The 72089-nt window shown below is 41.7% G+C and overlaps 1 long non-coding RNA gene across 2 annotated transcripts; it reads left to right on the top strand.

Annotated features, from left to right (window-relative positions):
* Positions 1 to 20833: 20833 nt before the first annotated feature.
* LOC141147788 (uncharacterized) lies at positions 20834 to 45312 on the top strand. 2 transcript variants are annotated; one of them, XR_012245138.1, is made up of 4 exons: positions 20834 to 21095; positions 26790 to 26825; positions 40475 to 40523; positions 44890 to 45312. It is a non-coding gene; the product is annotated as an uncharacterized lncRNA (long non-coding RNA). The 2 variants fall into 2 exon arrangements; XR_012245139.1 differs by lacking the exon at positions 26790 to 26825 and having other exon boundaries at positions 20834 to 21082.
* Positions 45313 to 72089: the final 26777 nt, after the last annotated feature.

Raw genomic sequence — 72089 nt, 5'->3', positions numbered from 1 at the left:
TCTAGGTGACTAAATCTGCACAATGTGGGGTATCTGGCTCCCATGCCCCTAACTGCACGAATGCTCCTTCCAACCTGGCTTATATATAGGCAGTGGCACTGACTCACCCCTGACATCACTACAGGAGGACGCTAGCTAAAAGGGACCTAGCACCTGATTACATTAATCTATTTCACTACACAATATTCTGGGACAGGGACACCTAGTGGCAGACTAGCTAACTGCACCTGCTTACACGCATTCAGAGGCCAGTTATTAGTAACCAAATCTATCCATTTTTGCTATATGTATTGGGTGTAGCCATCTCCCACTTGGATGTCATATGTAGATTCCCAATCCTATGGTCATCAAAAGGACCAGTGTTGACAGGCTTTAGGCTTGTGTCAATGTCATGATTTTGATATCTGTTTCAGAAACCTCTGAAATCTTTCCAAATTCATTGACAGGTGCATTTGACTTGCTATTGACCTCCTTCCAAACCCGCATTTGGCCTGCTTCAAGAAGGTTTGCATTGCCATAGAATTCTATGACAATGCAAATCCTGTCTCAAGTGAACAACAAACTATCAACACAGACCTAAGATCTTATCTCTTGTCATCGGCAAAATGCAGAAGCCCAAGAGCTTAGCTGCCAGAGGAAGCTTATTGGTCCCTTGCCATGTGGGTGGCTCTACAGTTTCAAAATAAACCAGCTTGCCATGAAGACCTTCATTCTTCCCATCCATAAAGTCCTTCAGCTGTAATTTTTGTACAGTTAATATTACAGTTGCACTTGTTCATCCAGTAGGGACAGAATAAGAACAATGAAGTGTAGAAAAAGGACAGAATCTGTCTCCAGTGACCCATAAGCGATTATTCAGTGCATTGCAGAGAGCTTGGCCAACATTCCTGTCTCATTAAGTGTTGCCACAGATTAGCCAGTATTCATGACATGGTGTAGATAGCTGTCGGCAAATAACTAACGGGGCATTTGTCTACACAAGCCTCTTTCTTCTGAGCTGCGGAATGAAACAATCTATAGAAAGTTTGGGGTCAATGATCTGTGTGATGATCACAATGGAGATGTAAGTTAAACTGCTTCATACAAATGCATTACTCAATGGCTCTTTCTTTTCCACCACTGATATGCTGATTATTACTTCCCGTCGTCTACAGTAGATGGAACCCTGTAGAGGCTTTTCCCAGGAAGTAATATCTTGTCATAATGTGACACTCCGTCTTAACACTTAAGATCAATACATCTTTGCAGACGCCTCAGTGGAGCTTAACTTGAGAGGAATATTCATAGTTTTCATGTTCTCATTTTATCTTGAAAATGAAAATCCAGCCAAATCTATTTTTGTTTTGCATTGAGAGAATTGGGAAAGGCCAACATTCCTACTGGCTAACAGGCTAACATTAGCCACTGGCAGTAATCACATTAGGAAACATCCAACAGGGTGGCTGTACCCAAGTGGATCAATGGATCGACTTGGGTACAATCCGCCTGCCCATACATGGATCGAAATATGGCCAGTCCCTGCTGAACTGGTTGAATTTTGATCCATGTATGGCTGGCTTAAGCTGCAATATATTAACTTTTTGTTTTAGCGTTTAATATCACTTTAAAGTGGTTGTACAGTCAAAACAAAATTTCACTGCCAGACCTCTGTTCTATCAAGCCATCCTACACGGTGTAAATGTTTGTGTAAAGCGATGCCTCTAAACATCTTATGTCAGATCTTTGGCCAGTCATGTGACCTCTAGCTGCTCTCCTTCTCCAATCTAACAGCTACAGCGGGAGGGGTCGAGATCCCCCTCTGACATCAGCCAGGGAGGTCACGTGACTGCTGTGCTGTCCGCTCAGCCCCTCCCGCTGTAGCCCTTAGATTGGAGGGCCGGAGAGCGGCCAGAGGTCATGTGACCGTCCAGAAAAGATCTGAGATAAGGTGTTTAGAGGCATCGTCTTACATAAACATTTACACAGTGTAGGATGACTTGATAGAACAGAGGGGCTGGAAGCAATCTTTATTTAACTTTACTGCCAGCTACTGATAGCAGCAGGAGGGGAGGGGTAGCTCACACACACGGGAGCTGATAGGCAGGGAGGAAGGGGGAGAGGAGAGCAGCGGGATGATGGAGGCATGTAACCTGACCACGGTAATCATGGATCAGCAGCCATGATTACCATGGTCAGCACACTAAAGGGGACACAGGAACAGGCAGGATCAACCAGGTTTTTTTTACAGCTTAGCACTGTGCTGTTTAACCTGCTATAAGGGAACAGGATCTCATTTATTTTTTTAGGGGTAAAACCTTACAAGTAAAGATCATTTTCATTGTTCATGTAAAAAATCTAAGACAAATTTCCTACAGGTGAAACTTCTGTAATTTTTTCTCGTGCTTGAAAGCCATTGTTAGTGCTGACAAAAGGGAAAAATGTCTTTCTCTTTTTGCTCATTATTAAACACTTGCGTGCAGGCCAGGTCAGGAAGCTCAGTTTTTCTGTACTGAATATTTCTAATTTATCTGCAAATATGTATTTGGCACCTGTGAAAAATAGCAACAGTGCCAACAATAATAGCCCTGCAAATTGTGAGTTCTACTTCAACAAAATATAGTACAAGGAGTGTTTAGAATTGATTTAATTGTAGTAATTTATTTCTGGAACTGAATAAAAATAAAAAAGTAAAAAATCTACAAAGATATAAAACTTACACAAATCCAAAAATGATCATTTATCGTACATAGCTTTCCTGACCTAGCTATAAAACCACTGCTTTACCTTCTCCTAATTAGCACACATTATACTGCTCTTGTGCCATGTTGACTAAGGGAAAGTTCTACAGTCACTGCTGACGTGTTATCACTCAGAGTTATAGCCTATCTAATAGCAAATGTTTTATTATTTCAATAATAGAAGAGGTTGGTTAAAGTGGAATTGAACTCACAAAGAGAAAATTTGCTATGATATAGGAAAAATCTATAAATGTTAATTGCGCCTAAACAGTATCCTATATCTGGAATTCCACCTAAAATATAGCAGTGCACTTTCTATATATAAGTTTGTCTAGGCACTCCAGTGCTAAAAGCCTCATAGCTGTATATCTGCACTGTGAGATCTAAGGCACTGCTGCCTCAGACTCTTATACCTGGTACACAGAATGAGATTAAAAGACGAATGATCATCCATTTTTTTATTTGCATGCTAGTCTCTAGTGGCAGCCGGTCCATTTGGGGGGCTGGAGTGCCGCCCCCTCTATCCATGGGCGCCACCCCCATGCTCTATCCATGGCCGTTATTTTTCAGGACACCGGCACCCCCTATTCATGCGTCCAGCCCCTTTCAGGACGCCGGGCGCATGAATTACAGTGGCGGGGGTGTTTTTTGAAGCACCTGATTAGAGCCAGAGGCTCTCATAGGCTTCAAAATAAGGTGGACTCCTGGCGCAGAGCCAGGAGCCCACCCAGGTGCTACAACCTTGAATGAATATTCGCTATTGAAACACTGATTCTCAATCTGGTCAATCAGAAGCAGGTCTGAGACCCGTTTTCCGATTGGCTGGAAAGAGAAGATTCCCAATTGGCTGCCGAGGAGTAAGGAGGAAATGAAACCCGCTGCGATGCCCGTGGAGAGCAGGGTAAGGGGAAACCACCGTCGCCATCGAGCAAGGGAAGCCGCCAGTGAAGCCTGGGAGAAGCGCTGCCCACCATAGATGGGGTAAGTGCAACAGACCCACCCGAACGACCACCGAGCGACCGCCCCCCCCCCCCCCCAAAAAAAAAAACGACCACTGCTAGTCTCAGAATAAAAATGAAGAGTTTACTAAAGTAACAAAAATTCTCATACAACAGAATAAAAATTCGGAAGTGATGTCATGTGTTGTAGTGTATTTGTATTGTATCTTTGAATGACAGAACTGATTAAGTATTAGTAATGATAAAAGGTAAATCGTGTGATCTGGTGTTGTATGAGAAAAAATGTTATGCTTGTCGGATGAACTGTTGTGATCAGCTCTTGAACAGTATGTACTAACAATCAGGTTATTGTAGATCACTTCGAAAGTGGTATTTTTCGTACGATTTTCTGATCGTGTGTACGAGCCATAAGTCTCAGAAGATTTGCAATAAGTAATGTCACAACTGTATTGCTCACTATTATCCTTGCTGGAGGCTCTGACACAAGGAAGCAAATATCTGACTCTACCAAGATGGCTGCCTCCAATAAACGACAGTGTATCATCTGCAGGGACAGCGCAAGCAATACTGCTGACTAGTCCTTTGCCCTTTGCTTATTTTTTTTTTTGGGGGGGGGGGCACAGCTTTGAGGGATCAGTTCCTCTTTAAAACGCCTGTCTTTTATCCCTCTTTTGCTATCTGTAACACATTGGAGAGATTGCCTTTTGGATTTTCCCTTACAATAAGTCTAGACACAGCAGCAGTGGACACCAGGACAATGAGAGAGGGCGAGTATCTCTAATGGGAACACAGAGACTGATAAAATCCTTACAGGGGTTCTAACCTCCCACCACTCAATCCAAAATTCGCTGTGCAAATGTCACAACATTCTCACAGCTGTCAAAAATAATCCCTGTAATGTGTCTAAAATATTTATTTCCTATGCTCGTCTACTCCATCTGGTGGATATAATGCTGAATTTTCTTGAGGTATTTCAGGAAAAAAACACATTCCGATCACTAGATGGAGCTGACAACTATTGGAAATAAACATAGACATATTACAGGGATTACGTGACTGAATTTAAACCTCTAGAGATAAGTGGAGTAAATAGTAGCGCTCAAATAAATAACAAATGAAAAAAAAATAAAATTAAAAAAAAATGTGCTTATGAAAGCAATGATCAATCTAAATGAACAGTAAAGGTATATATGTGTGAATATTGACAATAATACCCTCATTGAAAATCAGTCACAATATGAATTTGATCTGACAAAAAAGTTATTGGTGAACACTGTGAGCAAACACATCCTATCACATAATGTTCAAAGCAACACACCCTGTGGCAGATGTGAAAATAATAAATGAAATCTTAACATAAAGTTCATATCATGTGAATATATTCTAACAAAAAAAGTTATTGGTGAACACTGTGAGCAAACACATCCTATCACATAATAATCAAAACAACACACCCTGTGACAGATGTAAAAATAATGAATAAAGTGTTGACATAAAGTTCATAAATATTCCGATGAATGGTCTGAAAAAATCTATAAATGAAAACTCTTGGTTGTTCTTTGTGATCCTCCACCACACCTCAGTATTTGTGCTTCCACTCACCAGCTACAATTGCCTCCCACTCTCATGTTTGGCATAACTCGCCTCAACCCACACTTATTGGGGGTTAAAATGTGATCTCCAGATTCCAAACGTGATCTCCAAATAGCGAGCGTAAATGCAACAAATCCCTCGAGAACTGATTGCTCCACATGAAAATGAAAAAATGCTCCAAATAGTGTGATAAAGTACAGGAAATTTATTAAAAATTCAAACCATCACACACCATTGCATTTACATGTGTAAAAACCAAAGCAGGCCAAAAAGAACACTCCAAAGGAAATCGTAACATAAACTCCATGCACTGGTAAAACCATCTATAGTGGTCACGGCAGGCCCAGGATAGTGTGCCAGCTGTGCAGTCTCACCCACTCCTAGTCTCAAGCCTCCACCATTCGATGCAGCGTGTCACGTCACAACGTCTTGCGTCACGCTTCAGATGCTTGCCGTATAGCCACGCCCCTGGATTCTACAGAAAATGACAGCACTACAGATTGAAAAGGTAAGGTCATTTTTAATAACATTCCATTAAAGTATGACTTTAACCACTTACCAACCGGCCCATAGCCGAATGACGGCTGCAGGGCGGTTGGATAACTCTGGGAGGACGTACTATGACGTCCTCCCAGAATTCCCCTCTCGCGCGCCCCCTGGGGCGCGCACCCGAACACATCCGTGACCGCCGGGTCCAGAGGACCCGGCGCATCACGGATCCCGGTAAATGGCCGCTGATCGCGGCCGTTTACCATGTGATCGCGCCGTCAAATGACGGCGCGATCACATGTAAACAGACCGGCGTCATCTGATGACGCCGGTTCCTCTTCTCCCCTCCTGTGTACCGATCGGTACACAGTGAGCGGGGAGGGAGATGGATGGATGTCTGCAGCGCTGTGGGCTGTATGTGTAGTGCCCACAGCGCTGCACAGAGACATCCAGCCATCCATCCATCCATGCTCAGCCATCCCTCACTACTATGCAATGCTGTGCAATACTCTGCAATACCCCCACAATACTCTGCAATGCTGTGCAATACTCTGCAATGCCCCCACAATACTCTGCAATGCTGTGCAATACTCTGCAATGCTGTGCAATACTCTGCAATACCCCCACAATACTCTGCAATGCTGTGCAATACTCTGCAATGCCCCCACAATACTCTGCAATGCTGTGCAATACTCTGCAATGCCCCCACAATACTCTGCAATGCCCCCACAATACTCTGCAATGCCCCCGCCATACTCTGCCATGCCCCCGCCATACTCTGCCATGCCCCCGCCATACTCTGCCATGCCCCCGCCATACTCTGCCATGCCCCCGCCATACTCCGCAATACCCCGCCATACTCCGCCATACTCCACCATACTCCGCCATACCCCGCAATACCCCGCCATACTCTGCAATACCCCGCCATACTCCGCAATACCCCGCCATACCCTGCCATGCTCAGCTGTACTCGGCCTCTGTATGTGGCCAGGCTGTGGAAGTCTCACACATGTGGTATCGCCGTACTCAGGAGGAGTAGGAGAATCTATTTTGGGGTGTCATTTTTGGTATGTACATGTTATGTGGTAGAAATATTGTATAAATGGACAACTTTGTGTTAAAAAAAAAAAAGCGTTTTAACCACTTCCCGCCCGCCGGCCATCATACAACGTCCTTGACTTTGTGCGGGGATATCTGAATGATGGTTGCAGCTACAGGCATCATTCAGATATCAGCTTTTTCAGCCGGCGATCCCCTACACCATGAGAATGATAATAGCAGCTGTTCCACTGCTTGATCGTTCTTACGGGAGGCGAGAGGGGATGTCCCCCCCCTCCCGCGCTTCTACCGACTCACCGCTACGATCGAAGCCAGGATCGTTTTTTTTTTTTTTTTTTTTTATTTCAGGCTTCCCAGCCTAGAGGTGAGATGTGGGGTCTTATTGACCCCATATCTCACTGTAAAGAGGACCTGTCATGCCATATTCCTATTACAAGGATGTTTATATTCCTTGTAATAGGAATAAAAGTGGTCACATTTTTTTTTTTTTGGAAAAAAGCATCAAACTAAAATAAATAAAGTAAAATGAACAATAAAAAAAAAAAAAAAAATGTTTAAAGCGCCCCTGTCCCTGTGTGCTCGCATGCAGAAGCGAACGCATACGTAAGTCCCGCCCACATATGAAAACGGTGTTCAAACCACACATGTGAGGTATCGCTGTGATCGGTAGAGCGAGAGCAATAATTTTGGCCCTAGACCTCCTCTGTAACTCAAAACATGTAACCAGTAAAAAATTTTAAAGCGTCGCCTATGGGGATTTTTGAGTAGCAAAGTTTGGCGCCATTCCACAAGCGCGTGCAATTTTGAAAGGTGACATGTTGGGTATCTATTTACTCGGCGTAACTTCATCTTTCACATTATGCAAAAACATTAGGCTAACTTTACTCTTTTGGTTTTTGTAAAGCACAAAACAGTTTTTTTTCCAAAAAAAACGCGTTAAAAAAATTGCTGCGCAAATATCGTGCGAGATAAAAAGTTGCAACGACCGCCATTGTATTCTCTAGGGTCTTTGCTAAAAAAACATATATAGTGTTTTGGGGTTCTATGTAATTTTCTAGCTAATAAATGATGATTTTTACATGTAGGAGAGAAATGTCAGAATTGGCCTGGGTGCTCCAGAACGCCTGAAGGTGCTCCCCTGCATGTTGCGCCTCTGTATGTGGCCACGCTGTGTAAAAGTCTCACACATGTGGTATCGCCGTACTCAGGAGTAATAGCAGAATGTGTTTTGGGGTGTAATTTGTGGTATGCATATGCGGTGTGTGAGAAATAACCTGCTAATATGACAATTTTGTGGGAAAAAAAAAAGTAAAAAAAAAACCTTGATTTTGCAAAGAATTGTGGGAAAAAATGACAACTTCAAAAAACTCACCATGCATCTTTCTAAACACCTTGGAATGTCTTCTTTCCAAAAAGGGGTCATTTGGGGGGTATTTGTACTTTTCCGGAATGTTAGGGTCTCAAGAAATTAGATAGGCCGTCAGTACTTCAGGTGTGATTAATTTTCAGATATTCGCACCATAGCTTTTGGACTCTATAACTTTCACAAAGACCAAATAATATCCACCGATTTGGGTTAATTTTACCAAAGATATGTAGCGGTATAAATTTTGGCCAAAATATATGAAGAAAAATTACTAATTTGCAAAATATTATAATAGAAATGAAGAAAAATGTATTCTTTTACAGATTTTTCGGTCTTTTTTCTTTTACGGCGCAAAAAATAAAGAACCCAGCGGTGATTAAATACCACCAAAAGAAAGCTCCATTTGTGTGAAAAAAAGGACAAAAATTTCATATAGATACAGTGTAGCATGACTGAGTAATTGTCATTCAAAATGTGAGAGCACCAAAAGCTGAAAATTGGTCTGGTTAGGAAGGGGGTTTAAGTGCCCAGTTGTCAAGTGGTTAATGGAATTGTACATACTATTTTATTTGTTTTGTTTGTTTTTTTTGCTATTTTTTCCTACGAAAGTGGCGTTATCTTTTAAAGCTGAACTCTGGCCAGAGAAAGCTTCATGCAAATATATTCCTCAATAGCCACAAAGGATATAAATTCACTATGCGTGCACCAAATGTCTTTGCATATCCAGATATTACTTTTTAAATGTAGCAGTGACATCATCACTGTGCTAAACATAGTCTTTGCAAAGAGCAGAGCTGTGGGAGGGGCCCCTCAGCTCCACCCACTCTAGGCTGCTTGCAGAAAGCTACAGAAGGGGGTGGAGACAAGACCAGTCATCCTGCACAAGGGAAGAGAGCAGCAGTGACTGGTCTTGATCACAGGAAGCTCTGTAGTTACTGGATAACTGCACAGATCTGGAAGAGATACACAAAGCCCACCAAGATTTAAGTAAGAATACACATGGCTCTTATAATTAAATATTTGCTTATCCTGGAGTTTAGCTTTAAAGTCAGAAGAAAGCCACGCTCAAATCTTTATAGAGTTTGGACCTGAAGAAATAGAAGCACTCTGCTTTCTAGGAATAGAATTCCACACATAATACATAAAATATAATTATATATACCATTTTATTAACCTATGTCTGCTTCAGTGTTGTTATAGATTCTTTAACACAACATCACCCATCCTGGGACCTGTTTGGGTGTGAGCGCATGGCTGTTACTGGACGATTACATTCAAGGTAAAAGTCAATAGTGCCACTGGTTTATAATTGTGAAATACAGCGGTATGTTCACCGAACTATAAAAACCACTCCCTACCAGATGTGAATATTTCTCCCCATTTTCAAAAGCAGCTTATTTTATTTTTGCCAATTCATTTATGTAAGCATTTTGCAGCCTCTTCCTCATTTTCAACCACAATCCCCTTCTCTTTTTTTCAGTTGTTCTTTTATTTTCAGCATTCTACTTCTCATTTTGAGGCAGCTGAATTGTGGACCTTTTACTAGAGATGACTGGAGAAGAACTATTATTTCACATGTTCCATCCCACTCATAGACATCTCAAAGGAGATCTGTGTCTTTTGGTTTTTACATTTTTTTCAGCTATGCTTTATGTGCTTTTGGTCTTTTAAGAGGACTTAAGTTAGCTTTTGTAGAATAATAAAATAATTTCATCCTACAAGGATTTTTTTCTAAATTATAATTTCATTTTTTTTCTAATTAAAGTTCATTCTCCAGGCCATCCTGGAATGATCCTGCTTTTTGGGGCATGGATTTAGATGTGTTGTAATTATTCATAGTAGTCCATATTTTTGGACTTTGGATGACCTATATTAAAAAATGTACACATATATTGTATTATTAATACACACCAGTCTCTGAATTTTATTAAGGGTATATGTGCATTTAGCATATTTTATGCATTTTTTTTATCTGTAAGATCCTTTCATGTGTAGGCAACAAAAGACCTGAGACTTCTGGCCACCACCGACATGGACGGGATGCCAAAAGCACATTGCAACTAAATAAGACAATTTATTTCAAATCTGTAGTTTAATTTGATTACATTTTGCCTCACCTGGTTTCCTCCTCATCAACATTCTAATGAAACTTATAAAAAAACTCAGTTTTCATTAAATACCTTATTTCAGACCCAGTGAGGTCATCACTGAGTCTCTGTGACTCTCTATGCAATGCAGGCTTATGGCTGTAGGTGGGGCTATACACAGCTTTCTGAGAACATTAGAGCACCCTGCACTAGTACTCCTCTCAGGATCCAATGCAAACAGTGGGCTGGATCTTGGAATTTATGGAAATATAAAAATCCTTGATGGCAGTGGCGGCAGGTCAATTAGGGGCGTCGCCCCCCTAATCAATGCGCCCAGCCCCTAATCTCCATGCAGGGCACCGGATGTATGGATTTTAATGGGGTTTTTGTTTTTTTTTGTTTTTAATCGAAGTACATGATTAGAGCCTGAGGCTCTAATTGGCTTCAAAAAAGGGTGGGCTCGGGGCACCCTGAGCCCACCCAGTTGTGTGACATTAGCAAATTAATATTCGCTAATGTCTTCCTGCTTCTCATCCAAGCCAAAAAGAAAGTGGGTCCTAAGACCTGATTGGCCAGGGAGTCTTAGGACTCCCGGCCAATCAGGTCTCAGGACCCGATTGGTGAAGCAATGGAGTAGCAATGGCCCCGGCTCTTTCCTCAGCAAGCTGGAGCGAGGAGCAGCAACAACCGCTTTGAGGAGCCCTACCCTGGATCCAGCACCACCTCATCATCGAAAGGTAAGATCACGGATCGCTGCCTTCCCATCTGACTTGCCCAGGGGATTGTTTGCCGCCCCTCCAAAATATTGAGCAGCAGCTGCCACTGCTTTATGGGTAGTTGCCAGTTTGGAGGAGTGGGCATTCCTAGAAAGGTTGTATTTGCATAGACTTCCTAGCTATTGCCCTCATGTAATGCTGAGCCTCCACGAAAAGAACTGAAATCCAATAAATGAAAGAGGCAGGCCAGGGACCGAAGACGAAAAGGAAAGATGATGCTGGATGTCCTCCTGCCTGGCCATAAGGTTGGCTTTCTGACTTACTGCAGCTTCTAATGCATAGTGTGCTGTGAAATCAGAGTAAGCCCTACAGTTGAAGAGATGAGCCATACCACTGTTCAAGACTGAAGGTGAGGCTGGAGTTCAGCTTTAAAATGCTTGTTTTTTTGTGCTTTCACCTGCAATTTTCAAGTTGGTGACAGGGCCTCTTTAAGAAGAGCGGGGAGAGTAGCCAGTGCCTAGAGAGGCCATTGTGTAGTCTGGTGAGAACCAAATGTGGGGAAGCATGTCTTATGGCCCACAAGAGGCAAAAGTTAGCTTTGGTCCTCTGAATAAAACTACTAGTAATTGATGGATGTCTGTACAGATATAGAATTACATAAGAAACAGAGTTTCAAAGTAAATTTTAGACACATTAATATTATCATTTTCTATAATAAAATCATGTGTATTATAACACAGAACACACAACTGCAAAGTAAAAGTAAATTCCCCAAGCACAGCGGTTGAAATAATTGAGAATTGTGTTTTGTAGGCAAAGAGCGTTTTGAACAATGCGTGAAAGATAACACCTGCAGTTGCATTAATACCAATTTCACAGCAAGGTTTAACATTTCACAGAGTGTCATGGGAATTATCCTCAGCACAGTGGAGAAATCAGGGCTAAATATACAATAAAGTGGACAGCAGGCCTTGCTCGGCAGCGTTTAAGTCTCACATTACCATTTTCCCATGGACTGACTCTTTTTGATGTCTTAGCAATAGGCGTACCCATTATGAATTACACAAATGGCTCCCTAGGTGCCGCAACCAACTTTAAAAACTGGATCACTCACTAATAGATTGTATTAATGTTGTAGTAAATGCATTTTGTTGTCTGCAGGATACTTTTTGTTTGTTTTTTTCCATGGAAGCAATTAAAGAGTAATCATTATAATATGCTGAACAAAGAATAATCCTTTTCAGGTCAACTTTGTGCATTATAAAACTATTAGCAACTGTCCCTCCCAACTGTCCCTCCCATTGCCTGAGGGAAATGGACAAATTGGGTTGGGCTATTATATGGACTTTGCCCTAAATAAGAAAAGTACAGGTGTCAGGGCTGGGCTCAGCCCTTCCTTCTCTGAGCTGGCCGCTCAGCTGTCGGCTAATTGCCAGCTCCTATCTCTCCACAGTTACTCAGCTGTTGATGATATCCTGCTCGTCAGTCCTGCCTAAATAAGCCGTCCATCCGAGAGGATCTCTGCCTTTGCCTTAGTCAACTTTACAGAGATGCTCTCCTGCATTCCTGTTGAAAGACTTGCTTGGCTGACATCCCTTCTGGCTCCAGATCCTGCTTGCTGTGTTACTACTTTCATCTCCGACTCCCTGATGTTTGGCTTGTCTGACTATCTGTTCCAGTTCCTGAACTCTGGCTATGTTTTGACTACGTTTTGTTCTATTTACTTATATTATTAAAAAAGTGTGATTTAACTATACTTCTGTCTCAGTCTGATTTCATGGTTTCTGACAACAGGTTCATTTCAACTTCCAATCCTCAAGGGCTTCTTTAGACCTCTGTGGACTGTTGTTGTGCTTTACTACAAATGCATTACCATGTAGTATTTTGTGCACTAACCTGCACTTAGGCAGCTCATTCACTTAACAAATGCCTTCACTTAACAAATGCAACAGCAGTGCGCCCGCTGTTTACCAATTTGGAAGCCTATTAGAGTCCACAGCTTTAATCAGGACGCCTATTAGAGCCGACGGCTCTAATCAGGCACTTCCAAAATACCCCCTCCGCTGTAATTCAGATGCCCGGCGCCCGACAAGGGGCCGGACACCTGAATAGGGGGCGGCAGCGGCGACAATAGATAGATTCATGCAATCCATGAATCTTTCTATTGAAGATTGACGGGTGCAGGAGAGAGGGGGCAGCACTCCTGCACCCTCTATGGACGCACCGCCACTGGTACTGACCATCCAAAAATCTGACGTGGAGCTGTCGTTTGACAAAAATTTACTAGCCTGTCATCCAACATTTGTTGGCCGAAAATTGGAAAACAATTGTTGGAAGGTGTGTACTAGTGGTAAGAACTTCGGACAACAGCCTGTCAAACGACAATCCCCTTCTGATTTTCGTAACACGTGTAAGAGGCTTAAGACAACTGGGCCATTTGTGCTGCCATCTCGTAGAGAGATTTGATGCACCCAGAATGCTTCTGGATCTGAACAAGTATAAAGTGTGGTTCAGGGTCCTGGGCCTTTGATGACTCCAAATACAGTTTTGTAGGCATCTTAAGCCTCATACACACGATCGGACTTCAAACAAACTTTTCCGTGGATTTCTGTCCAAAGGGCGTTGGCCGTGAACTTGGTATGCATACACACGGCAGGACTTTTTCAGCCAACTTTCACCAAATCATGTGGTTTTTCAGCTCTTTACCGCCACCCTTTGATCAACTTCTGTATTGTTGTCTGATCTTTTGCATTGGTTCTGAGCATGCGTGTTTGTACTTTGGACTAAAGTCCTATGGACTTGTGGACACACGATCGGATTTTGCACCATAGGACTTTTGTTGCCGGAAAGTTTGTCTGTTTGCACGGCCAACATTTGCCCGATGAAAACCGAAAAAGTTTGTCCGATGGAGCGTACACACGGTAGGATGTTGCCTTAAAACAGCTAATTTGCATGTTTGTTGTCAAAAAGTCCAATCGTGTGTATGGACCTTTAGAATGTGTGCTAGGATAATGATGGTCAGTGATATGAAGCAGTATTGTAGCTTGAGAAGGAGTGTTGTTTTTATCGCTGCAATATACTTACTTTTTAAGCTTAGGGAATTTATTTTGGTAAGTAAATATTTTAGCTCCTTTAGCAGATTAGCCCCATTATATCTACAAAATGCAGCTGTAAGTTTGGAATTCATTAGTAATGGTTATAAGCCCACATATAGACACAACATTCTGCAGTGAAGGCTGCGTCTGCGTTTCTTCCACGGAACGTGTTTGGCTCTCCTGTTTCATGTAAGCGCCTATCCCTTTAACTGTCTTTATTTGCCTTCCAAAGACTGGCAGAGGGCTTTTCCAGGGCTTGGCAGAATGCCTTGGAAGGAAGCATGCAGAGACACAGTATGTGATCTGGGTGCAGGAATTGGCACAGTATGTGGTAGGATTGGCACAATATGTGGTGGGACAAACACAGTCAAACTTATTCAATATATCAGTACGAAAAGCAACGGGGGTCTAAAAAAGGATATAACTTACTGGGAATTATCAAAAACTTTTCTTAAAGTGTATGTCCAGTCCAGTGTTTGTTTAGTTTTGGATAGAGCTTGGAACCCATGTCAGGTGTTTACTTCTACTACTGGTGCATCAGAATTTGGTACAGCTGGGCATGGCCACCAATCAGCTTCTAACCTCAGCTTGTTCAATTAAGCTTTTAACAATAAAACCTGGAAGCTGATTGGGTACTGTACACAGTTGCCCCAGACTCTGTGTGCAACAGTTTTAGTAAATCTCCCTTCACTTACTGACAACAATTATACCAGACAGGTAGTGACCAAAAATCTGCAAGAACAACACAGTCATCAATTAAAAAAAAATGTATTAGTAATAGGGTTGCCACTTTTTCTTCAAGCCAAACCTGAACACTGTAGTGGCGCACAGCAATTTGTTTTATTTTTAATATAGACTTTAGGATTGTAACAGACCTGGGACACCTTTGGGCACTCCAAAAGAGAATAGTAATGTGGCGCACATAGTGCCCTCTCACTCTCCTCTCAGGGCCCGTTCCAAACCACATTCCTGTCTGAATAATGTGTCCGGGTTTCAGGTTGACTCTAACTCGGACACATGATTCAATCCGGGTGAATCCCGGACAGGTGCCAGGCCTACAATAGTAGACTAGAGAACCTGCGTCAGGTTTTTTTTCCTGTTTATGTCCCTCTTGTATGTTTTTCCCTTCCTTCCTGTCTGGTGAAACGTTTTTGCCATGATAGTATGGTCTTATTTACACTTTCAGTTGAGGGTTGGTAAAACTGCATGGTTGAGCTGCATTTTTTACGGCCTCCAAACTGTTCCCCTTGAGCTGCAAAGGCAGCGGATGGAGGTGTACACATGACGTGGGCGTGATGCTTTTCATCATGGCACAACAAACATTATCTCCCCTGTTGCAAGTATTGGGCAGCGCCGTCCGCTAAATGTGACACGTTCAACTGAATGGGGCTGTGCCGCAAATGTCCTGCAACTGCATTCAATACTTTCGGTTGTGGTGCGATTGTGCAGGTTTTCAGGGGTTAAAAAAGAGGAAACATATCACTTCTTCAACGTCTGTCAAATTCCCTCTAAAAAACTCTAAAGGGCCTGGTATGGAAAAGGGGGGCCCAATGCTGTTTTTTCCCCTTATTTTTCATTGCCGGCATTCTCTTTTTTACATTCAGGAAACCCACTGACAGCCCACTAATGAGTCATCGATTGTTGAGGACGAGTCGACTGGATTCCCGGCCCGCTCCTTAACAAACAGATATTCTTCTCACAGAATTCAGGTTGATACATTTTTGACCGATTTGAATTTGAATCGTTCCAAAAACAAATAAATGGAATTAAACTAATTTTAACGAAATTCGTTACTATTTAATTACTATTGTCATTTGGAAATTCAGATACATCTAAATCTCTGAATAACAAAAAATGTGTCCAAATATAGATTTTAGACCAAAACTAATTGCACATGTCTATAAATGAATCCCCTGCTGATCAGAACAGATGCTGCCCATGTAAAAGGGCCCTTAGGGCAGGGGGGTCCAACCTGTGGCGTAAGATGGTTATGAATGCAGCCCAACACAAAATTGTAAACTTACTTAGGCCCCTTTCACACTGGGGCGGTGGGTGTGTCGGCGGTAAAGCGCTGCTATTTTTAGCGGTGCTTTACCGTCAATTTCGCGGCGCTATTCGGCCGCTAGCAGGGCGCTTTTACCCCCCCGCTAGCAGCCGAGAAAGGGTTAAAACCACCGCAAAACGCTGCTGCAGGAGATATTCCCCTCGCAATGAGCCGCTGACTGCAGCGGCGCGTGCGCACAGGGGATTCTCAGCTGAAAGCCCGGCAGACGCCGGACCTTGCCAGAAAGAAGTCTCCCATGCGCGTGCGCGGAAGTGACGACATCGCGGCTCCAGCCACTCACAGCATAACCGGAAGACACGCTGAGGGGAAATGTCAGCTCCCTCGGCGTGGACCGGGTGAGATGCCGGCGCCTTGTTCTAAGGTAAGTATCTCATAATAAGCTAGTATGCGGTGCATACTAGCTCATTATGCCTCTTCCCTTACAGGTGTAGGGTAAAAAAAAAAAGTCAGCGGGTTTACTACCGCTTTAACGTCCTGCAAGAGCACCGCTCCAGTGTGAAAGCACTCTGGCTTTCACACCGGAGAGACAGGAGCGGCTCTTTACAGTCGCTATTTTTAGCGCTGTAGCACCTGTAAAGCGCCTCAGTGTGAAAGGGGTCTTATTGATATTTTTTTTTTTTTAGTTTTTTTTTTTTTTCTAAAAGTGCATTTACACTTAGCAATCAGGTGTGGCCGAAGAAAGATTTGACAGTATCTCTTTACTGGACTTTTAGAAGTTTTACCTTCAAAAGAAAAATATCCCACTCACAATCACGCCTTATTCATGTCATCAGTTTTCGGCAGCACCTATATTTGTGAGCAACTATTTTTAGGGATGAAGCACACAAAAGGGCAAAATTAGAACCAAAATATCTGATGAGCACCTTGAGAATACATACAAAATTGCTACTCCATCAATCGAACCAGATATTGATCCATTAGTTTATCAATAACAGTGTCAAATATTGCACTAGTTTTATGTTGCCTTCTTTTACTTTTATATCAAAAATCTTACATAAAAAATGAAGTTTTATTGCTCAGATAGGTACAATATCTATATCAGTGATCGTTACCTTGTGATCTGCCCGCTTTTTTTTGTTCATCGGCTCTCCTTATTGTTGGTGTATTTTATGTGTGGCTCAAGACCATTCCTCTTCTTCCAATGTGGCCCAGGAAGGTCAAAAAGTTAGACACCTCTGCCTTAGAAGAATTCTCTCCAACAGACCGCTAAATAGCAAACCCCCCCTCCCAAAAAAAACAGAAAGGGGTGCTATCCTTCTTCGCTCTATCAAAAGTAACAAAGAATTTGGCTGGACATTCACACTTGCACGTCCTGGTAACGTGCGCTAAATTTATGTTACTGAAACACATGATAGCCTACCTGATCTGTGTATGTTGTGTTGCTGTGGTATTCATTGTGAAATGCACCCCATTGCTTTTTACAGTAGAGCGTGACACCCACCACAACATATAGTGCGGTTGATTTACTAAAGGCAAATAAACTCTGCAAAATAATAAAAGGCAAACTCTGCAAGTGCAGGTGCAACCTGAGCTTAGTAAAGGAGTCAAATCTTCACTTTGCAAAGAAAACCCAATCACATGCAAGGAAAATGAAAAAGAAAAACAGCATTTTTGCTTGCACATGATTGAGTGATGGAAGTCAGCAGAGCTCCCCCTCATTTACTAAGCTCTGAAGAAACTGCACTAGCATATTGCACAGTCTACAGTGGAACCTCGGATTGCGAGTAACGTGGTTAACGAGCACTGTATTTTTAAAAATTGTAACTCGGTTTGCGAATGTTGTCTTGCAAAACGAGCATGATTCAGGCCAAAGCGGTGTGCAGTACCGCTTTTGACCTGAGGTGGGGGGGCGCCAGAGCCGAGCAGAGCTGAACGTCGCCGATCGCAGCCGTTTGGAAATGCAGGTAAAGGCCCGAGGACACTTCGGCTGACCTCGGCAAATCTCAGGTAGGAAGTCTTTCCGAGGTTTGCCGAGGTCCGCCGAAGTGTCCTCGGGCTTTTTTGGCCATTTCTGAGGTTCTCTGGCACCCCCCCCCCGCCTCTGGCTGCAAGCGGTATTGCATCCCATTGAAGTCAATGTGGAAAAAATTATTTTCTTTTCCATTGACTTCAATGGGAAAACTCGCTTTGATATGCGAGTACTTTGGATTATGAGCATACTCCTGGAACGGATTATGCTCGTAATCCGAGGTTCCACTGTATTTGCCTTCAGCAAATCCAGTATGTACATTGAGGTGAACTGCATTGCAAAAAAAAGTGATCAGATGGAGAAGATCACTAAAGTGTGAAAAGGCCCTCACAGTTATGAGGGTTCGTGTTTTAGATGTTGCGCCTTGCACATCACTTTTGCTATTACTGGAATAAGCCGAGAGTGTAGTGGAGAATCTGCATTCAAGCAAACTCCCAATCTCTTAACAAACGTTTACTCTCCTTTGCAGCTCAGCAATTCTTTGTTCGAATTATGCTGACTGGATGTTCTGTGATCAATTCATCGATCATGCATCGACACGCAGAACAGAGACCTCAACAGGAAATTGATCATATAAGAAAAAATGCTTGATACTCCTCATCCAATGACGTGAATCTGCGTATATGTAGAGTGACATATGTCAGAGGAAAGCAAAGCTCAGCACAGCTCTGTCAGGACATGGAATCCCTGTCAGTACACTTGTGTCTTACTCCTCCCAGCTCAGTTATCTACGTGTCCACCGCCCCACCCTGTGATTCATAGCATAGCTTTGAGCATCATTCAAGGCCTGTTTGTTCAGAATTCCATACCTGAACATTTTACAGCACACTGATAATTGTGGAATACCCAGAACTAACACTTTACAGAACAAACTGTCTTCATACCTTTAAGGCAGAATTAGGCCTTGTTTAGGTGGTGGAACACTGAGATGGTCGTACAACAGTGGCTTCCAGGCATTTAAGAGACACCCCTCCTAAATGCATGTCATCATTTTCTAGCTAAAGGTGGATTTTGCATTGAAATATTGTGGCCATGGTGAGTGAAGGACCCCTTCCAGCTGCATGTTAATATTTAGAGGTGCATCTCAAAAAATGTGAATATCATCAAAAAGTTCATTAATTTCAGTAATTCAATGCAAAAAGTGAAACTCATATACTTTATATAGAATCATTACACATTTAAGTAAAATGAATACTTCCTAAACGTGCAGGAGATATTCACCCTGCATGCAGCCAGGGACATCACTGGCACATGCGCTCTGAAGGTCCAGCATACCGAGGGCTCCCGCGCACATGCATGGGAGTGACGTCATCGCGTCTCTTGCCAGTCACATGGAGCTCGCGAACCTGAAAGACAGACAGGGGGAACATGTCAGCCCTCTCAGCGGTGACATTACAGCTCTGGAGGGTTTTGTATGAGATGCATACTAGCACATTATGCCATTGCCTTGCAGGGTTTTTTTTAACATTTGCGGTTTACAACCACTTTAATGCGTGACATAATATACATGTGGTGTGGCATCACTTTAACTTTTAACAGGTGTGAAGGGCCATAAAACCCCTGTTGGTTTATTTTTTTTGTCTGTGTCTCATTGGGTTTGATTTACTAAAACTGGAGAGTGCAAAATCTGGTGCAGCTGTGCATGGGAGCCAATCAGCTTCTACCTTCAGCTTGTTCAATTAAGCTTTGACAATAAAAGCTGCACCAGATTTTGCACTCTGCAGTTTTGGTAAATTAACCCCAAAGTCTTCCTGCCCTAGAGACACAAGAGAAAGTGAGAAGAAATCTCTACAAACTGAGGGGATCAAAGGGACCATTGGTCTCCAGAATAGGTGTACCAATTAAAAGTTTATCCATCACATAATAACATCAGATAAAATGTTGGATTTCTCATCACTTTCTGAAAAACACATTAAAAACACATGGCGATGGAAATGTGTACTCCCAACTTTAGATGTTTGTCATTCCGAACAGTTATTCATATTGGCAGATTGAACCTCATCTCTTGTCCTGGTGTCAACTTCCTCATCCTTTTCTGTCTTGGTGACAATAGTCACCAGGACAAGTAGGATACATTTACTTTATGGGGGTACAGGAAAATAATAAAAACTGGACAGGGGTTGTAAACAGGAGACATAAGGGGAACAGGAACACCGCCCCCCCAGTTTGCATGTGGGGATGCATGCGGAGCACTGGACTCATAGGTTTTTTTCCAAGCTACACGGAGGCTCTAATTGGCTTGAAATAGATTAGGCTCGGGGCGCAAAGCACTGCACCCTGAACCCACCCACTTGTGACACTAGCGACTCAATATTCACTATTGTCTTCTGGCTTCACCTCCCGGCCAATCAGGACAGGAGACAGATCGGGTTGGCCAGGAGGAGAAGCTGAGGAAGCCGCTATGCCGTGACCATAGATGGGTGAATGCGGACTTGGGAGGGAGTTTGTTTGCTGCCCCCTCCCCCCCCAAAAAAAGTTCCAACCCTTCCATACACTATCCTAAAAATAAATAAATAAATAGCGTTTTGGATATGCCTACACTTTATATTTGTTTTCTTGAAATAAAATGACCAAATATTGCTACAGACATCGGGAAACCCTATGTGCAATTTGTGCACACTTCAGTGAAGGCAAAACTCAGCTGCCAAATATTTAAAGTGCGCAAGCTGTCTTTTGGTATGTTTATTACAAGTGTTTACTTGTGTGGTGAGCAGACCACAGAGCAGCTGCCAGTGTAATGAAGATTCAAGTCATTTGTGAGGAGGAGCAGGAACAGATACTGCATACAGACAGCTGGCAATGGAAGCAGCTCTTCAGTGTCCACAGCTGTGTATCATGATGTAAAGGTACCCATAGACTATAGATGGTGGGCCACCCTCAGGACACCATCAGAACACTGAAAAGTGCTCAATAAATGTTCACGGTTGGATCTGGTGACCTAGTAGGATTCAATGTAGAGGAGAGGAGGTGAGCAGTTCAGGTACTTATCTCAAGGGGGAACAACTTTAACAATTTTCTGCTATATGTTGTTGGCAGGGATCTCTATGACACCATAGATATGAGATCATGACTTCTTATGTTTATTGGAGATTAGGGATGAGCCCAACACCCCCGGTTCAGTTCGCACCAGAACATGCGAACAGGCAAAAAATTTGTACGAACAAGCAAACGCCATTAAAGACTATGGGACACGAACATGAAAAATCAAAAGTGCTCATTTTAAAGGCTTATATGCAAGTTATTGCCATAAAAAGTGTTTGTGGATCTGGGTCCTGCCCCAGGGGACATGCATCAATGCAAAAAAAAGTTTTAAAAACTTAATTTTTTTTTTCAGGAACAGTGATTTTAATAATGCTTAAAGTGAAACATTAAAAATGAAATAATACTTTAAATATCGTGCCTGGGGGGTGTCCTTAGTATGCCTGTAAAGTAGCGCATTTTTCCTGTGTTTAGAACAATACCACAGCAAAATGACATTTCTAAAGAAAAAAAATCATTTAAAACTGCTCGCAGCTGTAATGAATTGTTGGATCCCGGCAATATAGATAAAAATCATTGAGAAAAATGGCATGCCCCCCCCCCCCCCCCAGTCCATACCAGTCTCTTTGGGTCTGGTATGAATATTAAGGAGAAAAAAACAGTTTTGTGCTTAATAAAAAAAACAAAACAGTAAAGTTAGCTCAATGTTTTTGCATAATGTGAAAAGTGAAGTTATGCTGAGTAAATAGATACCTAACATTGCACACGCTCGTGAAATGACACCAAACTTCGCTACTTAAAAATCCCCATAGGCGACACTTTAACATTTTTTACTGGTTACATGTTTTGAGTTACAGAGGAGGTCTAGGGCCAAAATTATTGCTCTCACTCTACCGATCTCAGCGATACCTCACATGTGTGGCTTGAACACCATTTTCATATGTGGGCGGACTTACATATGTGTTTGCTTCTGCATGCGAGCACATGGGGACACGGGGGGAAAATTATTATTTTTTTTTATTGTTCATTTTACTTTATTTATTTTAATTTGATGCTTTTTTCCAAAAAATAAATTTTTTGATCACTTTTATTCCTATTACAAGGAATGTAAGCATCCCTTGTAATAGGAATATGGCATGACAGGTCCTCTTTACAGTGAGATATGGGGTCAATAAGACCCCACATCTCACCTCTAGGCTGGGAAGCCTGAAATAAAAAAAAAATAAAAAAAGATCCTGGCTTCGATCGTAGCGGTGAGTCGGTAGAAGCACCTGAGGACGGCGGGAAGGGGGGACGTCCCCTCTCGCCTCCCGTAAGAACGATCAAGCAGCAGAACAGCCACTATGATCATTCTTATGGTGTAGGGAATCGCCGGCTGAAAAAGCTGATATCTAAATGATGCCTGTAGCTGCAGGCATCATTCAGATATCCCCGCACAAAGTCAAGGACGTTGTATGACGGCCGGCGGGCAGGAAGTGGTTAAAACGCATTTTTTTTTTAACACAAAGTTGTCCATTTATACAATATTTCTAACACATAGCATGTACATACCAAAAATGACACCCCAAAATAGATTCTCCTGAGTACGGCGATACCACATATGTGAGACTTCCACAGTCTGGCCACGTACAGAGGCCGAGTATGGCTGAGCATGGCAGAGTATGGCCGAGCATGGCTGGGTATGGCCAAATTTGGCTGGGTATCACCGAGTATTGCAGAGTATGGCTGGGTATTGCAGAGTATGGCAGGGTATGGCAGGGTATGGCAGGGTTTTGCAGGGTATTGCAGGGTATTGCAGAGTATTGCAGAGTATTGCAGGGTATTGCAGAGTATTGCGGGGTATTGCAGAGTATTGCAGAGTATTGTGGGGTATTGCAGGGTATTGCAGGGTATTGTGGAGTATTACGGGGTATTGCAAAGTTTGCAGGGTATTGCAGAGTATTGCGGGGCATTGCAGAGTATTGCAGAGTATTGCTGAGCATTGCAGGGTATTACAGGGTATTGCAGAGTATTGCGGGGCATTGCAGAGTATTGCAGGGTATTGCAGAGTATTACGGGCTATTGCAGGGTATTGCAGGGCATTGCAGAGTATTGCAGAGTATCGCAGGGCATTGCAGAGTATTGCAGAGTAGTGCAGGGTATTGCTGAGCATGGAGGGATGGCTGAGCATGGATGGATGGATCCATGGATGTGACTGTATTTGTCACAGAGCAGCGCTGTGGGTACTACACATTCAGCCCACAGAGCTGCTGCCATGCGATCCCTCCCCCTCTGTACCGATCGGTACAGAGAGGGGAGAGAGGAACCGGCGTCATGTTTGTTTACATGTGATCGCTCCGTCATTTGATCAGCCTCTGGATCAGCCTCTGGATCATCCTCTGGACCCGGCGGTCACGGATGTTCTCCCAGGTGGATTCTGGGAGGATTCTGGGAGGACGTCATAGTACGCCCTCCCAGAGTTATCCAACCGCCCTGCAGCCATCATTTGGCTATGGGCTGGTTGGTAACTGGTTAAAAACATTTACCGCAGGGTTCCCCTTAATATCCATACCAGACCTGAAGGGCCTGGTATGGATTTTTGGGGGACTCCAACACATTTTTTTTTTATTTTGGTGTGGGCTTCCCCCTAATATTCATACCAGACCCAAAGGGCCTGGTAATGGACTGGGGGGGGGTCCCATGCCATTTTTTTCAATGATTTTTAACTATATTTCTAGGATCTGACAATTCATTACAGCTGCGATCAGGTTTAAATGACTTTTTTTCCTTTAGAAATGTCAATCTGCTGTCGTATTGTTCTAAACACGGGAAAAATGCACTACTTTACAGGCATACTAAGGACGCCCCCCAAGCACGATATTTAAAGGAATATTTCATTTTTATTGTTTCACTTTAAGCATCATTAAAATCACTGCTCCTGAAAAACCGGACGTTTTTAAAACTTCTTTTTGCATTGATACATGTCCCCTGGGCCAGGACCCGAATCCCTAAAAAACTTTTTATGACAATAACTTGTATATAAGCCTTTAAAATTAGCACTTTTGATTTTTCATGTTAGTGTCCCATAGACTTTAACGGTGTCCTGCGGCTTTCGAATTTGCTGCGAACACCGCATAATGTTTGATGTTAGGCGTACACCCGATGTTCGAGTCGAACTTATGACTCGAACATCGGGCTCATCCCTATTGGATATGCAGAATCTGCAAAGTAAATTACAGTGCATCCATAAAGCATTCACAGCGCTTCACTTTTAACACATTTTGTTATTTTACAGCCTTATTCCAAAATGTATTAAATTCTATATTTTCCTCAAAGTTCTACACACAATACCTCATAATGACAACGTGAAATAAGTTTGTTTGAAATTTTTGCAAATGTATTAAAAATAAAAACCGTAAAAATCCCATGTACAGTATCTCACAAAAGTGAGTACACCCCTCACATTTTTGTAAATGTTTTATCATATCTTTTCATCACACTTTGCTACAATATAAAGTAGTGAGTGTACAGCTTGTATAACAGTGTAAATTTTCTGTTCCCTCAAAATAACTCAACACAGCCATTAATGTCTAAACCACTGGCAACAAAAGTGAGTACACCCCTAAGTAAAAATGTCCAAATTGGGCTCAATTAGCCATTTTCCCTCCCTGGTGTCATGTGACTCGTTAGTGTTACAAGGTCTCAGCTGCGAATAGGGAGCAGGTGTGTTAAATTTGGTGTTATCGCTCTCACTCTCTCATACTGGTCACTGGAAGTTCAACATGGCACCTCATGGCAAAGAACTCTCTGATCATCTGAAAAAAAGAATTGTTGCTCTACATAAAGATGGCCTAGGATATAAAAAGATTGCCAAGACCCTGAAACTGTGCTGCAGCACAGTGGCCAAGACCATACAGCGGTTTAACAGGACAGGTTCCACTCAGAACAGGCCTCACCATGGTCGATCAAAGTTGAGTGCATGTGCTCAGCGTCATATCCAGAGGTTGTCTTTGGGAAATAGACGTATGAGTGCTGCCAGCATTGCTGCAGAGGTTGAAGGGGTGGGGGGTCAGCCTGTCAGTGCTCAGACCATACTCCGCACACTGCATCAAATTGGTCTGCAATGGCTGTCGCCCCAGAAGGAAGCCTCTTCTAAAGATGATGCACAAGAAAGCCCACAAGCAGTTTGGTGAAGACAAGCAGACTAAGGACATGGATTACTGAAACCATGTCCTGTGGTCTGATGAGACCAAGATAAAGTTATATGGTTCCGATGGTGTCAAGCGTGTGTGGCGGCAACAAGGTGAGGAGCAGACATGTGCATTCGTTTTCATCCGAATGCATTTTCGTCTGATTTTCAGGTATTTTCGTTAATCCGAAAATCGAAAGATCCGACATAAACAAATGCTTTATTTTCGTTTTCGTTGCTACAACAGTTCGATATAGATAAGAGATTCGACATGATGATGACAATAACAATCTGTGTCCATCAAACCTGTGGTCACATGTGCCTAACCTTAACTCTATTAGTCCAAGATTATTCTACAAAGAGTGAAAAGATTCGACATAGAGAGAAAAGATTCAACGTAGGGGAGAAAAGATGAATAAAAATAATGATGATGATGAATGTTATTGGCTGATTGTAACCAAAGAAGAGGAGCAGTAAAATAGCTAGAACTAAGTACACAAGTACTTTGGCTTATGGTGTCTGTTGAAAGTTCTAAGAAGATTCGACGGAGCAGGTAAACTATACGGCGTCATACAGTTTAGCTGCTCCATCGAATCTTCTTTGAACATTTGACAGACACCATAAGCCTTCAATGACAGATTCGACCTTAATTTGGATTTTCGGACTAATGCAATTTTTAACAAAAAAAAAAAAAAATAAAAACGAATTTCGGGAGTAACCAAATAAATTTATTTTTCGGACGAAAACAAAATTCTGAAACGAAATATTTCAGTGTGCACAAGTCTAGTGAGGAGTACAAAGACAAGTGTGTCTTGTATACAGTCAAGCATGGCGGTGGGAGTGTCATGGTCTGGGGCTGCATGAGTGCTGCCAGTACTAGGGAGCTACAGTTCATTGAGGGAACCATGAATGCCAACATGTACTGTGACATACTGAAGCAGAGCATGATCCCTTTCCCCCCGGAGACTGGGCCGCAGGGCAGTATTCCAACATGATAATGACCCCTATATTCATATAGGAAGCAGACAGCATTTTGCCCCCAACTGGACTATTAGGTTAAAATCTTATCAATACTAATAACATAACATGGTTGCGGACAAAGAAGGATAAACTTTTAGATGGGGCACTGTCATCATTTGTGTCTACAGAAGCATGAAAAACAACCACATTCCTAATATGACTTATGCTGACATAATGTCAATAAAGGAAAAAAGCTCTTACTATTGAATATATGAACCACGCTCATCCAAATAATTAGATAGTGCTGCTTTTCTTACCTGTAAGATATAATGGGTACTAAATTTACAATAGCTTAGCAGTTATGTAAGTACTCATACAAGTATGGGGAAAGCTAATAGTGGGAAGCCAGCTTTTATTGGCCCTGCATAGAAGGTAGAATCTGTATCTGGAAGATGAGCATAACATTTATAATCTATGTATAATTCTGCTCTAAGTGCATCAGGCTGTCATAGTTTGCATTTCATTGATCCAGCATACATTTATTATCTCCATTGCTGCATTTACCAGGCATGAAGATGGAACAAGATACGACTATATTACAAGGTGAGTGTCCCAGCAAAATCCCAGGGGTGGTCTGGATTGATGCACTCCAACGAATCAGAAAATAAAAAGAATCACCGCACTCCAGGTTGCAGCAACCTTTCTAGATTAATAACCAACAGCAGAGGTCACCTCTGACATGTTTCACACTGAAAATGGTTTTTCAAGGAGGATTTAAAAAAAGGAGAATTCATTTTCTTTTCTGACATGTTACATCATAGGCAGCATTTTGGTAAGAACAAATATATGTAGCATCCTCCTAGATAGGTTCTTGTGGCTCTTGGTTGAGCAGCTTGTGATTGCTTTGGGCTGTTCTGGGTTTGGCTGGCTGCAGGTTTAATTGCTTCCCCTGCCTTCTGGAGGATTCTAGAATGTAGAGGGCTGGATGAAGCAAATCAGCAGCTGAATATTTATGTTGTCTCAGCTATTTCCTGGGGGTGGGTGACCAGATGGTGGCTGGGAGTGAGCATAAATAGCCTGAAGCCTGGAGCTGCCCTGTTCTTGTCCAGGAGGAGACGTTCCCTGTCTGGAGGGCTGCGTCCCTCTTAGGCAGCCCAACGGATATTTACCTGGTGCTCATTGAGGTCCCAGCTATACCAAGCTGGGGAGCCAAGTTTGCTGAAAAACTCTGAAGCTAAAAAATGGGGATTTCAAAATCCAGTGTATGAGGGTAGACACCCATGTGAAGCAGGCTTTAATGTCTGGTTGTAAGCCTCATAACCCCCTCCCCCCATGTGTATGTCCTTGTATTGTAGTTCACAGCAATAGGAAGTCTAGTATTATAGTAGATTTCAGTGTGCTAATGCTGTGAAAGGATACAGAAATTGCTAATTGACTGGAGCAGTGCATGCTTTCCTAAATGGACATCTGTTTGTTATTACAATATAATAAATATAAATTATTGCTATAATAGAGTACTCTTGTAATAGAATTACTCTTGTAATGCATTTATCAGTTTAGTAATATCAGTGTGTGGTAGCCATGCTTTATATAACAATAGCCTAGGCCTTGAGAGCACTGCCTTAAATTAAAAGTGAACGTGAACTTTGTGTAGCACCTTGCCCTAGTTAGGCTAAATGTATTTTTATACTGTACTGTACTCAATGAAGTAGTGATCTGTTTCTTTCGTCTAGTCAGGTTTCCCTAAGCTTAAAGCGGAACTTCATTTTTTCATCTATTAAATCTTCTGCTCTTGTTGTTTTAACTTTGGATAGTAAAATCTTTTTTTTCTGCCAGTAAATACCTTATACAGCCCACTTCCTGTTTTTTGTCTGGTAAAAAGCCTAGGCTTATGACATCATGCACAGCTCTCTCTCTACTCTTGTGAAAGTTTGCCAGGAAGGGAAGGGGGGGGGTCATAAGAGGGCAAATGAGAGCTGCAGAGCTGGAGGTGTGCCTCTGTGTGTCTGTGTAAATCCAGGAAGTGAACAGGCAGCAGCTTCAGCTGCCCACAGTTAAAATGGTTGCAGCCAGACTCAGTGGATTGAGATTTCTGCAGCATATTTGGCAAGTACAGAATCACAATATGTATGAAATAATATGCAAAGTGGTTGGAGGGAAGCTTCAGAATGGCAAAGATGTTTTTATTACAAATGATGTGAGCAGACTGCAGTTCCTCTTTACTGGTTAATTACGGTTGCTTGCTTCTAGAAGATGTTTCCAGAATATAGCGTATAAATCACTGAGTTATGAATATTTATCAGACCTCAGCCAATCTCTAGGAGAGGGTGCCTAGAAGGTGGCTAGGAGAGGTGGTACATATTTTGGAGGTCTAATCAGAGTTTTCTTCTTGTCCTGGGGCTGCTACCCCTGGGACGTAGCCTGTATACTGGAGTTACTCCACATGTGTTAGCTGAGGGCCCAGAAGAGATTTGACTAAAGATATTTGCTGGAGGGCATCATCTGGGGACACTGGTCTAGAGAAGGATCTTTCCCCCCCCCTCCCTCGCTGATGGGTGTCACATGGAAGCTGAAGTGAGTGGCAGCTGTCCTAGGACATTCTGAGTAAAGACCTTAGTTTGATATCACAGGTGTGCATGTGGTTGGGGAAGTTAGTGCCAGAAGTTGCTGTAAGAACTGGAGCTGCACATGCTCTAGATTAACTGGCCATCACTCCTACCCTTAAAAAAGGTTTCTACTAAGAGACTGTCCTCTTGTTGTTGCTAGCATTGGAGTATCCTGAACCCTTAATTCCCCTCCTCTAGTATTGCCTGTGGTCTTCCTGCAGCTGATCTTTCTCTATTACTGACTCATCATGCCAAGCCAGAGCCTTTAGCAAGGAGTACAGTGAGCAGCACAACAGTGACATTGCCAAACCTCACTCCAAATCTACTACCGTGTTTCCCTGAAAATAAGACCTACCCCGAAAATAAGACCTAGCGCTATCTTCCAGGAGGGCTGCAATATTATTATTATTATTATTATTATTATTCACGATTTATATAGCGCCAACAGTTTACGCAGCGCTTTACAATGTATAGGGGGGACAACACAATTACAGTACAGTTCAATACAAAAGGTACAGGAGGGCCCTGCTCATAGATCTTATATTCTAAAGGGAGGGGGTGGTGGTACAAAAGGTAATAGCTGCAGAGAATGATTTGATGGGGGTGGCTCGGGGACAGTTGTTAAGTGGGTGTGGGATATATAAGCCCTATTTAAGAAATATAAGCCCTACCCTGAAAATAAGCCCTAGAATGCCGCTTGGTGCTCAGCTAAACTCCTCTTCTCTCAGCGGGGAATCTCGGGCCCCCCTCCCTGCATTGCTCAGAATGGGGAAGACAGCTCGGGGCGGGCCATGGAAGTCCCAAGTAAAGCTCAGCTGATCTCCTCTTCTTTTGGGTGTCAGTGGGAGATCTCTGCCCCCCTCCCTCTGCACTAATCGTAGCCATGGAAGACGGCTCAGGCGGGGCCAATGAAGCGGGTGTCAGCAGGGAATCTCGGCCCCCCTCCCTCTGCACTAATCGTAGCCGTGGATGACGGCTCAGGCAGGCTCGCCCCCCTCCCTCTGCAGTGCTCGGAGTGGTGGAAGTGGTGGTGGAAGACAGCTCAGGCAGGCTATGGAAGAAGGTATTTGCACTGTTGCATTGCAGAAACTCACACCTTTTGCATTATGTGATCCTGTAAAAGAGGGGATTCTGTCATTTTGCAACCACTGGGAAGATAGCACCATGCATGGCAAGCCCTACCCTGAAAATAAGCCCTAGTGTGTTTTTGGCTGACTAAATGAATATAAGACCCGGGCTTATTTTCGGGGAAACATGGTAGTAGTCAGAGGCAGCAGAACCATATATTTCACACTGACAACATACAGTTATGAGGCTGTAGATACAGCACTACCTAGGCAGGCACACACATATACTAGGAAGTTCAGTGCTATTTTAGTACTGCCCCCCTTCCCACCTGTCCCCTCCCTTCCCACCGTGTGTGCTAGGCTTACCTGTTCCTCGTCTGTGCCCAGAAATTCCATGGAGGGTTTCAACAATGGGAGGTCAACTAACATCCACTTGCTGATCTCCCCAGAAGCACTCAGCTCTACACTTCTAGGTTCAGAGCTGACAAACCCTGGTTGCTTTGACTAATCAAGAATTAAAATTAGGGTCTAATAGCCCCCTGATGTCTCCTTAAAGAGAGCCTGCATCATCTACACGATGCTTTCACAGAAGGAACTTGTCAGCCCCTTTGTAGCCATCCATGAGCAGGCTGGTTGCACTGAAATCAATCCAATAATCAACTTCAATACAACCAGCCTGTTAGATTTTTTCATGTGATCACTGCTGCCGGCATCTATAGCCACCAGCAGTGATCATTGTGTTCTGCCAGCAGGTAAGGCAGTGTGATGCCAGACCAGTAAGGCAGCAACAGTGTTCCTGATCACTGGGAAACCAGTGCGGCATTGCCTCTGCCTGCTGCCTGTACTGGCCCTTTCCTTTTTTTTTACCATAATTCTACCTGCTGCCTGGACCAATCCTTTGCCTCTTTCTTCACCATGTCTCTGCCTGCTACCTGAACTGACCCATCTGCACATCCCACTGATTATGTTCCTGCGAAACACCAGTCCCATCCATCCCCTGTGGACAACTGCACTTCTGGAACCACAGAAACTCTTTTGTTCTTCCTTTCTTCAGCCTCTTGTACTTCCTGGCCAGTGAACATGGCATTCCAGGGGGCAGCCCCATACCAGTAGGCTAGTCTTGTTTATAAGAACAGGGACTGCTATAGGTGACATTACAGCAAGCTATATTTCCTGACCACTCATTCCGAGGTGATCATTACAGTACACTGTTTTTCATAGAAATGGTTGATGCTTGTGATACACAAGATATGTCTGGTACATAATCAGGCCAAAAATTGAAAACACCTCACACATGTAGTATTGCCATACTCGGAAGAGTAAGCAGAATGTGTTTTGGGGTGTAAGAGATACATTTTCATTTTCTTTTTGCATTTCCCAAAAACTTGGGGCAAATGAAGTCTTCAGAATACTTTCCATGCCTTTTAAAATACCTTGGGATGTTTCCTCTCCAAAATGTGGTCATGTGGTTTGTAGGTGTTTCTACTGTCCTGGCACTCCAGAGCCTCCAAAATTGTGAAAAGATGTCAGGAGATTAGATGTGTAATTTATGCCCCTAGAAAGCCTGAAGGTGCTCCTTGGATTTGGGGCCTCTCTATGTGGTTAGACTGTGAAAAATTCTCACACAAATGGTATGGCTATATGCAGGAGGAGTAGCAGAATGTGTTTTGGGGTGTAATTCTACGTATGTTTATGCTGTGTGTTAGAAATATCTTATTAATTGACAACTTTGTGTAAAAAAATACATTTTCATTTTCAAAACTTGTTTCCAAAACTTTTCCAAAAACTTGTGGCAAAAAAAGGCTTCAAGAGACTCACCATGCCCCTTAGAAGATATCTTGAGGTGTTTGCTTTCCATAATGTGTAATTTTGTAGGTGTTTCTACTGTCCTGGTGCTCCAAGGCCTCCAAAATGTATTAGGTAGTCAGGAAATTAGATGTGTAATTTACTGTATGTCCCTAGAACGCCTAAAGGTACTACTTGGATTTTGGTCTCTCACATGTGGTATTTAGGCTCCTTGAAACCCCAAAGGTGCTCCTTACTCTGGAGGAGTAACGGAATGTGTATTGGGGTGTGATTACAAGTATGCCTATGCTGTGTGTGAGAAGTAACTTGCTAAAATGACAACGTTGTAAAAAACAAACAAAAAAAAACACATTGAATCGAATTTCTTCATTTGAAAGAAAAAAAACAAAACACATATTATATTTAATTTATTCATTTAAAAAAAATTGACAATAAAATTACAACTTCAGAAAACTCACCATGCCTCTTACTAAATACCTTAGACTGTCTACTTTCCAAAAAGTGGAAATTTTATGGGTATTTGCACTGTCCTGGCATTTTAGAGCCTCAAGTTATGAGGTAGGCAGTAAGTACATTAGAATATAGTTTGTAGACTCTATGCATTCTTGCAGATTAAATAATATACACCTGTTTAGTTTTTTCCATGGAAATGGAGAAGAATACATTTTGACCTAATTTTATGAATAAATATTATTTATTTGCAGTTTTATAACAGAAACTAAAAAAAGGGTTTTTTTCTCCTAAAATTTTTCTGTCTTTTTTCCTTTATATAGCAAAAAATAAAAACTCAGTGGTGAATAAATACCACCGAAAGAAAGCTCTATCTGTCTCAAAAAATAATATAACATTTATATGTGTACACGCTTGCATGACTGAGTAATTGTCATTCAAAGTGCCACAGTGCTGAAATCTGAAAATTGGCCCGGGCAGGAAGGGAATGAAACAATCCTGTCTTTAAGTGGTTACACTACTAAGTGCTGCAATAAGGCTTTAAATACCATATGCGTCAGTACTCTGGAGAGTCTTACCACAGCTATATCATAAAAAGCAGAAGAGCAGCTCTCCCATGTAGCTACAAGCCTCTCTGAACCGTGCATCAATCAACAGTGTAAAAATGATAAAGAACAGATTTATAATATATAGTAATAAATCGTAAGGGATCAGTTAGGCTTTTATTTTGTACACTTGTATTCTTGACTATTATAATTTACCAGTTTGTCATTATAGAAGAGCAAGCAATAAAAACCCACTTCCCTGATGGTCAGAGTGGAGTCAGTTACGTGCTTCACTGGGTGAATATTTAATTTATTAGTGTGTTAGTAAACTCATGGCCAAAGGGCGACTAACCCGTTTACTACCAGCAGATTGTCCAGAGTGCCCCCATCTCACAGATGAAGGTTATTGTGATATAGTTTCTTCCATTTATTATGCATATAAATCACATACATTTCTCAGAACATAATAGTGCTGGAACTGCTGTTTCCCCTCTCTAAAATGCATTTTCCATGTAATTCTATGAAGAGAATTGATTAGGGAGCCAGTCACTTCTCAAAGGAATATACGGAGAATGTACGGCAGAAAGGTCAAACAGGAAATTCATCTCACAGCAATTCTCTGGGTGTCACCATGAAAGAGAATCAGAAGAAATCTCCCTGTCAGGAAGGACATTCCAGCAGACAGGATGGCTCTTCTAGTCAGTGTCCTGTGCCACAGGCTAATTTGTGTTCCTATTCATGCTAATAGAAATTGTGCACGTGCGCGCGCACGTGCTTATTTGTGTGCATATTTGCATATCTGTTGCTCACACCCGCACTCGCATTGGCGACAAGCGGGCTATTTAAACTGAGCCTGTGCTATACTTCAGTGCTGTCTTGTCCACAGCATTTATGTGCATTCCTGCAACCTGTTACTCTTCTTCTGACTACTGTTACAGACCTGGCTTGTCATGACTATTCTTGAACTCTGCCTGCATTGATCTTGGCTTGCCTCTGACCATGCCTCTGCCTGTTTCCCTTGCTGCTGCTCTACTGCTCTGTTACCGACTCAGCCTGCATTCTGACATTGCTACTGCCTATGCAGATTTAGATACGCTTAAAAAAAAATTGAGCCAAACCCCAGCAAGTACTTTTTTACAGAAACTGTTTTGTTTCTTTTGGAATAAAGGTTTTACATACATAAATGAAAGCTGATCATTGTACGCACCCCCGTCAGTGTCTCAACCCTCTCACTGCTACAGCTGTAGGTTCTGTCCTGTCAAAAACCAATAGACATACTGGCAGGATCACCAGGTGGAAATAAAAAAAGCCTAAAATAACAAAAAATAGCTTTTGGGTTTATTACCATTTTAAATTTAGCAGGGAAAAAGTAAGTCACCAGTAATCCATGTCCTTGGTCTGCTTGTCTTCAGCAAACCGTTTGCGGGCTTTCTTGTGTATCATCTTTAGAAGAGGCTTCCTTCTGTCATGCAGACCAATTTGATGCAGTGTGTGGCGCATGGTCTAAGCACTGACAGGCTGGCCCCCCCACCCCTTCAACCTCTGCAGCAATGCTGGCAGCACTAATACGTCTATTTCCCAAAGACAACCTCCGGATATGACGCTGAGCATGTGCACTCAACTGCTTTGGTCAACCATGGTGGTGCAGCTCAGTTTCAGGGTCTTGGCAAACTTTTTATAGCCTAGGCCATCTTTATGTAGAGCAACAATTCTTTTTTTCAGATCTTCAGAGAGTTCTTTGCCAAGAGTTACCATGTTGAACTTCCAGTGACCAGTATGAGAGAGTCAAAGAGATAACACCAAATTTAACACACCTGCTCCCCATTCACACCTGAGACCTTGAAAATGGCTAATTGGGCCCAATTTAGACATTTTCACTTAGGGGTGTACTCACTTTTGTTGCCAGTGGTTTAGACATTAATGGCTGTGTGTTGAGTTATTTTGAGGGGACAGCAAATTTACACTGTTATACAAGCTGTAGACTCACTACTTTACATTGTAGCAAGGTGTAATTTCTTCAGTGTTGTCACATGAAAAGATATAATAAAATATTTACAAAAATGTGAGAGGTGTACTCACTTTTGTGAGATACTGTATGTCTGTGTGTCTAGAGTTCAGCTTTAAGATTAAGGCTGCCCATACATTATACAATTTTCTTGCATAATTTTCCTTTAGATTTACTAAAACCATATACACTGAACAAAATTATAAACGCAACACTTTTGTGTTTGCCCCTTTTGCTATGTACACAAAATGTCTATTTCTCTCAAATATTGCTCTGCAAATTTTAGAGCCCTTTCACACTGAAAGCGCCTGGGCGTCGGCGGTAATGCGATGCTATTTTTAGCTCCGCTTTACCATCGTTTTAGCAGCGCTATTCGGCCTCTAGCGGGGCGGTTTTAACCCCCGCTAGTGGCCGAAAAAGTGTTAAAACCGCCAGCAAACCAATGGCGCTTCCCATTGATATCAATGGGCAGGGGCGCTATAGGAGCGGTGTATTCACCACTCCTATAGCGCTGCAAAGAAGCTGCTTGCAGGACTTTTTGTAAAGCCCTGCCAGCGCAGCGCCCCAGTGTGAAAGCACTGGGGCTTTCACACTGGGTTTGCAGCTGAGGCTTTTTTCAGGCCCTATTTTTAGCGATAAAGCACCTGAAAAATGCCTCCAGTGTGAAAGGGGTCTTAGAGTGGCCTTTTATTGTGGCCAGCCTAAGACACACCTGTGCAATAATCATGCTGTCTAATCAGCATCTTGATATGCCACACCTGAGAGGGGGATGGATTATCTCGGCAAAGGAGAAGTGCTCACTAACACAGATTTAGACAGATTTGTGAACGATATTTGAGCTAAATAGGCCTTTTGTGTACATAGAAAAAAGTTGTAGATCTTTGTGTTCAGTTCACGATAAATAGGAGCAAACACAAAAGTGTTGCGTTTATAATTTTGCTCAGTGTAATATGAGGTCATACCTAAGTAAAACGTTCAATTTGTATGCATTCAGGCCAGCCCTTGCACTACATAGTCGAAGGTAAATCTGAAATTGAACAAGAAAATTGCATAATGTATGGCCAGCTTTAGAGTTTTCATTTTACTGCACTGTATTCTGGGAGTATCTTCTGACAATGTTTCCTGTGCAGATGCCAGTGAATGGGCTCCCAAGGCAGCATTTTCAGTAATTTCAGTTTAGAACTGTAGGTTTATTTAACTAGACCAGCTATCCAGCAGCTGGTGAGAAAAACAAGGCCATGCAAAAATATCCTACGGCATGATTCATTGTCATGTTACTGTACATCAGATAAAGAGCGGAACTCATGAAAAAACAAACTCATTATCTTACTTTTCAGTCTCTTAATTTTTTATTCAATCACTGCTCAAAAAAGTAGATAGCTGGTGTTCTTCTTATGGGTTCAAGGGATACTTCAGCCTCTTAAAGTAAACCCATGTTGAGTTGTAATGAACAGCATAACATACTGTATATCAGTAAGCATTTTGAGATATTTAAAAGAATATTGCCAAGTTCTGAAAACATTTACAGTATAGTCAGTTACGGGGTACTGGTAATGAATGTATCTATGTCAAGTGGTACATGAGGTCAGGTGGCCCATACGAGATGGTAACACTGGGCAAAGTCTGGCTTTTATAAAGAATTTATTTTTCTTTGGACTTCTCTTGAATGCACATTTTCATTTTTTATTTAACTGTAAAATTCTGGGAAGTGTTTGTGCTGTACAGCATAAGAATAATAACAATGATGATAATGCTGTATTGATAATCCCCTTTATGTCTTTGTGACATACCAACCAAAGATCTAACAAGCTAATGGACTGACCCCTTAGAATAGCCACGCAGATGGGCAGAAGTTCCATTGCTAGACTGGGCTGTGATTTATTTAGCTTTCAAAGATTTTGTGTAAAGAGAAATCTATATCTATAGTGTCTGGCATGGTTTAGCCTTAGAACAACCATTCTCAACCAGGTTCCGTGGAACCCAAGGCTTCCTCCAGAGGTTGCTAAGGATCCCTTGAGCTGTGGCTGATTAACCTCCCATCTGATGGTGCCTATGTAGTTTTGGGGTCAGACCTACTTATCAGAGCCAGCAGCAGGACACCACTGATGTTTTTTAGTTGTTTGTATGGGTAAGAATTCTGACTCCCACTGAAAGTAGGACATTCTTCACACTGTCCCCCAATTAATTATTTTTTGCAGGGGTTCCCTGAGACCTGAAAAACATTTTAAGAGTTCCTGTGCGGTAAACATGTTGAGAAAGGCTGGCCTAAAACCTAGAGAAAACTTCCCTTTTGATCCTCAAAGTGCAGTACATTTTAAAAGTGTGGCGTATTTCTGTAGAGCAGGGGTGCTCAACCATTTGAAGAGTGAGGGCCATTTAAGTGAATAGCATAATGAACCTTTTACTCCTGCAGCCGCTGAATGCTGGTGGAAGGGAAAGATGTGAGGAGAAGCCGGCTTTCAGTAGTTGCAAGATTAAAATGGAGAGGATCTGTTCCTGTATATTCCGTCCCCATCGCGCCTTCTGTCCAAGTGTACAACAGAATGCACAGGCCCCCTGGAGCATGGGGTAGGGCCGACTCCTGATGCTACACCAGGTTTTAGGGTCCCCAAAACGCAATGTAAAAAAGCTCTTACTCTCCTGAGCCCTATTACGCCGCGTACAGACGATCGGAATTTCCGACAACAAATGTTCGATTTTAGCTTGTTGTTGGAAATTCCGACCGTGTGTAGGCTCCATCGGACATTTGCTGTCAGAATTTCCGACAACAGATGTTTGAGAGCTGGATTTCAAATTTTCCGACAACAAAATCTGTTGTCGTAAATTCCAAGCATGTGTAGACAATTCCGACGCACAAAAGTCCACACATACTCGGAATCAATCAGAAGAGCCGCACTGGCTATTGAACTTCATTTTTCTCGCCTTGTCGTACGTCTTGTATGTCACCACTTTCTTGGCGATTGGAATTTCCGACAACATTTGTACGACCGTGTGTATGCAAGACAAGTTTGAGCCAACATCCGTCGGAAAAAAATTCACAGTTTGGTTGTCGGAATGTCTGTGTTTGCGGAGCATAAGACTGCTTTCACACTGATGTGCTGTGGTTTTCCCAAATTTCTGCTTTATATAGGATATAACAAAAGTGCACTTACCTGGTTTAAGGTCAAGGGCCACATCAGAGAGCTCCGAGGGCCACAGCACCCCTGCTGTAGAGTATGGCAAGAGAAGATTGACAATGATGTAAAACCTGCTATGGTAAATGGAATAAGGGTGAAGTAAAACATGTTCCTGGTGATAAAAAATATTAAACATCCTAGGGTGTAAAAAAAAAAATATATATATAGAACACTAGCTAATGAAAATAGTAGTATACACAGCTATTCAGCACTTTATATATATTTCTTAAAAAATAAATTTTCCTGTTCATGAACATTTGTTGAGTACACACAAGTAAAATGTATGTAAGCCCTAATAACAAACGTATATGATTTGCTTTCTTTTGATCTGTAAAATATACCATTATGAGAATTTTGCTATATCTGTTTGAGAAGTGCCAAAAAAATACATGTTCATCCTGCCAGAAATGTAGTGCTGCCCGTGCAGTGAGTGAGAAGAAGTGTACTGCCAGGTTCACCAGCTGAAAATAAAGGAAAAAAAGGCTGATAAAAAAAAAATGAATTCAGCCACCACATTATAAAGTGGATGTAAACCCTTACATGTACCCAGTGAACTGACTGGCATCAAGTGATACACAGAGATTTAGGAGATCAGAAGTGCTGTAAACATTACATTAAGTGATCATCCATATATACATATTTCACAAACCGAGTGAAATAATATACAGTATCTCACAAAAGTGAGTACACCCCTCACATTTTTGTAAATATTTTATTATATCATTTCATGTGACCACACTGAGGAAATTACACTTTGCTACAATGTAAAGTAGTGAGTGTACAGCTTGTATAACAGTGTAAATTTTCTGTCCCCTCAAAATAACTCAACACACAGCTATTAATTTCTAAACGGCTGGCAACAAAAGTGAGTACACCCCTAAGTGAAAGTTTTCAAATTGGGCCCAAAGTGTCAATATTTTGTGTGGCCACTATTATTTTCCAGCACTGCCTTAACCCTCTTGGGCATGGAGTTCACCAGAGCTTCACAGGTTGCCACTGGAGTCCTCTTCCACTCCTCCATGACGACATCACGGAGCTGGTGGATGTTAGAGACCTTGCGCTCATCCACCTTCCGTTTGAGGATGCCCCACAGATGCTCAATAAGGTTTAGGTCTGGAGACATGCTTGGCCAGTCCATCACCTTTACCCTCAGCTTCTTTAGCAAGACAGTGGTTATCTTGGAAGTGTGTTTGGGGTCATTATCATGTTGGAGTTTGCCCTGCGGCCCAGTCTCTGAAGGGAGGGGATTATACTCTGCTTTAGTATGTCACAGTACATGTTGGTATTCATGGTTCCCTCAATGAACTGTAGCTTCCCAGTGCAGGTAACACTCATGCAGCCCCAGACCATGACACTCCCACCACCATGCTTGACTGTAGGCAAGACACACTTGTCTTTGTACTCCTCACCTGGTTGCCGCCACACATGCTTGACACCATCTGAACTATTCTATCAAGCATACTATCATATAGTGAAGGGATTTTTTTTCCACTTGTTTCCAAAGTCGTTCCATGTTTTGTAACTGATTGAATTACTCATGATAAGGAATGTGTTTTTTATGTGATGATTCCAGCTGAATTTGATTGATTGATTAGTAGCCTTCACAAGCTACATAGATATAGACCTTTGTATATGATCAGTTGTAGGTATGTGGTCATGAAGAAGGGCGATATCATTGTTAGCCCGAAACGTCACCTGACAATACCTGTTATGATGTGACTTTTTACCAATAAATTTTCACCGTTTGTGCAGCAATCCTCTTCTGATTTTTTTTATATTTTAGTCCCTGGGACGGACTAGATTGCTTGCACAAAACCGTTCAGTGCACCTCACCCAGTGACTGTTTTATATATATAATTTTATATATATAGATATATATATATATATATATATATATATATATATATATATATATATATATATATATATATATATCACAATAAAGGATTATTTTATGGATGCAAACAAGTACAATGAAATTAACATTTTAGAATTGTATCATAAGGTATAATAAAATCAGTATGAATAAAATATGGTAGGTATGAGCGAGGCCAAATAATGTTCAGAGTTATAAGTCTCAGTTTCATGTTTAGAGCATATATATCATATAGAAATACAGAAAAAGAAAAAACAAAATTACATAGGGTTAATTAAATGACATTTATATATATATATATATATATATATATATATATATAAGTCCCAAGAACCTAGTATGAAAAAAAGTATCAACAGCAGGCCACTGATAGTGTACCCATACAAATTCAAAGTTCACAAGAATGCTTGAAGTGATGATCCATAAATAATGACAGTTTGTTTGCAGCTCACCCCCAAAAAATGGAGCACCAACCACCACTGCACTTAGTGCTCTTAATTGAGACAAGTACACACTATAGAGGAATATGCATTGCTCATATTTTATGTCGGAGGTTTACAACCACTTTAAGGCTCGTAAACTATGTTATATTTTTGTGTTTACAAGCATTTTAATCTTGATATTACAGGACAGGTGCACTTTAAACAGCAAACATATCTTAAGGTTTGAAATAGCCTTTACAGAAACTTGACTATTGACAACTTTTTATGTATCCATAAAGGAGAAGGACACAGACAGGAACAGTAGAAGTGACCTGGACCCTGCTTACAGTAAGCTTAGACTCCAATCCATTATCCATACTGAATAGGTGGCTGGGTTAAAAGGGCTGCCATTAATTTAAATAAGTGTCAATTTAGGAGGGGGGGTTACTCATATTTAGACTCTATATTATTTTATGTGACTTCTGTACAAAATCATTGCTATCTGTTTCCTGGTATTTGACGTAAAATTCAAGTTGAAAATGAACGCATTTTATAAGGCTAGGTTCATACTATTGCAGGTGATTGCGAATGTAGGAATTGCAGCGATCCCCGCACCTGCAACCACCCGCAGTCAAAATAAATTGCTCTTTAAAAATGCATGGGTTGCTATCCATTCTTAATGGCACCCCCACATATCTAAAAACGCAGCGCATTTGTGGGTGCCAGGAACCACAGGGAAATCGCATGGTGCCGCTGCGTTTTTAAAATGCATACGCTCCAGTGATGGTTACATATTATTGCTTAGAGCGGGCCTCCTGACATTGACAATGGCAGAACATGCCTGCACAATGAGCATAAGCATAAAAAAGCTATTAGGTAATTTATGGGACTAAAGGATCAGGGCCGGGACAAGTGGTGGGTGAAAGGGGCGGCTGCCCTTCGCGCAAGGGTTTACTGTAGGGATGGGGGACGCCTTTCTTCTGTTACAAGGTTGACAGGAGTAGTGACAGTGGGAGTGATTTTGACAAGCTGGTGACTGTTGAGTGGAGGATCCCCTGAGTTTGCACATCATGAACGGGGGTAGTTTGGCATCTTTGCCTTGATGACCTTGTTCCGGCATTGTAAATGATAGAAAGGTCCAGGACATTACGGCGTCTTGTCTAAAGATGGTGGTGTTGGAGAAGTGCTGGGATCATTTCTATTCTGTGGATTGAGTAATGAAGTGGTCTCCTCCAACTCCACCACTCTACCTTGAGACAAGACACCGTTAAATCCGGGACTTCTCTATCCTTTAGGCCCATAAATTACCTAATAGCTCTTTTTCCACGGATTAGAAAGGATCCCATCAATCCTCCAACACTACCATTTAAAAAAAGGACAATGTTATGTCCTGGACCTCTCTGTCTTTAAAGCCCCCACATACGAATTCCCGGAAGACATCAGCCAGTTCAATAATAACCGGCCAACATTCGGGGTTCCGGTCTGACAGGAAAACCAGCAGCCAACTGACTGCCGATCAGCGCTCTCAGTCAATGGCCATATTTCATGTTTCACCCTAAAAAAAAAGCGTAATATGAAACATGGTCAGAGAGGTGGACATAGTCTTTAACTGACCAATGACTATTTGAAATTAATTATATACAGATTTTGGCAAAGAGCCACAGACCACTTGTATTGAATTTCTAGCTGATAAACAATTAACTGTTGCTGTTATGGACACATTCCAAGGAATGTATAAGACAGTCTTCCCATACCAAGACAACACATTTTATGTAACCCTATACACCGTATTCAGCAATCTTACACACTGCCTCTGGGTGAGGTCACAACCTCTTGTTGGTCTCAGCACTCAGTAATTTATAATGCAATGTGTGTCAATGAGGCCACAGTGGACTCAGAGAGGACGATATATACAGGCTTATTCACACAGTTGATTGGGGCTGTATGCCGCCAAAATCAGCATTTCTTTGCAACAGGGATGCAAAGGAGTTTAAATTCAGTTGCAGACAACAGCCTATACTAAAGCGCAAAGGCTGTTTGCATGTAACTTTCAAGCAATTGGAAGAAATTGGAAAAGTAAAACAGAACATTAATGAACTGTCAGCAGGATCCTTGTCAGCACTTGAGCAATGCAGCAGTTCTACAGTACAGGGAATAAAAAGAGGCCGAAATCAAGTCAAATTCAGCAGTCATTGGTGTTGTAAAATCTGACTTATTTCAGCTTTAAGAGAAAATCTTACCAAGAACATGTGCTTGGACATACAGAAGTTTTAATAGATATAGAAAATTGGATACATTTATTTATAAGAATAAATAATAAGCAAAAATATTGCAATGTATGAAATGGCGACTTTCATACACCGTCTGTAATATATATGGAATATATATATGTGGAAAATGTGCCAATTTATACATTGCCTATGGATTCTATAGAATGCATCATTTCAGACATTGCCTGTAACATACTGTATATCACACGCTGAAGCTTGAAAATCAATATTTACATTTCAAAATCTTCATAAAGGTAGCAAGGCATGGTGAATGAAATTCATATTTGGAACGTAGCATGACGGCGCCTTGTACACAAATATAAAGTTGTTCACAATTCTGAAAACTGGCACTGAGCCGATCCAGTATGCCCGCCAAGACTTTTTCGATCAGCTATGTGCCAACTTTATTGTTATGAACAACACCCTGCAAAAGGGGATGATCAAGGTACTGTTGTGCTTCATTCCCTATATGGATTTCATCCAACCCCTCCTTACTACATTTCTGAAGACTTGCAGCTTCAAATATAGACTTTAAACCTTCGGCATGTGATATATACACAATTTTATGTTTATTATCTATATACAGTATGTGCATTTTATTATGTTTATAAATAATGCATAACAATAGCTAATTCTATTTAGTAGATTGAGACAGAATTCAGATAGGTGCTGTTAACAGGCTAATGTTTTTACTTCATTTTTAGCACTTTTAGCTGCCAAAGACCATATCACCAGACCATTCTTTTCAAAGAAAATCTTTTCATAAGATTATATGTGCATTTAAACCTGATTTCCAGCTTTACTGTCAATTTACCTAGTTCGTTTAGACCAAGCTGGCCCAAGTAAAATACGTACCTACACTATTGTGCGCCCACACGGCGCGCTGTCAAGACTGTATGTAGCCTCAGTTACATACAGTATACAGCCTTGTGTTCTGGGTGTAAGACAAAAAACTTTCTGGTCTCACACCTGCACAAAATATACTAAAGTTGAGCTGCACTATGAATGAATACAAAGCTTCCTCCGATTGGATGAAGCTGAGAGGAGGGCAGGTGATGTCACAATCTTTGACATATTCAATAGGAGGAAGATTTGCTTTCATTCATGGAATACAAAGCTGCCTATGAATGATTGAGTGCTTCTCAGCCCGACTTTATTTGGTTCCGGGTGTGAGATGGGAAGGTCTAGTCTTACACCTGGGACATATAGTGTATACTGCTTGTAGCTAAAGCTACATAGAGTTTATATATTTCACCCAGCAAAAAATAACTTGCTTGGGCCAGAGTTGTCGTTAGGAGCGCCTTCTTAAATTGACAGGACTAATCTGTTTACCAAATGAGCACATACTGTAGACTGTCTGTAGGAACCAGAATTATTGTTGGTTGGGGATCAAATACTTATTTTACTCACTGAACTGCAACTCACTTTATAACATTTGTATCATGTGTTTTTTTGGATTTTTGGTTGAAATTCTGTCTCTATCATTTAAAATACACCTATGATAAAAAGTATAGACCCTTCATTTATTTGTAAGTGGGCAAACTTGCAAAATCTGCAGGGGATCAAATAATTATTTTCCCCACTGCAGTTAAGGTGAAAGTAAAGCTGGAAATCAGCATTGACATTTTCTTTTGCATGTTATTTATCTGTAATAGCCTTGCTTGTGTAGACATCTAACCATATGCTGACCAGCCTCCGTCATTATACTGCGGCAGGTCGGCATGATCCCACGAACCATTCTAGCTATACATCGGTCCCTTTAAGTGGGATAGCAGGCGTGTGCGCACGCCTGCTGCACAGCGGGGATGCCAATGCTCGTGACCAGCCATGAGTGATCGCGGGCATGAGAGGAAGAACAGGGACGTGTGTGTAAACACACATATCCCAGCTCTGTGAGGAGAGGAGAGAGAGATCGTGAGTTCCTACGAGCTGGGAACCACAAACTCTCATCTCCTATAGTCAGTCCCATCCCCTTCAGTTAGAACACACACAGGGAACACAGTTAACCCCCTGATCGCCCCCTAGCATTAACTTCTTCCCTGCCAGTTACATTTATACAGTAATCAGTGCATTTTTATAGGACTGATCACTGTATAATTGTCAATTTGACCCAAAAATGTGTCAAAAGTGTCCGATGTGTCCGCCATAATGTTGTAGTCTCGATAAAAATCACAGATCACCGCCATTACAAGTAAAAAAAAAAAAATAAATAATAAAAATGTCATAAATCTATCCCCTATTTTGTAGACGCTATAACTTTTGTGCAAACCAATCAGTATATGCTTTTTGCAATTTTTATCACCAAAAATATGTAGAAGAATACATATTGGCCTAAACTGAGGAAAAAATTTGCTTTTTTTAAAAAAAATTGGGGCTATTTATTACAGCAAAAAGTACAAAATGTTGTGTTTTTTTCAAAATTGTTGCTCTTTTTTTGTTTATAGCGCAAAAAATAAAAACCGCAGAGATGATCAAATACCACCAAAAGAAAGCTCTACTTGTGGGAAAAAAAGGACGTCAATTTTATTTGGGTACAGCATTGCACGACTGCGCAATTGTCAGTTAAAGCGACGCAGTGCCATATCGCAAAAAATGGCCTGGTCATTGATGCAAAGAGGGAGAGGGCTGTTCTAGGGAACTGACTCTTACAAATGTTCTAACAAGTACAATGTTACATTGCAAATGAATAAAAATAATTTATGGGAAGGAAAAACTACAAGGTAACATTAAATTACTCGACTTTTCTGTGTGTTTACCTGCAATTTTGTAAGTTGGTGGCAAGGTCTTTTTAATGCTGATTTCATTGGGTGTGGTTAGTTTGAATAGGTATCAACAGTGTCCGTGCAGCTTTATGCTATGGAGTCAGGTAAGTCAGTAAAAAGGACAGAGTTCACTTCTGATTACTTTGGAATGGCAGCAATACTTTGAAAGGGAGAATGTTTCTGTCTTGTTCCTGTCAGCTCTTTTGCATTATACAGTTTGTGGAAATCACAAAATAAAACAGAATAGAAATACAATAATATAAGGTCTTTGTGTACAAGAATTAGAAACTCAGACTCTTTCCTTACTGAGAAAAAAACGTTGTTTTTGTTTTTGTTTTTTTTTTTTAAGTATATCACAATCTTTTGTACTAATTTGCATTCACAATGCACTTTTTGTATTTTCAGCGCTACACCTATAGGTTCCACTGATTTAACTTGTTCAGACATTGCAGAAGCCACGAGTCACACAAGCAACAGTCCATTTACTCTGGCTCCAATAAACAGTCTAAGGGTTGTCTTTTTGTAGTTTATTGCTTGTAGCACTTGGGATGGGCGAGGGATGAAGGTGGTATGGGATACTTTAGGCACACTGGATTGCAACAGGAAACCACTCTTGTTTAGGCTAGGCTTCTATGAACAGTCTTTATGCCAAGGGTTAATAGGAATGGCCAGAACTGAGATCCTAAAGGAGCTGTTTCAGAAAGTGCTGCTGGCACTTAATCTTCGAAACAACATTCAGTCACCTGGATCTTGAGCTCAGGCCTATTCTCACAATGTCCCTCCAGGACTGCTGAACTCCTTAGTTTCCTTCAGACATCTCTATGCTTCAGGACAACTACTCAGTACCTAGCTTCCACCAGACACTCTTCATGGAGGGAGGAGTTAATACTCACAATAAATAATAGAAGATGATCCTCAACTTCATACATGGTCTTAAATCTTTTCAAATTTATTGATACTCCATAAAAGACAGGTAGGTACAGCAGATGTTAACGCGTTTCAGCCATGTCGGCCTTGTTCACAACTTAATACTCACAATGCTACAGGACAGCTACACACCTTCCAGCTTCCACCCACTACTCTTCAGTGAGTCCTCCAGACCAGATCCTTAGGTGAGACTCTCTAGAGGAGGCCCCACCCTCAGAAACTATACTTTTTTTTATAAAACTGTATTTCATTAACTTACATTTCATGAACTTTTTATGTCAGAGAGTTTAATTGCCCATGCTCTCTTCACCCGGCTAAAAGTGCGCTCATGAATGTGTTTTTTTTGTTTCCAGATCCGTAGGTGAGACTGCTTAGTTAGCTCCAAAAATGGTTAGGAATAGAACCCCCAGCTCTGCCACTACTAGGACATTGATAAAAATCAGCAAACTCCAGTAAAACTGCTTTAGAGGTGCAGAGCTCCTGAGGCTGGGGACTTCTCCAGCAGGACAAGACATGGCTTCTCCAGACCGTAGACTATTATTGTTCCCCCCAGCCACCTACTGAACACACCTCCCAAGGTATTGGCTGCAGCACAATAAATATTCAAGCTGCCTATCTGACTCTTCCGAACCACTATGTTCTAGAAGCCTCTAGAAGACAGGAGAAAGCAATCAAACCTGCAGCTTGTGAGATCCAGAACAGTCCAAACAAATCAACAGCTGCTCCAATGATTACAGAGGAGCCAAAAAGGACTACATTTACCTAGCATCCTAACAACCTATCTAGGAGGGTGCTACATATTGTATCTTACAAACATGTTATCTTGTGCTGTGGTGCATTTTAACAAAATCTCAAATACAAGGAAAGTTAAAAAATGAGGACCTGGTGACAGTTGATGATCTATTCCATGCTCTTGCACATCCTCCATCGGTGGCATAGAGGCAGTACACAATGTGCATACATTGGAAATGTATCCCAGTTTTCAGAACAAATCAACAAAGCTGTTCATATATTGGATACAAAGGAAAGAAAATATAATTTGAAGCCATTGTGTTAAGAGTTTTAAAAACTTTGTAAAAAAAAAACAGTGTGAGCAGCTGAATCATTTCCTTGCCAATCATTATGACACATCTTTGACAACGGAGAGATTTGTGTACATCCTGTAAGGATGCACTTTATTTTCTCATAGAAGGATGTCTGCATTTTTAATTTACTGCTGTCCCCTTGAGATGCCACAGAATAATCAGAATGTTGCATGTTTACAGTTCATTCCCACTGACAATGGAAAGAAAAAAATCTACTGGTAGATAGCACTTTGGATTGTAATGGAAAAAAGAACCAGTAATCCCATAATGCATACTGCAGACAGAGTTTTTGTTCAACTGTTAGATGTAAGTACCCAGGAAACACTAATTCCCACGCTGAAACATTTTTTTCAACAGTTGTGTCCTTAGCTTGTCCCCAGTTCCAGCATTCTCTGCAAGTAAGAGAACTAATTACCATTGTTAAAGTATTCCACTTCACATAAATTGTTATGTAAATTGGATGAGCTGGATAACTGTCTGTTTGCCCTTCGTCACAGATTTTGCAGAAACAAAAAAGAAAAAAAAAGTGGAACTGTATTTCTGCAATGTAAGTTAAAAAAAGTAATAGCTAAATCTTTTGTCATTATGGATAGAATGTGGAATGGTTAGCACATCTGTCTGATATAATGTGGAAGGGTTAAAACCTCTGTCTGATTTTTCTTTCTCTAGAACAACATACTTGAAGAGGTGCTAGGAACTTTTAGACAGCACAGACTTTAGACAATGTAGTCAGATGAAGGAAAATTTCAAATGATTGTTCATTTTTTTTGTTTTTCGTCTCTATGTAGAAAATGAAGAGGTTACTAAAGTTACGAAAATTCTCATACGACAGAATAAAAATTCAGAAGTGCTGTAATGCATTGCAGACAGTAGTAAACAAAATGATTGTGCTAGTAGAACACACAAGCTGCTGACAACAACACAATAGGATGGATTGCGGATGACAAGTGAAGATAAAGAGTTGCCACACTAAAGAATAAATAATGTGAAGAAATGAAATGTGAAAAAAGGGAAAAAAGTATAGTCTACTGTATATAGCAAAGCAGTTCATACATAGTGACCAAACAAGGTACAAATTCCACAGGTTGAAAACTTCCATGATGTGCATCCAATATAAATGGGAGTGATAAATCAATTAATTGATCACCCAAGTTCACCTCTAAAAAATGAAAAGATGCTCCCGATGACATCTATTCTGACGAAAGGCGTAGGACATAGTTCACGCTCGTGATGTCACCATACACGCTGTATCTACAAGGAATTTGGATTGGTTCCCGGGAACAAATATCACTGAATTTTATATGCTACACTGTGAGTTATTGGTACTATTCTGTTTTAATAAATGTGCTTATGGTTTTACTTTATGTGGGTATTTTCGATTTATCCCCATGTTCATCATGATGGAGTGATCCTTATTACTAGTCACGATACCCACTTTTACTACTATACAAGGGGAGAAGTATTGGATTTCCAATTTTGGGTCTATATACAGCGCTTCGGACTCATAATTTAAAGTCTATTGTTTTTGGTAAAGAGGCACTCGTTTCATTTTTTGGTGGAGATGAACTTGGGTGATCTATTCCTTAATTTGTTTTGCCCACTTTTATTGGAAGCACATCACAGAAGTTGTCAACCAGTGGAATTTGTACCTGGTTTGGTCACTATGGATAACATTATGAACTGCTTTGCTAGACTATACGTTTTTAACATTCAATTTTTTCACATTATTTATTCTTCAGCACGGCAACTCTTTATCTACACATGTCATGTATTGCATTGTATTTGTATTGTATTTTGGGATGAAAAATGTACTGATTAAATGAAAATCATATGATCTGATATCATACGAGAAACATTTTCATGTTTGTCCCTTCGGATAATGTCGGACGAACTGTCGTGATTGGCTCTTGAAAACTGTGTACTAACGATCAGATTATCGTACGATTACTTGGAACGCAGTTATTTTTGTCCGATTTTCTGATCATGTGTACTAGGCCTTATGGGTTTTACTTCCTCTTTTTTCCCTTGCTTTCCCCCGCAACGTAAAAGCATAATGGGCTAGTATGCATTGCATACTAGTCCATTATGTGGCACTTACCTGCAATCGAAGTCCCCGCTGGTGGTCACATTCATCTTCGCCCCTCTTTCTTCTGGGGCCACGGACTCCGGTTCTGTGACTGGCCAGAGTCGCGTAACATCACTCCCGCGCATGGTTTAGGAGATATTTACAGTACCAGCAGGTAAGTCTTATTATAGGCTTACCTGTAGGTACATGTGGTGTGACAGGGTTTACAACCACTTTAATAGCTCGGGTGACGTGGCACCCGCACCAAGAATAGCTCAAGCCATAAAAATACAGAAAGGAGCATCGGACTAAAATCAGATAAAAGAGTCAAACATACTTTTAATTGTTGATAAAAAAAGTCATATAAAACAGCCAACGTGTTTCGGGGACAACACCACTTCCACTTCATCAGGGCTCAACAGCTTTGCGGCTCAACAACTGCTTTCTGGTATTGAGGAGAATTCAATACTAGTTCAAATATGGATCCGTTAAGTCACTCTTTTCTCTCAGTCCATCCAAGTTTTATCCTGTGTCGAGCCCTGATGAAGTGGGAGTTGCATAGCCAGGTGATATCTGCTACTTGTAATATGATAAGAAGATCACTGTGGCACAAAGGAAGCAGAGCACCTGGCATACTGAGTTAATATGGCTGCTCCCATGTACACAGATTACTACAAAATATACGTGGAAACAAAAGGTTTAATCCATTTATATGACTGTTTATACTTTAACAAGTATACCTAAAATAATTTCAAAGATTACAGTTACCATTTAGATCTCCATTTGGGAAATAGATGTGACTTTTCAGGGTAATTATTTTCCTTTGATGCCATTCCAATCACTGGTGGCTGACAGCTGACATTGGCATCTTATAGTGCAATTACCCAGCTGTCAGACATTGACAGTTGTCTGCTGTAAAGCAGTACATACCACATTGTTCTTTTCCCCTTGATTATAAGAATCTTCTGTCAAAATTCCATTAAGAGACGTTAAAATAAAAATATGAAGGTCAACTGAGCCAATGAACTTGGTTGCAAGACAGTGACAGCAACAGATGATGCTAAAACTCAGCTGTGTACAAGGGCGTTTTTTTTTTTTAACTTATCAGACAGATATACCAAAATGCAAATAAAAGATGCAAATGAGAAATGATCATTGTACAGGTTTACATACACTTTAAAGCAGAACTCCACTTTTCTTTTTTAATTGCTGTGTTTCGCCTTCTTATATTAGAAAAAAAGTTCTACCTACGACTTTACACTTCAGCAATGTTCTCAGCTTCCTTCTAATGCCCTGTACACACAGTCGGACATTGATCGGCCATTCCGACAACAAAATCCATGGATTTTTTCAGACGGATGTTGGCTCAAACTTGTCTTGCATACACACGGTCGCACAAAGTTGTCGGAATTTCCAAACGCCAAGAACGCGGTGACGTACACCACGTACGACGAGACTATAAAAGGGCAGTTCAGTACCAAGCGCGGCACCCTTTGGGCTCCTTTTGCTAATCTCGTGTTAGTAAAAGTTTGGTGAGAGACGATTCGCGCTTTTTCAGACTCGTGATTTTCAGATCGTATTTCTGCTGTTCAGTTTGTGCTTGTGGGTTTGTATCTGGTCTTCGGTGCGTAAAGCAAGTTACCATTGACTTGTCATTGTGTTCTTGTCCTTTCGTTACTGATTTTCAGGTCGCTCTTCATAGGCCTTGCTGTTCTTCAGTGCGTTCTGTTACTTCATTCTGAGCAGCCAACCATTTTCTAGCCATGTTGCGTGTACGTACTCATCGCAGAGTTCGTGCTGTGCGGGGGCTTGGTGTTGGGGTCCTTACTTTGGCACAAGCCCAGTCCATGAACAGGGCGAGGAGGAGTTCATGGACCAAGAATTGGTTGCTCCAGCGTGACCAATTCTGTCACATGCCTTTGCTCCGTGAGATCCGTGAGAATAATCCTGACGATTTCAGGAACTTTCTCCGGATGACGGACCCCATTTTTCACCGTTTGTTGGCTTTGCTGACCCCTTATATCAGCAGGCAGGATACCTGCATGAGGCAAGCCATCACTGCGGAGCAGAGGCTAGTCGCCACCAAGTGGTACTTGGCGATGAAGAGAAGCCTGCAGGACCTCAAGTTCTCGACAGGCATCTCCCCCCAGGCTCTGGGGATCATTATCACAGAGACCTGTTCTGCCATCATCCAGGTCCTGCAGAAGGAGTATATTAAGGTAAGATTTTTATCCTTTAACATCAAATTTTATTGTATTTAATGTTTGAAAATGTATTGTATTTCTTTCCTCATTCCCTAATTACCATGATTGTAATATGCTATGAATGTCCCCTTTGTCCTCATGCATGCTGAAAATTAAAAAAAAAATGTTTTTGTCCTTCATACATATTTGCCTTCACTTACCTCCCCAGCATGCTCTCCTGGGCCTATATCCACCTTGACTACTCAATTAACAATGTATTTTGTCAGCTCCATAGTAGTTCTTTACCCTAAACACCCCCTAAAATGTGTTAAAATGTGATTTGTGCTTGAAATTCAGGCAGAGTGCCAGATTTTTTTTTTCTGGGTCCCAAAATCATTTGCAACCCTCCCTCCCCCCCAACTGCTAACTCAGCTGATACCAATCCTCTATCTATCCTCAATCCTCTATCTGCTGACTTTGCCAAACCCATACACACTATACCCACCTCTTTTGTGGTCATATTTATGGATGAATTCCCCAAAGCATGTAGTGCAAGGGCCTGCCTGAATATTTTCAAATGGTAATGTTAAAAGTTTTTGTATCCTATTATTATCTTGATAGGTAATAGCAGAATGTAAAAATGTGCTACAATGTGTACAGTGTGTATTTATCTCTTTGTATTATGACACTTCTTACCTGTCCAGTGGGCTGCCAATAAGTTAGGCTGTAAGTAAGGAGGGGCTGGCCAAAGTAATACACATTATTTAGGCATTCATCTCTCAATGAAGTGGAGAGGGTTACCTGGCCAAAACATCTACCCCCCCTAAAATTTTTAAAATGGCCCATGAGAGGGGGGGGGATCTGATAGGTGAACCTTATACCTTTGTCTTTAAATACTCCCTAAAATAAATGTTATACTGATGTTGGCCAAGAATGTTTGTGTCTAATCTGCTTTCCATGTTTATGTGCAAAATGATTACTGGTAATTTATTTTTCTTGATTCCACAGTTTCATTCCAAACCACAGAAATGGCAGACTGTGGCCTCCCACTTTGCCCAGCGGTGGGACTTTCCTAACTGCGGAGTGGCAATTGATGGGAAACACATCCACATCGTCCCACCACCCAACTCGGGGTCATACTATTACAACTACAAGGGGTTCAATAGTATTGTGATGTTGGCGGTGGTGTCGGCTACTTACGAGTTCCTGTATGTGGACGTGGGGAAGAATGGCCGAATGTCAGATGGTGGAGTCATCAACCACACGGAGTTCTACAGGCATCTCCAGAATGGCAGCTTAGGCTTGCCACCTCCAGAAGGACTCCCATTCGTCTTCGTTGCGGATGAAGCGTTTGCGCTGGGGGACAATCTTATGCGGCCATTCCCTTATGAGGACCCTCCCCCCGAACCAGAGGGTTTTCAATTACCAGCTGGTCAGAGCCAGAAGAGTGGTGGAGAACACGTTTGGAATAATAGCCAGCCAGTTCTGCCTATTTCTTACATCGATACACATGGCGGAATATAAACTCAATCACATCATCCTGGCTTGCTGTGATCTCCACAACTTTTTAAGGAGAAATTCTGTGAACTATGCTGGCTCAGTTGGGCCTGAAGCCTGAATTAATATAAATGAACCAAACCTGACGGCACTTGAAGCTGGCCGTCCTGGCTTGCCCCCCAGAGTGCTCGCGAGGTATAAGATACATGGAATACTTTGCGGGTAGGGGGGCCATCAATATGCCAGACAATGTCTGAGACATTTTTTAAATAAAAATATATTTTAAACTGAACAAATATTTGCTTAGATTTACTGCTTGGCTTTCTTTTAGCTGACCATGACCAAAATTTGGGGAGTCCTGAAAATGGCGTGATTGTGTAAAATTAGAAAGCATTGTTGGGTGTTATTTACTAAAGGAAAATACACTTTGCACTACAAGTGCACTTGAGACTGCACAGAAACTGCACTTGTAGTGCAAAGTGGATTTGCCTTTAGTAAATAACCCCCATTGTCACTGAAAACACCAACTTTACAACAAAAAATACTTTTGAGCATTGAAAGAAGAAGCCACACATTGTTGATAATCAATCTTTTTAATCAAAGCACAATCACATGTGCATTTATAAAAGGTTTTTAAAACAAACCAACATGTTTGTTGTATAACAAATTTTTAGGTCACATTAAAAAGTCGAAATTGCCTTTTAAGGTAAAACAGGCATGTTTAAAATCAACAAGAAATACACAACTCTGGAACTTACAAAGTTCAACTTTTATAGAAAGTGAAGGCAATATCAGACATGAGTATTTAAAAACTGTGTTTGATATTGCGTTCAGCAGATGGGGTAAAGTCACCCCTGGAAAAGCCAAATTTTGAAGATGCACACAAATTGCCGAATGTCAACATGTGCTAGCTGCCATCATGGGGGATCAATGGACGTGTTTTGTGGGTGCAACCCCTTCCTCTCAGCTACTTTATTATTGAGGAAGGGGTTGCACCCACAAAACGTGTACATTGATCTTCCGTGATGGCAGATAGCACATGTTGACACAGTGTGTGCATCTTCAAAATTTGGCTTTTCTAAAATATGTCACAAAATTTTTAAAAAATTGTCAGAAAAACAAAGCAGAAAGAAGTTAGGGATTTCTAGGGGTTTTAAATTCTCCCTAAAACATCAATGATATTCTTCATTTTCTTTTGAACATCATTGATGTTTTGCTTGATATTTTCCAAGTCCCTATTACACCCCATTATCTCCCCGATCAGGATCTGGGCACTTTCACTGGTGAAATGACCTTCATCCACAACATCATGATCACCTAAACATATATACAAAAAAAAAACACCATGTATTATAAATATGCAGGCATCCATCTCTTACCTGAAGCTGTGGTCGCAGACACTCACCTGTTGTGGTGACTATTTACACAACGTCTCCCTCCTCCTCCTCTGGTTGTGTTTGTGGGATTTCCCCTTCTTCCTGATGTGGGGGGTCTGTTGTCTCCTCTGATGAGTGGTGTCCTCCGAGTCTTTTCTCCCCTATGTAAAAAAAAATAGGTATACTTAGCACACAGATATTTGATGGCAGAAATAAGAATATGAAACATTGCTTGGAAGTGGGGTACAATTGTCTGTTTTGGCAGAGTTCCAAGATGAAGAAATATTTTTTTCATTTGTCAAGCTTGAATACTTACCTGTTTTGGACAAGCTTCACAGATGGAGACACCCCTATAGTATACACTGGAGCACCTGTGTGGGCCCCCTAATAAAAAGGGTGTTCTGGTGTCCCACACTAGTGCTCCAGCGTCCAGATGTGTAAGCAGCTGCTGAGTGTCCTCTCCTTACACAGAATCTATTTTGCATTTCATTCTAGTTACAAACCCATCTAGACAACAAACTTATTTTAAGAGAAGTAGGCCAAAAAAAATCTATTGAAATGCATCTGGACAAAACATGGTGTTTTATTGGCCGAACGAACAATGTTTCCTATGAATGAATAATGTGTCCATGAACATGAAAGTTGCCATTTTAAACTGTACAACAGTATGAAGAAAAGCACATGGAGCAACACGAACGTAATAAAAATAAAGAATAGGAACACAGGACAACTACTTACTTTTTTGCAGCACTCTCATGATCCTTCTATACTGATCGTGCTCCCTTAATTTGAGGTCCGACCACCGCTTCCTGAGTTGATCCTTGGATCGCCGTACCCCAAAATTCTTCTGCAGACTCTTCACAACTTTAGTCACGATCTTGGCCTTTCTGACATTTGGGTTGGGGTAAGGTCCATACTTCCTGTCATAGGCGGTCCTCTTCAGTATGTCGACCATCTTCACCATCTCAACAAAGTACATATTTGATGCCTTAAATCGTCTCCTCGGGATCGTGACATTTCTGGCTCCTGCCTTTCCTCCTCCTCCTCGTTGCTGTAATTAGCACGCACCTGCTCTGTCTCTGCCATGTGCTCTTCCCCACTGCGCCAAATGAGAAGGGGCGGGGAATAGACTAGAAAGAATGTCAGGGGCGGGCGGAGTTTCACGCATGAGCAGTGTATATAAAGCGTAACATGCGTGCGTAGTACGTACGATCTGTGAGCAGAGGAAGGGGTATAGGAAGCGCCGATCGTGATAACGAAGGTAACATTTAAACTTGGGCCTATACTGCTTAGAGATTGAGGCCTATATTGGGACAAGATTAGGAGACGTTAGCCTGACATTAGTGTTTGTCTTGTGTTGTGTCTTGCAGAGAAAATGGATATATTGAATGATCAGGACTTTATCCCCATATTCATTGATATGTTCAGGGAGCTGCCCTGTCTGTGGCAGGTAAACCACCCACATTATAAGAATCAAACAAAGAGGAAGGCAGCGCTGGATAAATTGCTGGAATTTGTGAAGCCGGTGATCCACACAGCAGACATCCCCTATTTGAAGGCCCTAATTGGTGGTATGAGGAGCACTTATCTAAGGGAGCACAAGAAGGTCCAGGATTCCCTGAGATCAGGAGCTGCAGATGCCATTTATGTCCTCAGGCTGTGGTACTATGACAGACTGTATTTTCTGGAGGGTCAGACTGAACCCAGGCCAGCACTCTGCAGTCTTCCTTCAACGCTTCCTTCCACCCCAGCTGAGTCTTCAGGCGCATAACCTGGGCCTTCCAGGCAGCAAAATGTGGAGGAGCCCAGCCTGAGCCAGGTATAGCATTCTTCTAAATATTTCTGTTGGTCAAATTAATGATGTTAAATCTATCTATTAGTTTGGATTACTAATTTATGATTGTGATTGATGAAACAAAAACTAAAACAATGTCACTTTTTCATACACAGGAAAGTCTCAGCCAGGAGGTGGCCAGGCCCAGTAGCCTGCCCGAAACCCAGGTCCCTCCCCTCCGCCTTCAAACAAAAAGTACCTCCCTCTTTGTTTGGTTATGACCCCTTAATAAAGGTATTTTTTTTTTTTCTATTATACACGCCTATGTGTGTTTTCATTCAAAAAGGACAGTTTGTTTGTGAGGAGGCAGCTACATTTCAAAAATACAATGTCAAATTAACAAAAGACACCAACACCAAGCAACCTCCTTGAGATTAAATAATACAAGATAATAATGGTGTTGTGGTAACTTGACACACAAAACACACCCAAAACTATTCTGGAGTAGGGATGAGCCGAACACCCCCCTGTTCGGTTCGCACCAGAACATGCGAACAGGAAAAAAGTTCGTTCGAACATGCGAACACCGTTAAAGTCTATGGGACACGAACATGAATAATCAAAAGTGCTAATTTTAAAGGCTTATATGAAAGTTATTGTCATAAAAAGTGTTTGGGGACCTGGGTCCTGCCCCAGGGGACATGGATCAATGCAAAAAAAAGTTTTAAAAACGGCCGTTTTTTCAGGAGCAGTGATTTTAATAATGCTTAAAGTCAAACAATAAAAGTGTAATATCCCTTTAAATTTCGTAGCTGGGGGGTGTCTATAGTGTGCCTGTAAAGGGGCGCATGTTTCCTGTGTTTAGAACAGTCTGACAGCAAAATGACATTTTGAAGGAAAAAACTCATTTAAAACTACTCGCGGCTATTGCATTGCCGACAATACACATAGAAGTTCATTGATAAAAACGGCATGGGAATTCCCCAAAGGGGAACCCCGAACCAAAATTAAAAAAAAAAAATGACGTGGGAGTCCTCCTAAATTCCATACCAGGCCCTTCAGGTCTGGTATGGATTTTAAGGGGAACCCCGCGCCAAAAAAAAAAAAAAAAAAAACGGCGTGGGGTCCCCCCAAAAATCCATACCAGACCCTTATCCGAGCACGCAACCTGGCAGGCCGCAGGAAAAGAGGGGGGGACGAGAGTGCGGCCCCCCCTCCCTCCTGAACCATACCAGGCCACATGCCCTCAACATTGGGAGGGTGCTTTGGGGTAGCCCCCCAAAACACCTTGTCCCCATGTTGATGAGGACAAGGGCCTCATCCCCACAACCCTGGCCGGTGGTTGTGGGGGTCTGCGGGCGGGGGGCTTATCGGAATCTGGAAGCCCCCTTTAACAAGGTGACCCCCAGATCCCGGCCCCCCCCCTGTGTGAAATGGTAAGGGGGTACATAAGTACCCCTACCATTTCACGAAGAAAGTGTCAAAAATGTTAAAAATGACAAGAGACAGTTTTTGACAATTCCTTTATTTAAATGCTTCTTCTTTCTTCTATCTTCCTTCATCTTCTGGTTCTTCTGGTTCTTCTGGCTCTTCTGGTTCTTCCTCCGGCGTTCTCGTCCAGCATCTCCTCCGCGGCGTCTTCTGTCTTCTTCTCCTCGGGCCGCTCCGCACCCATGGCATGGGGGGAGGCTCCCGCTCTTCTCTTCTTCTTTTCTTCTCTTCTTCTCTTCTTCATTTTCTTCTCCGGGCCGCTCCGCAATCCATGCTGGCATGGAGGGAGGCTCCCGCTGTGTGACGGCGCTCCTCGTCTGACAGTTCTTAAATAACGGGGGGGCGGGGCCACCCGGTGACCCCGCCCCCCTCTGACGCACGGTGACTTGACGGGACTTCCCTGTGGCATTCCCCGTGACGTCACAGGGAAGTCCCGTCAAGTCACCGTGCGTCAGAGGGGGGCGGGGTCACCGAGTGGCCCCGCCCCCCCGTTATTTAAGAACTGTCAGACGAGGAGCGCCGTCACACAGCGGGAGCCTCCCTCCATGCCAGCATGGATTGCGGAGCGGCCCGGAGAAGAAAAGAAGAAAAGAAGAAGAGAAGAAAAGAAGAAGAGAAGAGCGGGAGCCTCCCCCCCATGCCATGGGTGCGGAGCGGCCCGAGGAGAAGAAGATAGAAGACGCCGCGGAGGAGATGCTGGACGAGAACACCGGAGGAAGAACCAGAAGAACCAGAAGAACCAGAAGAACCAGAAGATGAAGGAAGATAGAAGAAAGAAGAAGCATTTAAATAAAGGAATTGTCAAAAACTGTCTCTTGTCATTTTTAACATTTTTGACACTTTTTTCGTGAAATGGTAGGGGTACTTATGTACCCCCTTACCATTTCACACAGGGGGGGGGCCGGGATCTGGGGGTCACCTTGTTAAAGGGGGCTTCCAGATTCCGATAAGCCCTCCGCCCGCAGACCCCCACAACCACCGGCCAGGGTTGTGGGGATGAGGCCCTTGTCCTCATCAACATGGGGACAAGGTGTTTTAGGGGGCTACCCCAAAGCACCCTCCCAATGTTGAGGGCATGTGGCCTGGTACGGTTCAGGAGGGAGGGGGGGCCGCACTCTCGTCCCCCCCTCTTTTCCTGCGGCCTGCCAGGTTGCGTGCTCGGATAAGGGTCTGGTATGGATTTGTTGGGGGGACCCCACGCCGTTTTTTTTTTTTTTTTTTTGGCGCGGGGTTCCCCTTAAAATCCATACCAGACCTGAAGGGTCTGGTATGGAATTTAGGGGGAACCCCACGTCATTTTTTTTTTAAATTTTGGCCGGGGTTCCCCTTAATATCCATACCAGACCTGAAGGGCCTGGTATGGAATTTAGGGGGACTCCCACGTCATTTTTTTTTTTAATTTTGGTTCGGGGTTCCCCTTTGGGGAATTCCCATGCCGTTTTTATCAATGAACTTCTATGTGTATTGTCGGCAATGCAATAGCCGCGAGTAGTTTTAAATGAGTTTTTTCCTTCAAAATGTCATTTTGCTGTCAGACTGTTCTAAACACAGGAAACATGCGCCCCTTTACAGGCACACTATAGACACCCCCCAGGTACGAAATTTAAAGGGATATTACACTTTTATTGATTGATTTTAAGCATTATTAAAATCACTGCTCCTGAAAAAACGGCCGTTTTTAAAACTTTTTTTTGCATTGATCCATGTCCCCTGGGGCAGGACCCAGGTCCCCAAACACTTTTTATGACAATAACTTGCATATTAGCCTTTAAAATTAGCACTTTTGATTTCTCCCATAGACTTTTAAAGGGTGTTCCGCGGCATTCGAATTTGCCGCGAACACCCCAAATTGTTCGCTGTTCGGTGAACTTGCGAACAGCCAATGTTCGAGTCGAACATGAGTTCGACTCGAACTCGAAGCTCATCCCTATTCTGGAGTTAAAAAAAAAAAAAACACAAGATCAGGATTTAAAAAATACAACAAAAAAAACTAAAAACATAAAAAAAAATTATTTTCGGTAGATGTGACAAATAATAATATTATATTGATGAAATCACGAGAAATAATAAAGAAAGAAGTTTGTGAGAAGTCTGTGTGAATATGAGCAGCAAAACAACTTCATTCTTCTCGCATTATAAAGAAGAAGAGAGTGCGCTGCATTAATTAATTTAAAACATTGCAGCGTGACGAAAGTGCTATATCCATTCCGAACGCTAATTTTACCAGACTGAGCAGTCCCGTCTCGGAATTTATTCTGAGCATGCATGGCACTTTGTGTGTCGGAATTGGCCACACACGGTCGGAATTGACGCGATTGGATTTTGTTGTCGGAAAATTTTATAGCGTGCTCTCAAACTTTGTGTGTTGCACATTTTCCATCGGAAAATCTGACCGTGTGTACAGGGCATAAGTATTCTTCGGGCCAATTGATAGTTAGCATTGAGGTATAAGGGGGGAGGTGCTGCGCTAACCAGAAGAAATCTGTAAATCTCTGTCTGTGGTCAATTAATAAAATGACATAAAATCGCATAATAAATCGCATAAATAAGTGTTGACACTAAAAAACATTCAAGTCTTAATAATCAGCATCATGTGTATGTGAAAAAAAGAGCATAAAAAATCCTTTTCAATTGGTATATACTAAATGACAAAAAAATTGCATGTTAAATCGCATAAATAAGTGTTGACACTAAAAACATATAAATCTAGATAATCATGTGTTGGTGCACAAAGGGACATAAACACTACTTCGTGTGAATAATTCTAAATAAAAATACATAGAATAAATCAGAAATAACCATCAAAAACATATCCTTATAAATGGTGCAAAACGTACAAAGTGCCAGTGCTTAAAGGTGATCTAGATATCGCAAATAAAACACATCAATCCAACGCAATATGGATAATAAATAATATAAATAAATGTCCCAATAATAGTGATATAAAATATATTGTGCTGGCCTGCGAAACAAATGACCAATGACATGCCAGTAAGTGCAGCAAACTTAAAGTGCCAGTGTAAAAGTCATTGAAGGTGCAAAAGCAAGTTCTGGTGTATTCAACAAAACAACAGTGGGATGTCTGGGATGCAATTCACTCAGTGTCCTCTTCGTGCATAAAACACTAATGTAAGCAGTGGCCCCTTACCTAGCGGTGCTAGGTCAACCGCATGAATTGTAGCTAAAACGCCAGGTCCTGAGCCTCAATCGCGTCCCTATATCCACGCTTGCCGGTGTTGGGTTATCCTAATGGCAGCTGATTACAAGTGGCTATGGTCCTATCAGGGGTCCTGGACCAGCGCGGATCCTAGATAAGCCTCCACATCTCAGGTATGTATGTACAGGAATATGCAGGACAAAGGTACTTGATAGTGAAGTATGTATTAACCAGGTAATGCTTTATTAAAAATCTTTAAGTAGATGTACTCACATAAAAACAATGCAGAGCAAACCTCTCTCCTACGAGCAGCCAAAGTTAGCATTATTCTGCCCATTTCCAGTGAGCCAAGCTGGTTATTGACAAAGCGTTTGGCACTCCAGGACTGAGCCATGCATACACATCATTTTGTGAGCGCTGGTCAGTTCAAGTGGAATGTTGGCCTCCACGAGAAAGAATAGGACCTGTGATATATACTATATTTTTTTAAGGAGGGTGATTAATTAATAATGAGGAATCTTCTAAAATTGTAGAGATTTTCTAGAAGGCTAAAAAGTCTCATTGAGCAATGCCTGTATTTTTTGTTCAGGAATATCTCCATAATGAGTACACCCTTGGAAACATTTTGTACGTGTATAGCTGCCCTTGGAGATGAGGAAACAAGCTCTAGAGGGGGATTGTTACAAAAACCATACTGTACTGGATACCATCAGTGGTATCTTTGTAGGTCTTTGTTCTGCATTGACTTCAATGGGATGCAATACCGCGTGCGGCCAGAGGCGGGGGCGCCGGAGGGCCTCGGAAATGGCCGAAAAGGCCCAAGGACACTTCGGCGGACCTCGGCAAACCTCGGAAAGACTCAGTTCACGAGCCTTTCAAACTGTCCTTAGGCCTTTCCGTGCATTTCTGAACGGCGCCGATCGGCAACTTTCGGCTCTGGTCTGCTCGGCGCCCCCCACCTCAGGCCAAAAGCGGTACTGCACACCACTTTTGGCCTGAATCCTGCTCGTTTTGCGAGACAACACTCGCAAACGAGCTAGGAATTTTAGAAATACAGTGCTCGGTTTGCGAAACGCTCGTTAACCGCGTTACTCGCAAACCGAGGTTCCACTGTAATAATAATAATTGTTCTACTAGAACTTAACTTGAGTCTGAGGGATCAACATAACTTAGGATTTCATTACCTCAGCTTTCAGCCTGTCATTGTTCTAAAGCCTCAATTCTTAGTCTGCCATTGATGGAAACCTTGGAAATAATATGGTTCCCAATAAATTTCCCATTGATTCTGGGGTGATGGAACCTCATTTAGGATCCCAACAAACAAGTAGTAAACCCATGGTCTATGGAGTTTCAAATCTGTGAAAACTTTACAGGGATGTCAAGCTTTGTCTCAGCTTCCTGTGAATAATTAATTAAATGATGTCATACTATGTCAAGAGAATTCAGTGCAAGTGGCACATATTGATTTATGTTTCTTGTTGCTGAAACAGATACTATTGGCTTTTTGTCAGTTAAAATAATTGCTTACTTGTAGATTTCATTAATTATGCCAGGTAATTAATGGATGGGTTTGGCAGATGCAGCAAACAAAAGCCATTTACAAAGTTACAGAAGCTCCCTGCATGCATGTAACAGCTCTAAATGGAATAGAGGCAAATGTGGAGGCAATTCCTGCAGTTTGAATAAGTAAGTAAACTGAGGAAACCTTCTCCCATAGATTAAATAACCAAAAATCTGGGGACCTGGACTGGGGGAATATAATTTGCTTCACCAAGTAAGAACCAAAAACTTGCAGATTGGGTTGGGGCTTGGTTTGAAGGGTAAGGGAATCATATTTTGCCTGGAGTGGGGCTTTAAAGAGAAGTGTGGAATTACAAAAAAAAACAAAAAAACATTTATACTCACCTACTTACCTGACCTGAATGATTAATATTATGACCGCTAATCTCTTGGTTCTTGGTTTTTAACCCTTTTTTGGGCACTAGTGGGGGTTAAAAACAAAAACTAAAAATAGCGGCGCTTTACCGCCGACGCCCCAGCGCCTCAGTGTGAAAGTGCTTTTATGCAAGTTGAGAAATCCAAGTGTAATAGATCAAAAGGACGCCAAATGAATTGGAATTAGGAGTCCATTGTCTTTATTGTTTAACCACTTCAATACCAGGCACTTTTACACCTTCCTGCCCAGGCCAATTTTCAGCTTTCAGTGCTGTCGCAGTTTGAATGACAATTGCGCACTCATACTACACTGTACCCAAACAATTTTTTTTTCATTTTGTTCCCATAAATAGAGCTTCCTTTTGGTGGTATTTGATCACCTCTGCGATTTGTATTTTTTGCGCAACAAATAAAAAAAGACCGAAAATTTTGAAAAAAAAAAGTTTTTCTTTGTTTCTGTTAAAGTTTTTTGTAAATAAGTAAGTTTTCTTCTTCAATGACGGGCACTGATATGGCTGCACTGATGGGCACTGATAAGGCAGCACTGATGGGCACCGATGAGGTGGCACCAATGATGTGGCACTGATGAGGTGGCATTGATTGGCACTGATAGGCGGCACTGATAGGCACTGATAGGTGGCACTGATGGGCACTGATAGGTGGCACTGGTATGCGGCACTGATGCATACTCATAGGCGCCACTGATGGGCACTCGTAGGCGGCACTGATGGGCACTTGTAGGCGGCACTAATGGGCACTTGTAGGCGGCACTGATGGGTACTTATGGGTGGCACTGATAGGTGGCATGGATGGGCACTGATTGGCACTGATAGGTGGGCACTGATGGGCATGGATGGGCACTGATAGGTAGCACTGATGACACTGATGGGTGGCATTGCTGGGCATCACTAATTTTTATTGTGCTATAGAGGTGCCAGTCAGTGCCCATTTGTGGGCACTGATTGGCATATGTTGGGCATTGATTTTCACATGTGGATGGCCATGGGGGATGTACCTGGCCATCCACATGCTGGGGGCTTCCCTGGTGGTCCTAGCAGCTTCCCTGGTGGTCTAGTGTGGGCATCCGAGGGGGGGCTGTGCTGATAAACAATCAGCACAGACCCCCCCCTGTCAGGAGAGCCGCCGATCGGCCCTCCTCTACTCGCGTCTGTCAGACGCGAGTGAGGAAAAGCCGATCACCGGCTCTTCCTATTGACATCGTGATCAGCCGTGATTGAACATGGCTGATCACGTGGTAAAGAGCCTCCGTCGGAGGCTCTTTTCTGAGATCGGTGTAGCGGTGTGTCAGACTGACACACCACACCACTGATCGCCGCAATGCGCGCCCCCATGTGCGCGCGGCGGCTGTTATCCTGCAGGGCGTCATATGATGCCCAGTCAGAATAACAGAGCCACTGCCCGGCCGTCATTCTGCTATAGGCAGAGTGGGAAGTGGTTAACTGCTTACAACAAGCACGGCAAAAGAAAACCATTGCATTTCAGGGGCCACACCACCCCCCTTCATCAGGGCTGGGTAAAATGGTTGAATGTTAAAGGATAAGTTCACCTTTCATAACATGTTACCTGTTACACCCATATAACATAACATGTGATGAATGCACCGACTCATGCACCTCCTGGTCCCCAGCTGTCACAGCTAGCGGGGAAATCTTCTCCTCCCTGCTAGCTGTCAACATTTTTAAAAAGCGATGCCATGCAGGGCTCGCCCACCCAGCTGCGTCACTCATTCACAGCTTTCTGTGAATGTAAAATTACAAGGTCCGGCAGCCTTAGCGGCTGTCGGCTTGTAGTTTTTCATGAACTACCACGGTGCTATGAGCGCTGTGGTAGTTCATTCATTCTTCCTGTCAGCATGTATCGGCTTCCTTGTATAAGGTACGAGGAGGCCGATACAGTAACAGATCTGCAGGAGAGCTGCATGGCACCAGTGATCTGCTGATTGCTGGTGCATTGCTTTACAGGCTCCTGCATCTAAAACTATCACCTAAAAAATGTGAAAAGATGAACTTATCCTTTAAATGGATTCAAAGGTACTCCTAAGCAGAATGATCTGCAGGCTGAGGATAGTATAGACAATGAGGGGAGATTTACTAAAACTGGTGCATACAGAATCTAACATGTCAAATCGCTCCAATGTGAACCTAGGCTTATTGTCAAAACCTAATTGAACAAGCTGAAGTTAGAAGCTAATTAGTTACTATACACAGCTGCACCAGATTTTGCTCTCTCCAGTTTTAGTAAATCAACCCCCTGTGTCTGTGTGGAGGCAGCCATCTTGGTAGAGGAGCAGGGCTTTGCTTCCTCATGTCAGAGCTGTCAACCTAATGACTGGTTATCTGATAATCAGTGGATATATATTTAGGAAGCAGCAGGAGAGTTGGAGGAAACACAGAACAACAAAATGAATGAAACGGAAGGGAGATCCTTGCACTTCAGGTCCTCAGGTACAACTTTCTCTCCGCAAGGAGAACAGTGAGTAGCACGGTGTTAATATAACCAAATCACAATACACATTTTGTGAGATTAATAGAAACAGCAGTGCCTTAGATGATCTCAAACTTCAGATATACAGCTCTGGGGTTCAAGGCACAGAAATACCTAGCACAGGAAGTGCACTGCTATTTGTCAGAGGAATTTAAGCAAAATGTACTTTTTTCAAGGTACTGTTTTGGCACAAATATCATTTCTAGATGTTTCCTTAAACATAGAAACCTTTACATTTTGAGCTCAGACTATAGAAACTTCCATGCTGATTATCTGTGATAGGGTGACTGTGCAAGTAAAATACCAACTCCCCAGCTGGGGCATGGATAGCAATCAAATTCTGACACGTTTTATCCCTTCTGATCTTTATTCAAAACAAATACAAAGTGGCTAGATGAGCCTTTTTTGTGTAGAGAGGAAAAGGGTTAGAAACTCTGTTAGGTGCACTTCCTGACTTGGTAACCTCAAGATTATAAAGCCTCGTACACATGATCAGATGTTTCGACGGGAAATGTGTGATGAGAGGCTGTTGGAGGAAAATCCGAATGTGTGTACGCTCCATCGGACAATTGTAGTCGGATTTTCAGCAGACAAATGTTAGATAGCAGGTTTTAAAATTTTCCGCGGACAAATGTGTGTTGTCGGATTTTCTGAGCATGTGTACACAAGTCCGTCAGACAAAAGTCCAAAGTACAAGCACACATGCTCTGAAACAAAGACGAGCCAGAAGCGGTCAGTCTTGTAAACTATCGTTTGTAATGGAGAATTAACATTCGTGACGTGGCAAATTATGAAATCTCGAAATGCAGTGCACAATTCTCTTCTTCTTTAATGGGATAATAATGAAGCTGCTTTGCTGATGATACTGATGGAGTTATTGTAAACAAATTTTCAAAGGCTTTTTTTTCTAGTGCTATCAAGAATAATATTATTATGCTTTTTTTTTTTTTTTTTTTCGGCAAGTTACCACAACACCATTATCCCCTAATTTTTAAGATCAAAGATACAACTATGTTGGTGTCCCTTGTCAATTTTACATTGTATTTTTTTAAATGTAACTGCCTACTCCCAAACTGTCATTTGAAGTAAAACACATAGCCAAGTATTTTTCTACACAATTTTTTTATTGTGCATTAAAAAAGAAAACAAATAAAATTACACATGTTATCTGCTAATAGAACTTAACCAAAAAGTGCATTCTATGCATCCAAAAATATAGAAAATATACCAAATCAAATCATTATTCAACCAAAAAAATAATGTCAAAGCAATAATTCCAAGGCCAATAATAAATAACACGTTATCTCCTCTGATTCCGCAACATGGCTGGTTGACTAACGCCGCCCAGAAACAAACTGAAAAGCACAAAATGAAAAGCGTGAACTCAAAAGTGCTAAATAAAAAGCGCAAAATGAAAAGCGCAAATCAACACTCACCAAACTTCTACTAACACAAAATTAGCAGAAGGAGCCCAAAGAGTGGCACTAAAAAGCTGAAAAACCACGTAGTATGTCACTACGTTCGTGTTTGTTGGCCGACAATTCCTTGCCGTGTGTATGCAAGACAAGTTTGGGCCAACGCCCTTCTGACAAATTTCCGCGGTTTTGTTGGCCAACAATCCGATCGTGTGTACGAGGCTTAACTCTTCTCTGCTGTGCTGAAGAACATGATATTTTATTGTTATCTCTGTTGGAGATATTCTTCTCATTTCCTGTCCCAGTGACCATACAAGGAATAAATGAAAATCTCACCAGTGGGATCAAGAACAGCGATAAATTCCCCACAGAGTTTCTAATCCTTCCTAATCTATCCAGGGTTAAAAAAATGTTTTGGCTGGACTTGGACTTTCTATGTCCATGTCCTCTTGTGTTATAACTCTCAGTGCTGGCTTGGAATATATATTATAATCATGCTTGGAATGGTCAGTACTCAATCACACATCATTTCAGGATGTTGATAGCAGTGTGTTTGATTTAACATGCTGAAATAAATCCTGTCTCATTGGAGTCCCTGAAGGGAACTAAGGAAACTCCTAGGTTTCCTCAAATCATAAAAAATTATATTATTAGGAAGCAAGCTTTTGTACTGAAGCTGAAAGAATTGAAGGGTGAGGTCCCATACCAAGAGCCTCTGACGTGTACCAGCATCAGGCGTGATATTATCATACATTTCTTTGCTTATTTCTGTGTGATATTCAAATAGCATTCATTTATATTACCAATTGGACTTCCTCAGATAAACAGTGCAAAGAACACTGAAATGCAAATGCAGGAACACATAATATCCAAACTGATATCAATTTACTGTGGTCAAATGGCTAAAAGATAAATTAGTTAATTAAATTAATGATTAGTTGTGGGTTTCTGTGCGTTCGCTCTTTGCGCCTTACCTTACTACATATTGCAAACCTGCATGAGCTGTTTATGTATACTTCATTGTTACTAATATGAAAAAAATAGTACCTATCTTAAAGGCTAAGTTCACCTTTTTTTTCCCCTAAATTCCAGTTCCCCTATGTACCAATATAGCATTAATGTACTTTTTTTGCAAAAATATCAAAGCTTTCTATGCAATCTACAGACATCAACTTCACTTGTCCCCATCCATGTTTCCAAACATATCCATTGCTTCTGCCTTACTTCCTGGACAGACTATAGATCATGACAAAGGAAGGAGCTGACCAGCTGACCTCATTAGCACACACCCTGCATCATCTACCCTCCTACCTACCCACCCATTCCCAGCTGCACATTTTTTTTTTCATAAAATGCAATCAATCAGTGATCACCCATCTAACACAATATACAATCAGATTGTATAGTGTATGGCCACCTTTGTACACCTAAAATTACTAGTTGTGCTTTCTTTGATGTGACTTCCAGAGAAAGCAGTCTCCCTTATTTTTTTTTATGAAAAAGGTGATAATTTTATGTTTTGTGCACAACATAATTTCATGTATGTCTCATATTACAGGTAAGTCGGTTTGTCCTATTTTGGTGAATTGAGCTCTTTGAATTAGGTGTATGTACTAATTGGTATATCAGAATACTAATGTGTTTTACAATAAGACATAGGTATTGGTTGTAAACAGATTCATTTGAAAACCTTATTATTTTAATGCTGCTTAAAAGCACATCAGTGCGTCAATACTAAGGGTATTACACAGCCTGGTGCATTATTTTAATAAATAAAAAATGTAAAATATTATGTAAAGCAAATTGCAAGCTGCTATAAAAAAATGACATAGTTATCTACTTATTACAAAATGTTAAAGATATAGTATAAATGCAGCTAGTGTGCCTGAGTTTAACATTAATATTATCTTATGTTCTGCCCTGCACAGCAGCACAGGCAGGGAAAGAAGTATTAGGAGTCATTCAGACCACATTCACATGTGCAATTGGGGGCAAAAAGCAGATTTCTATGGAAAGAATAAGCAGATTCCTGCAGTTGGGAGGCCTCTACAAAGCAATGACAGGCTGGCAGAAGCCAAGGTGGTTTGTATGTCTCTTCACATCCAATTGTTACCTGCAGTTAAGCAGCCCATACATTCATCATATTTTTTCATTCAACCAGTGGGTTGAACAAAAAAAATGATCTGGCTTCCCCATCCACACATTCAATATGGATGGGGGAATCGTCCCGCTGTGCTATTGTGTTCAGACGGAGAGGAGCCTTCCCCACCGTCAGAATGCAATGATCAGTGCCGCCAGCTATAGCCAGCAGCAGGGCCACTGATAAGGCAGTACAGCCATGCCCTCCTGTACCGGACCCAGGCTCCATGAGTTCAAAAGGAGGGCCCGGGCACTTGCTGAGAAGGAAGGACGGCTGTATTGGCTTATTGCTCCTCTTGCTGTTCCCCCTGCAGCAGTGCCGGCTTCTCCTCCTCTCCCTCCCTCTGGCTGCGCTGCAGTGCGATCCATTCATTTATCTGTGCCACTACCACCCTACAGTATAGCCCCCCCCCCAACGGCTCTGCAGGCTTCCCGCCTCTCCCACTGGCTGCTGCTGCAGGCACACAGGACAACGGTTTCAGGATGGAGACCGAGGGGCCGGTAAATATGTCCTATTCACTGGCCCTTCCTTTCCTGAATGAACACAGTAAGAGATCGGTACCGATCGCTCCTGTGTCCATTCATTACTGTAGCATAGTAACCTGTGTTTATTATGCTTTAATTTGTGAATGAACAGGAAGCAGCTCAGCACAGAGCACTTCCAGTTTATCCACTGTCTAGTGCAGCTGAGGAATTTATATCCTCAAGTCCTTTCTCTGTCTCAAAAGTGAGACATTAGGGGTCAGTTTAGACTCCTAATATTTCACCAAAGCCCCCCAACAGGGATATATAAAAAAAAAGTTATGTCTAAAAAAAAAAATAAATATAGATATATATATATATATATATATATATATATATATATATATATATATATATATATTTTCTATTTTTTTTTAAGGAATAATTAAAGGAAGATTAAGGGCTTGTTCACATGTTGGGGGGGGGGGTTGCTGTCAGGTAGGCTGTATAGCACCCCATGATTTCTAACAGCAGCCCCAGCCGGCAGCACTAAACGATCTTGAAAAAACAGACTAGCTGGCTGTATAGAAGACAATTTATAGATTGACTTCTGTCCAAACAGGGAGCCCATACTTGGATCGAAATTTGGCTGGTTCCTACTGAACCAGCCAAATTTTGAACAATGTATGACCGGCTTTAGGGATGGATGAGCGACCCTGGACACAGAAAGGTTGCGTTCAGGGTCAGACATCTGTCCCTGGCCACAGCTAACTGCTGGATGTGCGGATATATGCAAACAGCGACAGCTCCTGCCAGCTTGTCATTGCTTTGTACAGGCTCCCCAGCCACAGCTGTTTGCATACACCTGTGATCACAGCCCAAAAAATCTGCCGATGCTGCTAATCACCCATGTAAATGTAGCCTTTATTGCATGTACATGTGCTGAGGGAACATGCTGATGTGAAGACTGTGCAAGCTGACCAGAATGATGACCTCAGCAGTGTGCTGCTGTTCACCGTATTGGCCTTATCGGCAAACCGGGGGGTATTTTTTTCAGGGTTCTTGCCCAAGATTTGATGCTGCCCTCAGTGGAGGTCAAAAACATGGCTTGGTTATGTAACAGGGGTAACAGGTTTACAAAACTTACTGCACAGTGATACAAATCCTTTGGCAGGTAGTTTCCATAAATGTTTTTCAGCTGTGAATTTAGCTGCTTGGTAAAAGCTTAGCATTAAATTTGTCTTTTCATGGAAAAAATAAAATGTAACATGCAGTTGTTCAACACAAATGCTGTGCAGAGTCCAAAACAAAGAGACAGAAGTAAATTTGCTTAATGGATTACTTATGAAAAATAGAGCTGGTACGGGGTAATTTGACATCACAGACAGACACAACTCCAAAGGTAGACAAGTCATTATTTAATATAGAGAAAGGCTTCCTTTCATGAAAAGTTCTCAGTCCATGGTTGTGATTTTTTTGCAGCTGCACCCTTTGAGCTTGGCATTAGAACATCAGGAAATTGTCTATGGATGGAATTTCTGCTCTCTTTATCTTAAAGCGGGATTCCGGCCGGTAAAAAAAAAATTAAAGCCAGCAGCTACAAACACTGTAGCTGCTGACTTTAAATAAGCACACTTACCTGTCCTGGGTGCCCGCGATGTCGACCGCCCGAGGCCGTCCCGTCCCTCGGCTCTCGGGTCCCGGCACCGCCATCCTAACTAAGGGAAACAGGTAGCGGAGCCTTACGGCTTCACTGCCCGTTTCCTACTGCGCATGCGCGAATCGCGCAGCGCTTTGTGAATGGGATGCGATGTGTTGTGGGACACACACAGTTCCCATAACACACCGCGCCCCTTTCCCCAGAAGACAACGCGGGGAGGAGAAGACTGAAGATCACTGCGGCGTAGGAAGAGACAGATTAGGAAGACTGCCTATCAACAGCCATTTGACGTAAGTTAAATTTTTTTTTTTTTTCCTCCATTTTTTTTATGCAATTTTTTTTTTCAAGGTGGACCTCCACTTTAAATCAAGCAGGAAAAATCATACTTCTTTTCACTTGGGTCGTTGTGCAGCATTATGGCTCCACAGTGTAAGGTTTGCTTGAAAGGGAACTATTAGTTTCATAGTTTTTAGATAAGCATATGAATGTGATCAAAATAATATTAATTATTTTATTAGGGCCCTGGAGGTGTATCACCTCCACTGTAAAGTAAAACAATGAAAATAAAGTGTTAGAAAAAATTAATTATAATAAAATAGATAAAAATAGATAAAAACTATTTGAAAGAGTTAAAAGCACCCCTGTCACCCCTGTACACACCCCAGTGCAATTGTGCAGCATAGGGCACACTTGTGTATGTAAACTGTATTTAAATTGCACTACACATTTGAGGTGTAATGAGTTGTGAGTGCAATAATTCTAGGTCTAGAAAAAGGCTTTTAAAGGTTTGTCTATGCAGAATTTTGGGTACCATAGTTTTTTGCAATTTCATGGGCACACACAGTTTTAAGACTCAACATGTTTGGTATCTACCGTACTTACTTGACATAACCCCATCCTTTAAATGTTACCAAAAATTGATATAATGTTGTTTTTTTTTTTTGCATAAAATATTATTTTTGTGTATACAGTATATTCCTGAAAATAGTCATTAGATAAATAGCTGTGGAAATATTGTGCAAGTTAAAAAATGCAACTGCCATCATTTTATTTTCCAGGATTTCTGCTTTTAGAAAAAATATATATTTATAATAAATGTTATATAATGAGAGATTATATATATATATATATATATATATATATATATATATATATATAGGGTTTTAAAGTTTAAAGTACATTTTAACAAAAAATGCAGATTTTAACATGTG

The sequence above is a fragment of the Aquarana catesbeiana genome, linkage group LG06, assembly GCF_042186555.1.
Source record: "Aquarana catesbeiana isolate 2022-GZ linkage group LG06, ASM4218655v1, whole genome shotgun sequence".
NCBI classification, from domain to species: Eukaryota; Metazoa; Chordata; class Amphibia; order Anura; family Ranidae; genus Aquarana; species Aquarana catesbeiana.
The sequence above is the reverse complement of the archived record's forward strand: the minus strand, read 5'-3'. Positions and strand labels throughout refer to the sequence as shown.